Genomic DNA, 72,089 nt, shown 5'->3' on the forward strand with positions numbered 1-72,089 from the left:
TCCTTCGCGTGCTCCTCGATAGCGAGCGCCTCGAGCATTTCGCGTGCATGAGGATTTTTGTTTCTGGCAAGAATTGTGGGGCCACCACCATTCTTTCCAGAAACTTGCCAGAACTCAGGTCAAATCGCTCCAGCGAAAAGTAAGCATCGCACAGAAAAAAGGTTGATGCCGTGTTGGTGTCTGGCCAAGAGCCTATCGAAGAAAAATAATAACGTTTGAAAAAAAAAGTTTTTTGTTTTGCTTTTTAGAAAGTAGCATTTTGTTTGTTCATTTGAAGGCCATAGTTTGAATTATAAACTTACTGGGCATCATCGATAACCCCGATATCAACCCTTTTTTGACAAGAATAAGGCATGCCGAGCATTTTACCATGTTTTGAAAAACCCTTCAATTCTGCAATTCTGACGTGTACTCTGTTTTTGGATTCTTTACCAAGCTCATCTTGGCGCCGCGGAAGAAGGCCAGACAATTCGCTATTCGCGTCTCCAGCTCTTCGTTCGCGCCCCCCCCCCCCCCTCCCCCCAAGCGGTGGAAACGGGAAGCGCTCTTGTGAAGGTCCCCCGATTCTCCTGCTCAGCGGGCACGGCGGAACTGCGCGCGATCATGGCTCGCTAAATGTCGTTTCCGAATGCAAACAACACTCTTCACTGTCCTAACGTGGTGCTGCAGCCGGTATGGGATTGTACCTTAATAGAGAGTTTTAGTATTGCGCATAGAAGCGGACGAAAGCGCTGTGCGTTTGCGTTAGGGTGGCCTGCTCCACGTTGCGCGTGCGCATCGTTGCCATGCTCCGATCCCAAACCGCAATTTTGGGCTCCGCGCGCGCTCAGCGTGGAACATGCAAAGCTAGTGCAAACGCACAGTGCTTGCGTTCGCTCGTATATGCAATATTAAAACGCACTACTGTTTCGCCGTTTTCCAACACCAACGAAACGTGCTGCAGTGAGCAGACGCGCAAGTAGGTAGGAGTTCCTTCGAATTGGAAAGGCTGAGGATGACAGAACGACGGCGAGCAAATGCGAAAAAAATAATTACAAAAAAAATTGTTTGGGGGAGGGGGGGGGCGGGATTTGGTCTGGAGAGATATTGGCGTCGAGTTTGGAAGTTTTGCCGATTGTCAAAAGTCGCTAATTTGATAGCATCCTCAATTAATCTAATTTTACATGAATTTCTCACATTACCTAGGATGTCATTGATTTTAGACTTCATTTATTTTATGGCTTGGTAATTGAAAATGCTGCAATTGGCACCAGTGATGATAATTAGCACAATTTAGATTGTCATGCTTGTTCGCGCGCTTGAAATTAAATCATAAGCAACTAATTATTCTGGAGCTTGAAAATTGCGTATTAAAATATCTTAATATAAATATTTATATTATTATTACTACAAATCGCGGCAATGTATGCCCCCAATTATCGCTACGATTACAAAAAATACGCCATTTAAGGGGCAACACTGCTTCTAGAGCTTTTTTTATATAACTTGTGGTTCAATTCAAATGGAATTTACATGGCTTGTTTGCCATTACAGTCTGACTACAAATATGTACTTCGTTTTGATGCAACCTAATTAATTTTATTAACATTGAAAATTGAATTTCCAAAGAGTATGGAAAGGATTAAGACAACTTGAAATACTGAAATAAGAAAATAAACATATATCAGTGAACTAAAAGGTACATGGAATCCAATAAGGTATAAACAAAAGCTCTAGGGTGATTTATAAACTTCTTAGCACACTTTCGAACTTTCCAGTTTCAAAATAATTTTTTGCAGGATGCTTAAAAGGCACCTACAAAAAGCCTGATAGCCTATTTAATATATTTGTACCCCTTATTGCATATGTCACACATACGGCTAGCAGAGAAAGAAAAAAAAATATGAAGATTAGATATGTGGAAGTGAAGATATGGCTTCCAAAAAATAGTAAAGAATGTAAATAGTTCACTCAGAAATAATATTTACAAAAAATCCAGTCATTTTACTTTGTTTCCAAGACAATACCTCACAATAAGGAAGACTTATTTAATGAAAATCCTTCAGGGACAATATGAGAAGTGCTTGCCAATCTTCAAAAAACGCTATTTCAAAAATGTGTTTTCTTAGTATATCTTTGCCTCAAAGAGCAGTGTCTCCCCTTAACCTTAATCGTATTTTCTGAAAGGTGTCATTTTTTTTTTTTTTAGCAGATGAAGGATTTCTGACATCGTTATCAAGATAGACAAACATTCAAACACTGGATGCAATATAAACTCATATGCGTCACGCGTTGCTTTAAAAACACGCACACTTCAGCTGCCTGACTCGGATTCCGTCTTTGAATATTTAGATCAGCGTTTCTTAATTCATAAGTTTTATGAACATATCGCATAAATTGGATTTATTCTATTATTCTTGTCCAGGGAAAATAGTTAAAGCAATTAATCATCTAAATACCTAAGAAACCGTTGAAAGACCCTCAGTTATTTTTTTTTTTTCATATCACAATTATGTGAGCGAGAAAAGCCAGCAAGAACGCACAAATATTAGCGCTGAATTTTTCAACAGCCACAGAATTCTATGTTATCTCTAAGGTTTGTGAAAGATTCTGTCTTTAAAAGACGAAGGTTTCCGCGAACAACGTCTTGAACTAAATACTTACGGTGTGAGACACATTTTGAGTTATGAAAGAATCTGAAATTAAGACGGATACCGAGAAATTAAATTCAAAATAAAGGTTAGTTTCGGTTTTTCTCCGGAATTAAAATTGGCCTCCTGGCCTCAATATTACGCTAAATTCCGTTTCTGTTTTCAGGATACAGAGGTGACCTGCGCTCATAACACCCTAGCTCCCTAGTATTACCAGAAATAATTTGTGTCGCTCAGTGAAGCCAGCAAGCTAGACAGGCTCAGCAGCGGCACGCATCTCCCACCCTCACTAAACCGGCCATTTTGGAAACCGATTGGAGTCGCGAATATTGTCTCGCCCGCCCGCTTCCATGAGCTACTGCTGATCCTCGACACCCGGAGACGCAACACCTCGATATTACGCGATTGCGAATTCTTCGTGCAACATGAGCGACAGCCCCTCATCGACAAGCTCCTGGCCTGTCCCTTTTCTTGCTCCATGTAAGATATACGTAAAACACGAGCGCGTGTCGATTAAATCGTTTTTAGATTATCGTATAATTTCGTCCATTAAGATGTTCAGCTACCGTGACGTCGATTGAATCTCCAAATTTAGTGAGGAAGGGGACGGACGGACGGACGAAGGGGGGGGGGACCAAATTTGAGGAGTGTGTCTGTCTCTGTCCGGGGGGGGGGGGGGGGGGGGGTGTGCAGTTTGAGGATTTCAGTTTAAGAAAATATTCTAAAACATTCCCGGTTCCTTGCCGCCTCATGAAAAGTAACTGCGGCGAGATTGTCGACGCTGCGCACTGCTGCATACAATTACACTGCTGTATTTGGATTTCACAAATCTACCTCCCACTAAGTTTAGTGAACGGTTTCCGTGTAACACAGGTGTAACGTGGCACCATGACGTCACGAGGTACAATGACGTCAAGGAAAGCTAAATTTCTCGCTAAATCTAGGAGATAATATTTTTCGCTAAATTTAGCGCCAAAACCCGGACGTTGGGTGACACTTTGACGCAATAATGTAAGGGCACTGTGATCTCCCGCTAAAGTTGAAGGAAAAACCTTTTCCACTAAATATGGAGGATAAATTTATTCGCTAAATATAGCGGAAAAGAATTGTGACGTCTTTTGACGTGACATCATGGGACACAGACATCACAATATAACGAAACTCATTATATCAATGAGTACAGACCACAAATTTTAACACCATTTTTTCCAATATTCATTTTTTTCCTTGGACAATACAAGAATAGAATGTTCTAAATCGGGGGTCTCCAAACACTGACCTGCGAGCTAGATGCGGCCAGCGGAGGCGTTCTGGCTTGCACGCGGATGGACGCAATCTTTCCACCGACTTCCGGCCCGAGCGCGGAGTTCTGCTACAAACGCAAAATTAGCGTGCTAAAAAAAAAAAATCTAGAAAATAAGTTTTTGAAACGAGCATTACAAGGTCAAACGTAGATATTAGATATAATGAGAAACAAATGCATTACAACGCGGGATCTCTCGCCATAATATTGTTCATTGTCGTTCCCAGCATTATTCCTTGTTCTCGGCTACGTGTCTGTGTAACTATGATACAATTCCTTAGCGTTCTCGTGAATATCGCGCTCTACCGTCCTCATTAGCCTTCTGCCCTGTGTGAATGTGGCAAAGTTCCTATGCGCTTTGATTTATGCCTCGTGAATTTTCCAATTCACATTTCTTTTGTACGTGTTATAATAGAACCTTTCCGGAACTCGGTCTGGCCACTTCGATAACTGTCATCATCGAAGCGTATATAATCCGTACATGCTAATGACGGCCTTTTGATGGATGGTGATAGGAAGTGTATTAAAGGGGTACGGAAACAAAAATTGAAGTATTCAAATTTCAATCGGAAATGAGTCAAGCATGCCAGGTAATAACCGTAAATGATAATCGCACGTTTGTATTTTGAACGATTGGCTATATTTTTTGTTCCAAACGGTGCACTGGAGCAAGCGCTCGAAGAGAAGCGAACGGAGAGCGCGATGCGTCATGGGATATCTGGCGCAAAACAAAAAAAGAAAGAAAAGATTTCCCGCGTTCGTGGAGTAGCAAGACAGACGTGGTTATAAGCTTTGCCCTTGGTGGCGTTGTCAGCGTTGTGGCGGTGTCAATAGCGTCAACGCGTTACAACCGAGCCGTTCGAAGTAGCCGTGGGGTGACGAGCGTGTGGCTGGCCCAAGGAGCTCGTAGCTTCCACAACACTGTCAGCTTAGGGCTGAACGGGGTGAGGAAAGCAACTTTTGTTCGAGTTTTAAGGGACGGGCTAATCTTCTAAGGGGAGGATGGTTGTTTCCGGTTGCACGAACGAGGGTCCGAGGAAGAGGGGAGTCCTTCCTTACCGTCTTCTTGGACCGTTTTGTAAATACGCGATTTGTGAGTTCAGGAGGAAAGCTAAAGGCCCGTTCACACTCTTGCGACTGCTTGCGACCTCTTAAACCTGGGTTCCTTAAAACTTCTTAAACCAGAGAACACACTGGCGCCATCTATTGGGAAGCAGTGTAAACTCGGCGGTCCGGCATATTTTTTTTTATTTCTCGCGCAATATCCTTTCTTTTTTGGATCGAAAAACTTTTGTCAATGTTATAAACGAGCCTTTCTATAGGTATTACGCACATTTGACCTCGGAAATCCCGCAAAACCTTCGCTTTTGTGAAATGCAGTTCTAAGGTCACCGCATAGATGGTGCCACAATGTCAGTGTGTTCCCTCATTCTAGAAACATTTAAGAAGTTGTAAGAGATCTCGTCTCACTCAGTCGTACTTGGTCGCAAGAGTGTGAACGGGCCTTAAGAAGGAAAACGTTGAAATGCCAAAGAGCGGCGCTGTTGCGAAGGAAGCTGCTACGTCACAACTACGTAGCAGATTCCACAACGTTGCTAGACTACATCCCAAATAGGCTCCGCATGCATCCACCAGGTGCACATTGAAAGTAATTTATTTAGCTTTAAAATTAGTTTTCTTGTGCTTTTCAACGGAAGACTGGTGTTCTTGAGGTTAGGGTGCAAGATGCAACACATTTAAGGGATACTACAACGAAATTTCGGCGACTCCGTGCGACGCGACTGGCGCGCCGCCGCGCGGCCGGTACCGAAGGTAGGCAATGAGAACCCCAGAGAAAACGAAACCGAAACCACGCCGCGTACGTTGGTACGCATTGAAGTCGGAGCGGTGCGGTTGCTCTGGGTTCACAGCATGAAGTGCTTGCTGCCTGTGCTGCGTCATTAAGTGCTTCAATAGTTATGCGTCGTATCTCGTGGAGACAAAGTTTCACAGTTTTTCACCTCGCCGATGTTTTGTGGAAAAGCGACAACGATGGAGCCGTGCCGTACGACGTGAGAAATTAGGTCTCCCGATCATGTCTGCCACTGTGTCGGCACGGCTGACATATTCTAGCTACACTGCCGCTTTGCGCTCTGCGTTTGTTTTCGTACCAGTAACGCCTACATCTGTTAGCGCCGATGGGACGAACTGAAACGCCATCCCACACTCGCGGGTATGCAGTGCCAATTTCGTTGGAGGAATGCCCTCCAAAGAAGTTTCGTCCCCATCGTCCGTGTCGATGATATTTCCGGACAAGAATGGCACGCAATCTGTACTTCATGAAGAAAGATTTGAACGGTAAAAAAAAGTGACAAATATAAATCTAAAGAAAACAACAATGAAACTCGGAATCACTGGAGAATCGACGTTTGAGTATGGAAGTTTATGTGGTGTGCTTTCTTTCTTGATCAGCCTCCTTTTCGATGCGGAAACGCTGACACCCCGAGTTCTGTAGACAACAATTTTTTTTTTCTCGGCTTTAGAGTCACCTATTGCAAAGTGGTTCGAACTGGAATTACCGTCCACTGGTCCCTTCCTACCTGTAAAGTGTGCACCTCCCACGATGAGTGGTATTATCTGACAGCCTTTGACGGTCAAAGCCAGTTCCCATTTAGTTACGCCGCCCAAACTAAAATTTCCACCTGGTTTCGCTATGCCAACTCTTTTTGTTATAATAAGTGATGCGCCAAGTGACAGTCATGTCAAAGTACCGTGCGCCGAAAATCAGCACCTCGCACAACAGGTTATTACACAACAGCAGGCCGCAAAAGCCCTTGGCGGCCAAACCATGTTTTGGCCGACAACTTTGTTTTCTCGGCTTTGGAACCACTTTTCGTAAAGTTGTTTCAATTGGAAGTACAGTCCACCCTAGTCCCTTCCTACCTCTAAAGTTTCCACCTCCCCCGACCAGTGATATTCTCTTGACAGCCTTTTCATGGTCAAAACCGGTTCCCATTGAGTTACGCCGCCCAAACCAAATTTTCACCTGGTTTCCCTATGCCACCTTTTTTTTTTGTATAATAAGTGCTCTGTCATGTTACTGTCAAGACCAAGCACCTGTGTGCCCAAATCTGCGCTTTACACAGCCCGCTATAACATAACATTTTGGATCGAACATTGGATATCCCGTACAGCTTTATTTCTTTATTCTTTATACTTTATTCATCATTGTCCTGCAGCACCATCAGGCATTATCGCAGGGGGCGAATAAACTCTGAAAAAACATTTCTGAATTCACGGCACACACAATCGCACTGGGCAAGGCATTCCACTCCTTAATTGTTTTAACAAAAAAAAAAAATGTTTGCCCAATTCCGTCTTGGTGCGGTATTCTCTAATCTTATGAATGTGGTCTTTTCTTTTTGAGATATAATTTGGTGGTAATAAGTAAAATGAGCTATTAATGCCAATTTTATTGTTATAAATGTTGTATAAAAACTTCAACCGCAAATTTCTTCGTCTTAATGCCAATGTAGACCATCCCAGTTCTTTTATCATGTCGGTTACACTCTCAAAGCGGCCGTACCGCACCAAAACGAAACGAGCGGCACAACTCTGAATTCTTTCTAAAGCAACAATGTGGTTTTGCTGAAAAGGATCCCAAACGGTGCAGGCGTACTCTAGCACTGGGCGCACATAATATAGATAGGCGAGCTCTTTGATAAATTTAGTTGATTTTCTTAAATTTCGTTTTAAAAATCCAAGCGCTCTGCCGGCCCTCATAACAACGTCGTTAATGTGTGCGTTCCAGGTGCAGTCAGCTGACAGAGTGACGCCAAGATATTTAACTGTTTGCTGTTTTGTTACGGTTTCATTATTCAGTTGGTAACATGTTTCAACTTTTGTTTTGGTTTTGCGGGTAAAACTGACATGGGCACATTTTTTAACGTTTAACTCCATCTTCCACTTTTTACACCGTTGCTCTATTCGATTCAGATCACACTGCAGCCGCGTGGAACTCCCCTCGTCTGTTATGCATGTATAAACAACACAATCATCGGCAAACAATCGTACCTGTGAATTAACACCGTCATTAATACCATTAACAAATATGAGAAACAACAATGGACCCAAAACGGACCCCTGCGGTACACCAGATGTTACCATAACAGTATTTGAAGTTTTACCATTTAAAACAACACGCTGAAGACGTGATGACAAATATGCTTTTATCCAATTTAGGATAGTCGTGTCAAAATTCATGCCCTCTAATTTATATAATAATAGTTCGTGTGACACCGTATCGAACGCTTTTTTATAACCTAAGAAAACACAATCAATCTGTCCGCCTCCGTCAACCCCGGTCATTAAATCATGATAAAGCTCAGTTAGTTGTGTGGTACACGAGTACGCCTTTCGGAACCCATGTTGCGAGTCAAAGAACAAATTATGACAGTTTAAATGCTTCACAATGTGACAATATAAAACATGCTCCAGTAATTTACAACATATAGATGTCAGTGAGATCGGTCTGTAATTCGTTATTTCTTTTTTGGGCCCTTTTTTGTGCACAGGCACGACGTGTGCCACTTTCCAGTCGTCTGGCAATGCACCACCATTCAGCGATTTGTTGTATATTACAAAAAGGTATGGAGCGATCGCATCTGCACAACGTTTTAATATTCTCGGAGAGATCCCATCTGGGCCTACTGCCTTAGCTTCATCTATATGTTTTAGAGGTTCCAACACACCTCCTATAGCAAGTTCAACTGGTGGCATTGCACTGAACGTGCCCTGGCATCTATCGTAGTCGATGCTCTCAGGAGGCAAGAAAACTGATTGAAAATATTGATTGAAGGCTTCGGCTTTTTGCCAGTCATCGGTAATTATTTCGTTGTTGACCATCACGTCTCCTATCCCAATCTGATCATTACCACAGCGCCTCATGTACTTCCAGAACTGTTTGTTGTTTGCTTTCATCCCGTCCTCCAGCCGTTGCAGATAATTTTCTTTGGCTTCCTTCGCCTTCATTTTATACAATGACGTAAGTTCTTTTAGCTTATTTAGATTTCGCACCGAGCTCTTTTTTTTTATACCGTGCAAACACACGCTTGCGCCTCTTTATCAGCCGCAGTAGGCTACCGGTAATCCATGGTTTTTCTCTCTTTTTTAACTTCGACGAGTCTATACTTGGAACGTATTTTTCAGTTAAACTGATAATTCTCTGTTTAAAGACTGCCCATATGTCATGAACACTCATCTCCTCAGCAAGACATTCGAAGGAAAGGAAATTGTTCGAAAGTTCAGAACTGATCCCTTCATAGTCACCTTTTTCATATAACAGTACCTTTCTACCCGTACTCAGTTTTTTGCGCGAAACCCGAAAGTCAAGAGTTGAGACGACAACACTGTGGTCGCTGATACCGGGTATGACATCGGTTTGCTTAACAACGGTAGGGTAGTTGCAGAGAAACAAGTCAAGTGTGTTTTGATTCCGTGTAGGTAGAAGAACATGTTGTTTAAGTGCTAAGCTGTCTACCATGCATTTGAGATCGAGATTCAACTGGCCCATGGTTCCACAAGCACAAAGTTCCTCGCCCCATATCATATCTGGTAGATTAAAATCGCCTCCAAGCACTACACAGTCATTCGAAACACTGGATACTAGGTCGTGAAGTACCTCTATGACAGCTGAGTCAGAGTTAGGGGGTCTATAGAACACTCCAGCAGTGAATTTCTTGTTATCAGGCAGCCCAACACTACACCACACTGATTCGACAGTATTGCCTGGCACGTCTAGTTGGCAGCTTTCAAGGAACCATGAACCAGTATAAAGACGCCTCCCCCATGTGATGACCTATCTTTTCTATAAGCGTTAAATACGCTAGGGAACACCTCGTGATCTGATATAGAGCTATCTAACCAGGACTCTGTTCCCAGTACTATATCGGCTTTTACAGAGCTAATCAATCCATACAAGTCTTCCACTTTATTTTTAACGCTTCTGCAATTCACCAGCAACATTATAACATTCCTTCGCGCAATTTTTCTAACAGCACTTGGACGTCATCCACGCTTCACGGCAACGACTTTTTCTATTCCAGCATTCCAAGTAAACATTTGACCGTTTATTATAAGTTTATCATAGGTTAATCTGACCTTATTGCTTGGATCACTCTTTTGAGCCTTCGCGTATGCCCAGAGATGACGACGCTTTTCCCTTACTTCAAAAGTGTAGTCTTCAGATAACGATAAGACAGAACCCTTAAGCTTGTATGCGTTCCTCATGACCTCAGCTTTTTCATTGCATGAAGACAATCTTATCATAACTGGCCGAATTTTCGTTTCATGTTGTTTCCCAAGCCGATGTATTTTTTCTGTAGAAGACACTTTCACCCCAAGTTTGTTTTTAAAAATATCCACTATCACCTTTTCTTTTAGCAGATCGTTAGTTTCTGACGTGTCCTCGTCGAGTCCATACACTATTAAGGTATTTTGTCTATTATAGTTTTCCAGTCCAGTGATCCTGTCACCTAATGTCAAGACTTGGTTACTGAGGTGGTGAACGACCCTCTCGCACGCTTCAAGTTTGGGAACTGAATCCGAGGTAGCTTTAACTTGAGTTTCGATTTTTTCAACTTTTCTTTCAATAGATGAGAGGAGAACAGCTAGATGCCCTTATTAGGTCTACCCCAGTACTCATGCAACGTCACCCTCAACGTATCGGCTCAAAAAGCAAAAGTTTCGTCCGTGCGCGCTTCCGCCGCCACAGCTTGGCATGCGAAAAGGCGCCGCAGGCTGCTGAACGCGCCTCACAGTCGAACGCCAGCTCCTCCGCTAGCGGCGCTGCGCGCGTTTTTCAAAGGGCCCCTATAGTTCCCGCACGGAGTGTTTAGTTACGATTCCGTGTTTTCGAAGTTTATTTTTCGCCAAATTTGGAGGGTGTTTCTCGGGGTTTATTTTTTGCCGAAATTTTTTAGTTTATCAGTTTATTTTTCTTCGATTTCCAATTCTTCGAAATTCGGAGCGTCATTTTGCAGTATTTTAATTAAAAGAAATATTTTCTGGGTGTAAACGTGAGCTACTTTCAAGAGAACGAGCTTGAATCAATTAATATTTCTTTAACTGGATTTAGCCTTGGTGCCATTGCCATTGGCATTACTAATTTGACCCACGACAAAAGTTGCAAGCAAGTGTTTATTTGACAAATGTTGAAACCTTAAAGTCAATAAACTCCTGGAAGTAGTCCCTGGAAGCTCGTGTTCCCGCCATCCTATCCATTAATCTTACCCGCGGCTGCGCTTGGTAGGGTGGTAAAGGTTATACTTATCATTCCTTGTTTTTGTAGTTTATTTCTAGTGAAATTTGAAGGGTGGTGTTTGGAGCTCATTTTTCGCTGAAAATTTGTGTTTCTTTGGAGTTCATTTTTGTCAGAATCTGAATTCTTTAAATTTCAGAGTTTATTTCACTGTGTTCTTATTGTTTAAAACTGCAAAAATCAAAATAAGTAAGGTTTGGGTTCCCTTTGTCCTGAAGAAACCCCGACGTGCTAAAAGTCCATCCCCTTTTGTCAATAGTTATAGCTTTCAAAGGAAACTGAAGTGGCACTTCCTCAGAATTATCGACCCTGTGCGATAACGAAGCTTTTTTTTTTTTTTTTGTTAAACATCGGTTTTTTTTTTGTTTTTTTTTTTGTTTCTTTATTTAATCGTTGTGACCTCGAAAGTCGAAGTTTTCGGATAATTCCGAATTGACGAAACATTTACCGGCAAGTGTTTTTCGAGTTTCTTTCGAATTTATCCAAAAACAGGGAACCTTAGGGGTAATATATGGGCTCCAACTGCCTGCCTCCTCTCCTTCCTTCTACGAAATATCTAATGTTAACAGCTTTAACTGTTAGAAAAACACAACCCCTCCTTCCTTCAGGAAGCGCTATGGCCCGAACTAGAAACCCGAACCCAATACTTTGCTAGAGGGAATACGTTCCACTCCTCGAAAATACAATGCCCTCGGCGCAGACAGGTGTTCTGGGCTTCGCGAGAGCCATCTATCGTCGGCGAGGTCTCGGCTATCGGGCGGTAAATGATGATGATGATGATGATGATGAGCGTGGTGCCTCTTGATTTTGAGCCCGGCTTTCTTCTTCAAAGGCAGTGCACAGTGGGCGCGCCGCTGGCCGTTCGATTGTGTCTTTTTATCTATCTCATTTTATTTATACATATATACGCGTTTAAATAGAGAACACAACAACGACGACATGGAGCAGATGACACACCGGACGATGGTGGTGCCTCAATCTGAGACCTGGGCCTCGGTTCCTCGGAGGCGGCAGCTTCTACTTTGATTGGGCAACCTCCTTGGAACCTGATGCTTCGACCCCAGTGGACCCCAGTGAGCAACAGCGCCATCCTGTTCCTGGGGCTCCTTCATGCACGGATCGAACGGCGTGCCAGATAACCATGGCTCGCTGCTTTTTTGGTTGGTAAAAACTTTATTGTGGTAAAAACTTTATTGGGCTCGCTGCTGACCCGCCCAACCCGCGTCCATCAATCTGGACTTCTGCGAATCGGACTGCCATCCTCCCCAATACCCACAGTCCATGTCGTCATCATGCATGTATATACTCGTCACATTATCATGTTCACTACACGCGGCATCGTGGGCCTCCATGGTACGGGTTGCTGCCTTTCCGCGGTGCCACGGCTCTCCAGAGCGAAATAAATAAAAACTAAAGACAAAATGCTTTGCTGACCAACAGCCGGTAGCTCCTTAAAAGAAAGAACAATAGTGATTCCTCGTTTACAGGATACAAATCCCAAAACTACACAATACTAGTGGCTCACATCACTGAAATAACATATGCAATACAGAAAATAACAGATTGGCTCTTGAACGCAAAACGGCAAAATACACATAATTAGGGAGTTTTTTTTGGTTCTCAAAGTCAAACTCAGAAAACTAAACTGAACTAATGTTTGCTGAAACTCGGGGTATATCGTGTGCATCATTTCGAAAAAGTATACACGAAAACGTAACTCAACACATTTGACGTTGTTTAGCACCTCGAGACACTGGCTTGCACTACGCACCGACTGCCGGCGCAGCCTAGCGCGTAGTTAGAGTGAACTAGAAACGACTGAATGGGGCAAGCACAGGCTCCGTTCAGGCTTTCAGTTGCACCCCAAAATGTGGAAAGCGATCAGGTGGAGCCAAGCCACTTCGATCGCAGCGAGTGACAACGCAGGTTAAGGTCATATGGCTATTGTAACCCCTGAGGGGCTATATTGCATTTTTTTTATGATTTTGACATGAGAGGTAACGTCAAAGCACCACGACACGACGACGTGGCGTTACGACGACGCCACGACGTCACCGTCCGCTACGACGTTACGCGACGCCAAGATGCTGTCGTAAGGCCGTCATGACATCGCGTTGCGTAGAGGACGACGCCGTTAGCCACATCAAGTCGGCGTTGTAACGCGGTCATGACGTCGCGTCACGTCGAGGGTGACGTTGGCGTGGTCGTCGATGCCGAAGTTGACTTCGATGCCCCTCGCAACGTCTAACATCGCAATGCCGTCACGTCAACGTCGTACTGATGTTGTCATCAGCGTCAACGTCACAACGACGTCACGACGTAGCCTTGACGGCGTGCAACGTCTTCGTCTTCACAAACATCTACTTTGACGCGCCGAGATGACGAAGTCTTGACGTCGTGTAACGTCGTCGTCGTTGGCGTCGTGAAGTTGTCGGGGCGTCGTCGTGACGTCGAGTTGCGTCATGTCGACAACGACGTCGACGACCTGACACATAGCTTCTTTATGACGTCGCATTTACAGGGACGCCGTCATCTTGACGTCACGTGACGTCGTCGTCAACGTCAACGTTGACATTGACGACGTTGTCAAAGCAATATGACGTCAAAACGCAGTCTTGATGTCGCTTAACGCGTGTTGTCAACGCAGATGACGACGTTGGCGTGAAAGTGTCGTCGTGATGTCCCATGGCGTTGTGACGGCAAGTCAGGTCGCGGTGATGTTATGTATTGACGTGACGCCTGACGTCTAGGTTGTATAAAAATATAGCGCGGCGTTCTATTGTTTCTATGACCTTGACCAGTGTGCCGGTCTAGCTTGGCGTTGGAACGCAACACGTTTTTCATTTAAAAAAACGGCTAATCTGAACCACTTCGTTTGTAGCACCCGAGAGGGCGTTACGAGCGAAATGGCTTGGCTTAGGGCACGGGGTAAGATAATACCCTTCAGGTGAGGACAGCGCGCTCCTCGCGACGTGCCCGATAAAGTTCGCTCTTCACTCTCTTTCACCATGGTTTCAAGCGGCGCCGGCAGATGACTCGTCGACCCGTGGGCACGGCAAAGACTGCTCGTGCAGCCTCATGCTCCACACGTGCAGAGCTCCAGCGAGGTTCTCACTCGTGCAGAAAGACCACGGTGTACCGGGGTGTCATGGTAACGAGATAATGTTTTTCGCTCTCACACAGTTTCGCCGTTTGGCCGCCGGCGACACTGTCAGCCGCGGGCACGGTGGCCGCGGAATGTTACAGCCTTTCGGAGGCCCGTCGAACGAACACTATCTAATTCCTCGCGCCGCGCGTTCAGCCCCATTATGTCCTCACCTAAAGAGTGTATCTTGCACCATGGCCAGGAGTCATTTTTTGGAAAGTTCTAGAGTCCCTGCTAATCTAGCTCTGCATAAACTTTATATCTACTCCTGCTTGGGCCACACTTTAGGCGTGCAGTACACCGTACACCGGTAAATAAATAATTGAAATAAATATTTGAAGATTCAGTTTCAATGCTGGTCCCCATTACTTGGTATTAATGATTTCTAAAATGTTACCATCCTCTTTTTTTTTTCTAATAGGCATACCTTGATCCTCTCTTTTTGTCTCCCGACCAGTACCTGTTAAGCTAGGGTGCCTCAACGTCCTTCTTTTCAGGTTGATGCCACCCTTTGTAGTACCCGATGCCGACAGCACGCGCTCATGGGTAAAATACAAAGAAATAGACGAAAACAAAATGTCGCCATAGCACAGTCAGCGCCACAAACGTGTGCAGGGACACGCCCTTTCACGCGCTTCTGAACAAAAAAGAAAAAGGAAAGTGTGGGGCAAAATGGCCAGATTAGGGTGCTTACATCTATGTTAGTGCCACTAAATAAGCTACGCTTCAGAGTAACGACACTTCGCCATATTGTGTCTTAAAATCATAGTTGCCAGTTATCTGAAGCTTTATCTGAAATCACAAAAAACGCTTTTCCGCCCTGCACAAATGTTTAAACAGCTCGCGGCAGAGCAAAGCAATATTACATGACCTTTCTAACACCGAATCTAATTCTGAGGAAGTGGCACTTTTGAATCATGACAATCGGCAGTTGCGTCTGCTCTGCATACGAGCCAAAATGGCGGCGCCCACAACAATGTTGGGGAACGGAGTGCCGATACTCTAAGCGCAGCTCATTCAGTGGCTCTAATCTATGTCTGTCTGAGCGTGAAGGCATCCATTGTTGCCCTGAATGTGCCAGCGCGTGATGCTCTCGCGCATTCCGTGCGTGACTTGGGCGGTAAAATGGTGTCTATGCATTAGCCAGAGCTACGCGCTCGAGCTGAGTGATACCTGATTGTGCGCACTTCAAAAGGCATAAAAAAACGATTGGGCGGAAAAATGTCTGAGATGTCACCACTCAAGCAAAAGCGCGCGTGTGTATGAAGGCACTCTAGGCCAGATGTCTCCACCCTAAGCAGAGCGCGCATGAAGGCACCCTGGGTTAAGCATGATACTATAATAGGGCAAGCTGAACGTAGGAAAATAGAAAGAGAGAAAAAAGGGCAGATATACAGCTGGATTGTGGTTGTGGATTGTGGTTTAATACTTCTCTTTTCGAACCTCGACTTTCTCCTTTTTTTCTTTCTTTTAAAGCCACATAAAGGCCACATAATATTTGCGGTGTTTTACGTCCCGGTAAAGTGCGGGTGATTCAATTTTAAGCTAAGTTAGGTTTTACAATATAAGTTGTGTTTATATGTGGCTTCTAAAACAAAAAAGGAAAAAGCACAAAGTCAAGGTACAATGGTATGTCTGGCCCTTTTTCTCTCTCTATTCTAGTTTCCTAAGTTCAGCTGGTCCTATTATACTATTCTGCACAAACAAGCTTAACCAAAGCTTGCTACTAAGCATTAAACCCCTCAGCATTTTTTTGCAAAATATTTGATGAAAACAGCTGGCCCGTATTTGCAGTTTTTTTGTGTGCAGAAAATGACAAAATTTGTATATATATATATATAACCTTGATGTGTAGTTAAGAAGAGTTCGGAGGCACTCACACATTATTACTTCAGCTGCATGAGGTAAAAGGCTCGGTGATATTATCCGGCAAGAGCGACCTCCTTTGATTGTTCACAGTATAGTCTCTCTCTGCTGCGCTAAACGGACACTCAAACCCTATTGAAGTGGCCGGGAGACGTGTAACCTTCAGCACGTTGTGAGGAGTTACAAATCTTCCTCCTACAGTTTAGGCTAAATTTTGACCTAAAGTTTGCCCTTCATAGAGGTGTTCTCGTGCACGTCTGCGTGGTGAAAGCGTTTACTTTTTTACTTTATTTTGGTTCGTTAAAATATTACCGATTAACCAGTTAAAAAAATTAATAGCGATTAAATCCTTAATCGATAAATGGGTAGGTTAATCGATCAAATTCCCAGCCCTAATATATATATATATATATTGAACCCACAAGAAACAAGTCATTCATTTACAGTATATATATATATATATATATATATATATATATATATATATATATATATATATATATATATATATATATATATATATATATATATATATATATATATATATATATATATGTACAACGGGCATGGTGGCGGGGGGCCGAAGGCGTGGGTATAGAAGAAGAAGAGAACCCTTAGTGAAAGCAGCAACGACGGACGATTTAATCTTCGACGTTTCGGTCCGAGTCCGGCCTTCGTCAGGAAGACTGACGAAGGCCGCACTCCGGCCGAAAGGTCGAAGATTAAATCGTCCGTTGTTGCTGCTTTCACTAAGGGTTCTTTTCTTCTTCTCTCTCTCTATATATATGCATATATATATACTGTAAATGACTTGCTTCTTGGGGGTTCAATATTTTGCAATTCAGGTCAAAGCTGAAGTTTCGGAATAATTCGCGGGTTCTAATTTTCGCGACGCAGTGGGATCTGAATATAAATTTCAATGTGTTTACATTTGACAGGAATTGTTCGCGGGACTTTTTTTTTTTCCCGCAAATTGTAGGCGATTCGCGAAATGCAGGTTCTCGCGAAAATTAAGTTGTTTACAGTATAAATAAAAATATAAAGAAAGATTTATAGATATAAATGTTTTTTTGTTTTTTTTTTGGCGCGATCTCCAGGCGTGAGTACGCATATTTGTCTCCGACGAGAAACTGGCGCTGCGCGTGCCGCCCACACCCAGCGACTCCCGTCCTTGCGAGCCATTGTTTCCGAGACCCTGAGCGCGGAGGGTTGACAAGATGGCTTCGCGTAATTGGCGTGTCAACCCTAGCAGACCCCCCGCTTCGCAAACGACGTCACGTGCTCTGAAACCATCTGCCCTCGCCTGGATGACGGATGACTGCCAGGCGTACGATTGGTGCTTCTGGCGTTCGCGCGTCTTATTTTTTTTTTCCTTCCTTTTTTTTTACGTCGCGTCCATTTGTTTTAATATTGCTGATGTACGTGCGTCGACACCTTGACCTCCATGGACGAAATGCAAGCTTGTAGTCGTATCTAAATATATCTTCCCTTTATAAACTCAGACTCTCATGGCTTTACAGATCTGCCCTACTCGCAAACAACATCTTTATAATTGAATTTTTTAATCCAAACAAGCATCTCACAAGTCATAATACACGACATGCAGAACCATGGTTTGTGCCGACATTTCGTACATCATATGGACATCAATCAACAAGACACAATCTACCTCACTTACTAAACGAATTGATTCAATATCACGTCATACCTGAAGTTGTCACCAAGTCCCATATAATGTCCCTGTTTATAACTTTCACTAGCTCTGACTAACAAATTTTAACCCACACGTTTTTGGTTGAGTACTGCTTAATTTTTATTGAATGTGTGTAGTTTTTTTTTTTGTTTGTTTCATTATTTTTGTAAATGAGTGATTATAGAACATGTCATCACTACTCTTTCTGCCGTTTGTATCGGGGCAGGGACGTCGTCAAGTTGCTGTATGCAGCTTTTTGTCCTTGCCCCTCCGCTCCGTGGAGAGGAAATAAAGTATTATTATTAAATTCAGAACAAAATGAGGCATTGCTTTAAACTGGTCCGGTGTTTGTTTGTTTGTTTTTTTTCGCAACAGCGTCAAACAAACAAAATTGCTGTCTGCTGTGAATTCAGTGCACAGTAGTCACAGCGATGCGTTCGAAAAAACAGTTACTACACTGGGTAGTCAAAATGCGAGTGATTGGCTTTTGGGCAAACTTACGACCACAAACCGCTGTAGAATGAGCACTTTTTGGTAGGTGACGACAGGGGGTGGGCACTTTCGAATTAGAAATTTACGCGCAGGCGGAATTCTAGGTGGAGAGTCAAAACAAAATTAAAAAAGAAAGTTATCTCCAACCTGTCCCACACGAGGTATAACAGGTTCAAACCAATTATTAAAAATATAAAAAAAGGATATATGAAATCGTTTTTTTTTTTTTTTTTATTGTGATCAATGCCCATTGGAAGGAAAGGGAGAGGCGCCACCACCCCCGTAACGAGCCTGCAGTTTCCGTGGTACATTTATTGTTTTGCTTTGTAACATATATACATGCACACACATACATATTCTTTGTTTTCCTGTTAACTCTTCCTTCTTGTTTCTTTAACTGTTGTCCTTTTTTACTTCTTTTTGCAGGTTTTTTTGGATCTTGAGTTGATGTAATTAGCTGTAAGATATCAATATGGTCGAATCGACAATGAATAACTATTTATGTATATGTTTGGATATTTATATTTATAACTATTTTTATGTAGAGTGGTTTTTATTCTTTATATTTAACGAGCAAGTCATTTTTTCATCTAATTATTCGCGTGTATGTATTCATCATCTCATTCTTGGTTGAAAGTTCCAGTTAAAAGACCTCACTATATTAAGGCTTAGTGATACAATCTTGGAGGTGTTTAATAGGTTGGAATTGATTTGTAGCTAGCAAATGTAATTACCAGAGTGTGGGATGCAGAAATTTTGTATGAAAGACTATTATGATGCCGTGGCCAGAGAAATTGGAGTCGATCAAGGAAGAATTACAATTACATTGCTTTGAATTACAATTGCACTAGGTGTGCATGTTTTTGTGAAGTATGATTTCTGAATAATATCTATTAAAGTGTTACGAAGCCGAATTTAGGAGCAAAATGGCTACCCGGCTGCCATTTTGATTTTTCAATTGCGCAATCGAAAAGCTAATATTCTAATATCTCTAAATATTTTCATTACTTCTTAATGTAATTTGAGTCTGAGGTTTTTAATGCGGTTCTCTACCTAGTTCTAAGCCGTTGAATGAAAAATAATAATTTTACTACTCGTAACGGAACATACAAGGTGTATTATCACGTAAGATATTTGTACTCCGGCCGTTTTTCGAGCTACCAAACAAATTGCATTTTCTGACTACCCGGACTTTAGCCTCCGTGATATGCTATTTTTTTTTCTAGAAATTCAATACAGCAATTGAGAAAACTGTAAATGAATATGATGCCGAAACAAGCATGCAACTTTTTTCGGGCTCTTCAGTGGTATGACGTAACAAATGGTACAGACTTTCACGTCGTGCACGTAGTCTTACATAGACTATGTCGACTGTTTTTTTGCGTGGTTCTCAGTGAATCAGCTACCAAAAATTATTTTCCCACCATGAAACGTCTTGTAATTAGTTGGGAACATGACTTACTGTCCACTTTGTAGCATTTCTGTCGTCACACTTCAATGTTCCCAGAAGGGGCGCCTGGTTTGAGAAACACGATGGAAACGAAATTAGAAAATTCAATAACTTCGCGAAATGTCTTTCTTTTCACACAATACTTAGGGAACTGGTACAGCCGTGTATATCGGTTTGTCGAGCCAATTTCGAGGCAAATTAGCGACCATTAGAAAATCATCGGAGTATCCCTGCTTATTACAATAAAAATAAACGTTATATTAAAGTATCCGGTATACTTTTTTGTATTATCTACATTTTTTTTTACTTTTTTATTTATTTACATGCGTCCGTTTTACATTATTTACATTGGTAATCTTTTCGGTTTTTACTCTTTGCGGATTTTTTATCAACTGGGAGGAGATTTCGTCTTTCTTCATTTTTTAAATTAATGTATATTTTATTCGCATCGTCTAATTCCATTCTTTCGTTAATATTTTTTTCCTAGTCCAACATTACTGTTTTGTAGATTATCTTAGTTTTAATGCGAAAGCACTAACTGTCTCATGAAGCGAGCTGACTGAAGTGCGAAAACGGCTCCTAGTTTCTGCCGATTCGCCTTCGGTTCCGTGGGCTGGCGCGCGTCGACGGGGCTCCCATTGGCCGCTGCACCATGGTGCGATGATGTGAACGGGACATAGAAGAAAAGGAAGACAACATCGCAGATGTGACGGCTCAGGCAAGCTCGTGCAGTGCGGTTTTGGGGTTGGACACAGAAAGAACGAGCACAGCTGAACGCCGTAGGCTCCAGCAGCCAAGTAATGCCCCGGACGGACATCTGAGGCCCGGGGGGGGGCACCAACCAGGCTTGCCGGGGAACCACCGCCGCCACCGAACATCGAGCCCTCGTCATCCGGAAAACGCCTAGGGCATCCAAGGTTCCGAAAGCACCAGAAGTGCGGCGGCGAGTGAGCAGAATTCCCCAGACTTGACTTTGTTTATATATTTTTCGTGTTTACAATAACGTTATTATTCTGATTCTTTTCAAACAATATGTTTTTCTTCACATCCACCATGTCGGAATCCCGAGTCCACACTTTTTACTATCATACATGGCCTCCGAGATCCCGAAGCGCGCACGCGCTAGTACGCAGCAGACGACAAAGGGAGCGGACGAGCAGGCGACAAAAGGAGCGGACGAGCAGACGACAAAGGGAGCGGACGAGCGGCTTGCATGCTTTCGCATTCATAACTCATAAGAAATGCTTAGGTGTACCACGAGTTTTTTTTTTTTTTTATTGTATGTTTCGTCGTAATATTTTCATTTCTGCAGTCATGTTGGGATATGTTGGTTTTTGAAGTTGGACAATTTTGCTGGCCTTTGTCATGACAATCTTTTTTATTTTTAGTTTTGAGTTCTTTCAGGTGTTTCTGTGCAGCACACTTTATCCTATATAATGAAGCTATTTGTTTTTCGGTTGTTTATGCGAGTCTGCTAGACCGGGCGGTTTCTGGCTTGGGATGGCTCGCCAAATAACCCCCTGCCAACCCCAAGTGGAACGGCACGCCACCAACCGTATCTGCCATCCACTCCTTTTTAGTGATGTTTTGTTATTTGGTCATGTGCGAGCCCGTAAGAAAAAGTCCGCACGACCGGGAATGTCTTGGTTCATGATAATATACCAAGTAGCCCCCTACCGACCCTATTGGGAAGGCACGCCACGCATCATTTTGTTATCTTTGTGTGAGGCTTCCCTGCTGCATGTGTATTCTTCTTTGGCCTCTTTCATAGCCTCCTCTATACGGAGAAAGCCTGGCGCGTCGCGTGAAAAGACGGCCGCCGTAAATGGGAAAGGAGGGGCGGAGAAACGGGAGCGGAGAGAACCTTGTCCGCTAGCGCCACAAAAGAGCGAGCGGCCAAACGCAGAAACAATCTTTTTTTTTTTTTCTCTTTTCTTGTGGCTATCGCGGAGAGGAGAAACTCAACGTCCACCCTTTCCCGTTTCTCCCTGCGCCCTTTCGAATCGCCGCGCCCGTTTCTCCCGGAGTAAAAAAACGACGGTGACGAAAACACAAGAACAAGCGTGGTTCGGGGAGCGGCCGCTCATGACCCAAGCGCTCGCTGTCTAGGTCTGCCCTTTCTGCTCTGCGCTACCATATTGGTCACCGTTCGGCGCGCTCCTCCTCTCCTTTTTCCTGCGGCCGCGCGCTCTATGGCTCCGTCGTCGATGTGCCTGGCCTTCTCCGTATAGAGGAGGCTATGCCTCTTTATTGGATTTACGTCTCCGCTTGTATATATCTCATTATGTCGTCAAGTATTTTTGTTGCTTTACCATTTAACAATATTGAAGATTTGGTTACGGTATTGACGTTAGTATAATCACGTTGGTTTAGTTTAAGGCGAAAAAATAGGGTCCATGGCCAGGTGGTAAAGTAGTGTTCAAGGTCAATTGCGTACATATCAGAAAAACATTAATTAGTTTCTGTGATTTTAAATCTGAAAAGATAAAATGGCAATTTTCTATGACATGTGATTATTTGTGTTAAGAATTTTGGTGGTGGAAATATGTTTGGAACGTTGATTATCCCGGGAATCCAAGAACTCAGTTCTTTTCCTCGTCCCAGTTCTTTTCATTCACGGTCCCATTCTTTTCTGACTTGGTTATAAAATTGTTTTTTTCCCATATTTTTTTTTAGTATAAACATGTAATTAATTCTCCACAGGAATGTGCATTTTTCGCATAATGATCTGCTAATTCATTTTCACCATTCCCGGCATGTGCCGTAACTAGTTGTAAGTTATGTTTAATTTGAATTTGTTTAATAAGTTGTTTCTTATTTTGTATTCTTTTAGTTTTTGTTTCTGTTTGCACGACATCGGAGTAGAGACAGACTATCTGTGTATATGGTTATTTTTGCATAGTTAGTCAAATAGGTTTCGATATGTTTTAATGCTTGTTCAAAAGCTGTTTCTCTGCATCATATATAGTAGCGTGATTAGGCATTTTGTATTGAGCGACACGATTTATTTCATTGAATGGTGTTATAATTATAAAAGCTGCACCAACTTTGCCAGGTGTTAGTGAACCATCTGTATGTATATAAAAATTACTTGGGATGGTTATGTTTAGTTGGTATTCTATATTGTATTGAGTTGATAAGTGAAATAACCAAGGATCAAAATTGTAGTCTGAATTATTTGAGTTAAATTCCTCATTATTACATTCCATTGTTTTATTTTCTTGAAATAGCAGTAATTGTTGTACTTCTTTGCTTAATGTAATATGAAGTGGAATAACATTACATAATATCGGAAGACTGGTGTTACTTGTGGTACGGCATGCTCTTGATATATTTAATAATGGAATGCGTTGTATTGTTGTCACTTTTCTAATTAGGTGGGAATTGTTTGATGTTTACCACTATGTGCTTGCTCCATATACAATATATATTTCAATACATCTAAGACATAATTCCCGCTGCTGTTTTTGAGTAACACCTCTCTCCACGAAATTAGGATAATTGTGTTGTATGTTTTATAACTTTTTCTCGGATATATTCTGCATCGGTTAGAAAGGATAGGTTTGGATCAAATATGACTCCCGGTATACGCATTGAAGGTACATATTTTAGACTGATATTATTAAATCATATAGTTGATGGGCGTGTTTGCGTTAGTCTTTTACCTGCGACAAAAAGCATGCGGTGATATTCAGAGTGATTTTGAGTAAGTCGGTGTTTCTTGGACCATTCAGAAACTATATTTAAACCTGTATTCGCAGTGTCTTCTAGAGCTCTTCTAGTTACACCACAAATAATTAAAATTGTATCGTCTGCGTATGCTTGGATATTTACTGAAGGGAAGTCTATGTTTAGTAGTTTAGAAATTAATATATTCAAAAGAAGTGGACTTAGTGGGGGAGCTTCAGTTCTAGAGATTTTTTTATCTCACGCGCATGAGAGTAGTATGTTATTGATCTATTCTGAAAACATTATTCTAGTAAGTTATATAGGCTTGATGGGCACTTGTTTTCTATTAAATCATTTAAAACAAAAGGATATTAAACTGAGTCAAACGCGCTTTGGAAGACTAAGGAGATTAAAACTCATTGTTCATCACAGGCTTTGTTTTCTTCAAGTAAGTGTTTTAGTTGGTAAAGAGCATTTGAAGCTGATTTATTATGAAAGAATCCATATTGTTTTGAATGGAACAAATTGTTTTTATATAAAAATTATAGAAACGAGATATTAGTTGTCGTTCTAGAAATATTCCAAATATTGAATTTAAGCAAATTGGTCTATATGAACGAGGGTTATCTGTTGGTTTATTAGGTTTCTTTAAAAAAAATTAGCCTTTTTTCACTCTATTGGAAAATAGCTATATTTAAGAGCACTATTGAGTATATTTAATACAAATAGTGGATGTGAAAATAAAATAAATTGCATTATGTTCGTGGTTATATTATCTATCCCTGGACTATTTCTAGGTTTCAGTTTTTCTCAACTTCATTTTAGTCAAATAAAAGTCATCAGGGTTATATATTTCCATATTAATATTTGCTCTGATTTCCTCTTGTGCAGGTGCATCTGTTACGGAATTATTCTTTTGAAATGAACGGTGTAATATATGTGCAAGTGATTCAGATTGTCTGTGGATAAAGTACCATCTTCTTTTAGTATAGGTGGAATTATAATTCATTTTCTGAGTTTTTCAAAGGCTATTTTATATGGTAATCCAAAAATATTTTGTTGTGCGTTATCTGTATAAAACATTTGCCATGAGGTCTCTTTTGCGCTAAAAATTTCTATTTTATAATCTTTAAGAAATTTATGATAAGCCTTTTCGAACGTTTGCTTTAAATCTGCATTTTTAAACCTTTGATAACTGCGTCTAAAGCTCTTACTTTTTTCTAATGTCTAATTCATTCGTCCACAAAGGATGTGTCTTGTGTGTAGGTTTGACATTGCGCATAAATTTGTTTCTATATCTTTGGGATTTCATATAAAATATGTTTAATATTATTTTACTTGGAAGACTTAGGTTATTGGTGTTAAGCTTATTTGTTTCAATCTACGATCGTCATAACTTTTATTTGTTAAGTGAATTTATCCTTTTTTAGTCAATTGTTTTAGTGGTATTCTTTTTTCATGAAATAGAGAAAAATGATGTATCTATGGTCAATAAGAAAATCAGTTTCCAGAACTTTCCAAGAGACTACTTCTGATAGCATATTTGAGCTTATTAACGTTATGTCTATCCGACTTTTACCAGTAATTGTTGCGAAAGTAGGTATGGAGTCACTTTTGTTTGTGGTTGTTAGGTTATTATGTAGCATAAATTCAACGAGTTCTTCTCCTCGTTGATGTGTTCCATCTTTTCCCCAAACACCACTCCTAGCATTAAAATCCCCTCCTATAATTAATTTTTCATATGCTATGTTTTGTAATTGGTCATTTAATGAGAATATATATTCGGTGAAATTACCTGATGGTGGGCAGTATATGCCAACTAGAATCATTTTTTAGTTGTTCTGTATTTGTACAATTATTTTGTCACGTTATATTTTAATTAGAAATGCCGCACAATCTTGATTTCATATAACTATCGCGCATAGCGGTTTCAGTTATCCAGCAAACACTATATCACTCATTGAAAAACCTACTAAATGGTTGTTTGGTGTATAGTAGGGTTCTTGAATGAACAGTATGTGTGGTTGCCGTCGGAGATCTCTCACATCTCGAGAAAGGTTGTTTGCTGCTGCTCTTGAATGTGCTAAGTTTAGTTGCAATAGATTTAAATTTACAGCCATTTTATATTCGTTTTCTTTTAGTTGGGGGTTTTAGTATGAAGAATGAAATTTCCCTCTTTCCATTTGTTGTTTGCATATGTTGCATGTTGTGTCGTAAAAAGAATGTGTTGTTGCATGGGCTGTTTGTTTCCTCTCATTCGATTTGCTGCATGCTGTGCGTTTTATTTCGCCGTGGCATCTACCCTCATATTCTACTCCACAGCGCGGGCACACCGGCGCATCACCTAGGCAGTACCAGCGCCTGTGTCCATACTGGAAGCAATTTGAGCATCGTACCACGTGAAAGTATTCTGTGATTGGACATCTAGTCCAACTAAGATAAATGTATTGTTTTTCTTTTAACTTTTTGCAAATCTGTGGGTCCATCTGCAGAGTCAAAGTGGGAGCTCCACTGAAGTGGTCTGGAAAGATAGACCGCATGGTGACCTGTTCCTCTGGGAGTTCTAGGTCGTTCTGTTCCGTCAACTTCTGAAGGACAGTTTCGTCGGTGACTGACGAATTAACCCCGTGATTTTCATCCGTGGTCTCAATCGGGCTTGGAATTTTGGTGTTAGAATTTCCTTTCCCATCTCGTGTGTCTCGATGGCAATCTTAAGTCTTTCGAGTCCTGCTTTGTTCACTGCCTGTGCGCAGACTCCATTTGATCTTCGGTTTTTAATGGAGACCTGTTGGATGTTAAGGTCTGCAAAATTAAAGTTGGATGTCAGGGCTCACCAGGTGTTGACATCTGGTGTTTTGCCAAACACCACAAGTGTTTCCCTATGTTCTTTTCCTTGTCTGAGAGGCTCCGGTCCAGCCGCAATACCTGCAGGACCCCGCGACGCTATGGTCACTTCCTCCTGAGATGCAAGCACCGAGGCGTAGGCCACAGGGGCCCCCCGGTCCTGCTGGGGGTGCAGCTGGTCCACCTTGCCTTGCTAGTGAGCGACCTCCAAGGCCAGGAGTGTGAGAGTGTCGCCGAATTCATGGATGTTTTTTTTAGGTCTGACCATGATTTGTGAGTCAGACTTTTGGCGTGACTTTTCATTAGTGTGACGACGTCTTCTCTAACTGATAAGTAGTGCCGAATCGCCGAAATCACTACCGGATTTAGTCCTGGAGTGTTCTCCAGAATGGATGTTGAAGGTCCCGTTATTGCGCGATTCATATCAGTCTCTTTTGAGTTAGTTTCAGTTTCGCTCTCTTTTTTTTTGTATTATTTCGTGAGACTTTCTACTCGGAATTGTGCCCGCGTTTTCGTGATAACAGATCGATGAGGAGAAAGATAAAGTGATTTTTTTTTTTAAGGAAACCCTTTTTTGTATTTTGATTTTCTTTTGCACAACTTTTAATGAAGGTAATTAGTAGTCTACACTCTTTGGAGTCTAATTTAAGTGTGATTACAGCTTTAGGTAGTCAAGTCGAGAGAAGAGTGAGTCGTTGAATTAAGGGAATTGAGCGATCTCACTTCGGAAGTGGAACATTCAATTTTTAAAAAAATCTTGCATAATATGATGTAATTAAGGTATCATTGGATTCCTGGGTGATTCCGATTACCGTTAGGATACCTATATAATGTTAATACTTGGACTAAATTACACAATTATGAAAATCACGCGAACATAGTGGTTTCGTATACTTGCGTGGTCAACGTCTTCTTCACGTGCAGGCAGTCGTAAATGATATTAGTAACTTAGATGACTCCAAAAATGCCCCAAAATATGTTATTCTTTAGCGTTTGTGGTCCTTCAAGATCCACCAAGATCACATGTGCTGTTCGATTCCCGTAAATTGGTGGAATAAAAGTTTTGTCAGCACGAGCAGCAACACTGGTTCTCAACGGCCGCTGGAGTAGAGAGAACTAGAAACGACTGAGTGGGGCGAGCTACAGGCTCTTCTCATGCTTTCAGTTGGACCTCAAAATGTGGAAACCGATCAGCCACTTCTATCGCAGTGCCACCTTCGCTGCGATCGAAGCGAGCGACAGCACAGGTCAAGGTCATATGGACAATATAGCCCCTGTTGAATGAACGGCTGACTGGTCGTTATTAGATGAAGCCAACAACAGCATTTATATACAAATGTTCACATTAAAATGTCCGGCATCGTCCGCTCATGGCCAGGCCTCGATCCATCTCGTCCATTCTATTTCTCGAGCTCCCGCTTCTTCTTCCTCTTTGTCGGGATGCCCGCTTCCGTACAATAGGGAGTTTTAGAATAACGTACGCAATTTTAGCGCACGCTCGCGCTAAATTTAGCGCTTGCGTTAGCGCTCGCTAGGCAGGAGAGTTTTAGAATAGCGTTTCCCCGCGGCGACGCAAAACGCAACGTCGCGCGCTTGCAGCGCCGCCAAGATGTAGTTGCAGCTAGTAATGCAATTCTCGCATTTCAAAAGGCACGCGAAATGCTGTAAATTAAAAATAAAATAAACATTTTTTTGTCACAACAAACATCTTTAAACGTGTTTTAACGAATACTTTTGGTCACAGCCAACCTAATTTTTAGTTTAATAGGTCACAACTAACAGAGCCAAGACAATCCACACGTGCACAATTTCGCGCCAAATTACGAACCTAGGTTGCGCACGCTTTGAGCTCTGTGAAGTGGTTTCTTTTTTTCTTCTTCTTTCTAATCATGCCTCCAACACGCCGATCGCGATCCAGTGTGCTGGTTGACCATCTTCTTCATATGAACATGTCGTGGAGCGATTTGGAGGACATGTTCCTCCAATACCGGGAGCCAGAACCGCGTAGATACAAGTCAAGTGGGGGGCTCCTGGATGTCGCCAAACTCGACGACCTGACTTTTCGGCGCATGTTTCGCTTTGAGAAGGACGATTTTGGACTCTTAAATGACGTCCTGCTGATGCCAAAGGTGGTGTACAGCAGCCAAGGGGTTGTTGTTAGCGGGGAGGAGGCCCTCCTTATGTGCCTGCGCCGACTTGCCTACCCAAACCGCTGGTGGGATTTGGAGCCGATCTTCGGCCGTCATTCGTCGGCAATGTCGAGCATCGTCGGTCAGGTGCTCAAGCACATCGACGGCACCTTTGGTCACTTGCTGGACGACCTGACCACCCACAGCTGGCTGAGCTTGGGCGACTTGGAACGCTTCGCAAGAGTAAGTCTGCTCGTTAACTGAGCGGCGTTTTTAAACCATTAAATTTAAGAAAAACGTGCGCAGCATTTTACGACATTCCGAAAAAAATTAACTATTAGATGTGTTTTTAAGTTTCGGTGTCCTATCAAAACGCACCTCCGCACCGGCAGTCCTGTTCCCCGAGGTCAAAGCGTGCGACTATCTCCTCACCTCCCTCGTAGAAGTAAGCGTAGCGCACATGGTCAAATTACGTATGGTAGTTGCTTAATTTGCCCACGAGGAACAGGACCGCCGACGCAAAGATGCGTTCCCATAGAAAACCAGAACCTATATATTCAACCCAATTCCGTTTTTTTTTGTTTTTTTTTTTGGAAAGGGGGGGATGTTGCACGCGCCTAATATTTCTGTAAGGTGCACTGGCTTAATGCTATTTTTTTCATATCTAACGGTTTTAATGTTTCCTGATTAAAAAGAATACAAAAGTAATTAAGAACCTAATTTCAACAAAGTTTATTCATCTTCTTAAAGGGGCGGTGCAACGATATTCATTTGGAATGTTTTTCACTTTGCACGAGCTTACTGGCACTAGTGAGACTCAAAGATACTCGCACGCAACGCCATTGACCAAGAAACTCCTTTGTTGCTCTGTAATTTCCAGGACAAAACCGAGCGTTTTCATTCAATCTCTCCTTCTCAAAACCTGATGACGTAGCTGGGCGGTAGCAGTACCGCCCAGTGACGATATTTCAATGCGGCTCATAGATTGGACCCGAACATTGCGTGGGCACTCGATTTGGGCTCGTGATAATCTATAGCTCGAGAAGCAGTCGGGTTGTGTCCTGTGTCCAATCGCTGCAATGACGACAACTGCCGAACCATAACCATGTCTAGAAATGCAGCGCGTGTCCTGTGCCTTGCCAACCCAAGCGCATGGTTATGATCAACATTGGCGGCATATAATCGGCTCCAGATCACGGGGCCGCTTGTTCTGGCTGCGAGTTGAGGGGGTGAACGGTGCTCGTTTTTCTTCATTTTTTTCCGCGACTTCGAATGCGTGTGGTGAAAAACGAACGGGTATTTCACAGGTCATTAATGTCAGGGATCCGTTCTAAGCGGTATTTGCGAAAAATACAAAAATCGTTGCATCGCCCCTTTAAAGAGACTCTTTGGCAGAGACCAATATGACAACTTTTTCTCTGTGCGATACACACTTTTTGCTGGAGTGATTTGGCCGGCATTTCATAAAACGCTTTGCAATATTCAATGCTTGGAGTGTCACATAATAATACTTGCCATTATTGGTGTTCAGTAGCCTAGTCATAAGCTTTAAGCCCCCCTCCCTCCTCCCCAATATCTAGTCAACCATATAATATACACATGCATTTTGACTCCCCTCCCCTCTTTACACCACAAGTCATAACAATCCTAGCCCCCCTCCTTCCCTCTCTTCCTCCCAGCCTCAGACCTCTTCTCCCTCCCCCTCCCCCCAAAGAAATTTGTGCCTACTGTTGTCATTTCCAATTAAGGAGGTCAAATATGTTACCCAGAACTGCTGAACAGAACTAATTTAGAAAAAACATACAGCTTAAAGAGGGATGTTTGTTTAGTAATTGATTTTATTTCATGACACATTTGTATACTACAAAAAACAACACTTCCTGTGCATGGGAGAAAGTACACTGATGAGGTCTTGGTATATGGTCGTTATTCAATTGATATTAATAAATATGCTACATATGCAAACTTCGGTAACACAACTAGAACAAAACATAACAAATTTAATGACCCTTATCGCTTCAATATGGACTCTTTTAAAATCCTTTCTGTTAAATGTATTGAAGAATAGAACTGCCTATCCACAGAAGCTCTAAATAGTGAAAATGTGCATGGTTTTCTTGATAACATTTTTAATAGTTAAGTGTGCCTACCAACCTGCTTTGGCCTCATAGCTGGCAAGATGTTAAAATAAAGAAAATAAAAAGCTGCATTTAAACTCATCAATACTACATACAAATAAGGAATACTGACACCAACCAGTTGGAGAATAAAATTAAATATAAAAACAAGACACTTGATCAAAGCAAATCATGTTTTAGATACCATGAAGGTCTCGCTAAGAATGTACCATTATTGCAGGCCGTTCATGCCCGAGGTGCACCCCTCCCAAACTGCTGGGGTTTCGTGGATGGGACGGCGAGGCCCATCTGCCGCCCTTCCACCAACCAGCGGATCTACTTTTCTGGACACAAGAGGCTGCACGCATTGAAGTACCAGTCAATAATGTGTGCAAACGGCATCATTTGCCAACTTGATGGTCCCTATCCGGGACACAGGCATGACGCTGGTGGGTGCAGCTGTTCTGGACCTGCATGCTTCCACGTTTGATATTAACACTTCCCATTAATCAGCATTTCAACTCTGTAGCAACACTGAATAAGCAGTTTTGCTATAGAGGTAGCACCGAACCAAATACAAATCACGAAGGAAATCATGTGTTCAATACAATTATTAATGCGATTCTTTCAAATGAGCTAGTCCAGTCGCTGAGCTTAAATAACAAGCCTTGAAATGCTGTTTTGTGCTTCATTTTTGGTTAAGATGCAGTGGCATGTTCCGATTTAACTATATCTCTTCCAATTTATGCAGCCCTTGCTTTCTTCGAGGTTCGCTGCAAAAATATTTACTTAGCTCTGAAAGAGTGTGCTGTTCTACAGAGGACAAAGTATTGTAATGCAGCATTCACACTACATTGCAAAACGGAGCATGCCAAATGAGCACACTGGCGAATCAATACCATGCAACTACTGTTTTTAAAAGTGGTAAAAAGTACAGTGCCTTCTTGCTTCTCTGTTTTATGCAGGCATTTTGCGCGAAAGTGGCCTCTACGGAAAGTTGGAAAAGCTTGTGCAGGGCCGCTCTTACACCATCTACGGCGACCCAGCGTACCCATTACGGCGGCTTCTGATGAGGCCGTACGGAGGTGCCACCCTCACTCAACAGCAAGTGCTCTTCAACAGTGGCATGAGTACTGTGCGACAAGCTGTTGAGTGGGGGTTCGGTAAAATAGTATCCGAGTTCGCATTCCTGGACTTCAAGAAAAACCAGAAGCTGTACTTGCAGGATGTGGGGAGAATGTATCGGGTGGGGGCAATTTTTACTAACTGTCATACATGCCTGTACGGTAGCCAGACTGGTATGTTCTTTGGGCTCCGTGCACCCAACTTGGGGCAATACTTGAAACCCTCTGTACGGGACAGACACAACCTTTAAGATACTCTTGGTACAGTGCTCAGCAAACTTATATGAAACACTCAAACTGTGTCTTATCTCGTAAGATCAGTGCTCCATTACATAGCGCTCAATAGAACAGCTTGAGCAGGGAAGGTACGCTTGCTCAAGGCCGAAATTGAAGCTAGGCCAAGGAAAACAACAGTTTTGCTGGCAATCTACTCTTATCACCACCCTTTCGTATTAAGGTGCTTAGGTGACTGCCTAAACCGTCGGTGATTAGATGACTCAATCAGTGGGCGTTTCATGTTTTTACTGAATGAGCCCTTCAATAACTGACGATTTCAGCAGTCACCTTTGGCCGCCACCTGCATCAAGCAGAATTGCCATGTTGTCCCCGGCCCAGCCACCACTTCGACTTTGAGCGAGCGACCTCCCCTGGTTGGGCCATTCTACTGAGCACTACTTTTGGGGATTCTACGTGCCAAACCGACAAAGTGTATCTGGCGTGGTTCAGTGCAGGACTGAGGATTAATTTCATCCATCTGGAGATGTTCCGACGTACAATAGAAAGTTCAATATCATGGGACCTTCTTTGCAATAAGCCTCCGTCAAACTGCGGCCAGCTCTACAAACATTCAAACCAACTGGGTATCCGTAGGCTGGTGCTTTGCCTCCATGAAACCGTGGCAGCTAGCATTCTTATAAGATAAGACACAGTTTGCATGTCTCGTATAGGCTTGGTGGGCCCTGTAAATGTTCCTAAACGTGGTCTTTCTAGTCTTTTTTAAGTGTTGCACATTAAGCGCTATTTCACGCAGAACTTCTTTAGCTGCTGTCAAGATATTGTACCCATGAGATTATACAGTTCACATGTTCTACATAATTTTGGTGACACTGTTTATTTACCATAAAGTGGCCTTTCTAGTCATTTTCTGATTGCCGAGTTAAAAGACGCTGTTATTTTCTTTTGAACAAGTTTTCTTTGGCTATAGTAATCTTTATTGGAGCTTCCATTTCTACATTTGTACTTGCAAGATGCGTGGAAGAATATAAAAATATTTATGTTATGGTAATTAAACAAATAAAAGTGAAAACTCAAAGCCTGCTGTCTATTTGAACTTATTAGCAATCATTGATTGCACGAGCTCCAGCATGGCTTGCTGCTGTGTGAGAAAAAAGTGTCTTTCCTGTGCACGATCCCTTTCTCTTTCTGCCCTTTCTTGAGCTCTCTCCTCTTTTTCCTCCTCCCACTCACGAACTTGTTGCTGGAGCTGGTCTCTGTCGAGGGCCAGGCGCTTCTCCTCGAGGATGAGGCGCTTCTCTTCAAGTGAAATCCGCCGCTCCTCCAGCTTGTTCTCCCTCTCTCGGGTGCCCTGTTCAAACTGAAATCTTTTTTCAAAGAATATTAGATTCTCATTTTCTCTTTCTTTTTCTGTAAGAAAAACATATGAAATGCATGTTAGACAAATGTTTCTCCAGAAATGTGCACAAACCTTTCCTGGAGGTCTACACTGTGGTCACTTTGCCCAGCTGCATATCTGATCCGAAAGAATAACATAGGGCAAGGATATCATGGAGTTGCAAATTGACATGAATATATTCAGCAACTTAATTTACTCTGCTGCAGCCTCCTTAGCTTCCTACAAGAAAAGAAGCCCCACAACGACATACGCAGGCACAGGAAACATGATAGAGTCATGAAATAGTCTGGAACGCACCAATACAAAGCACATGAACGAGCACAGAGTGATCGTAGGAAGCACAAAGGCAACAGGAATGTCAGGCAACCTAGGCCTTGAAGAACAGAGGTGAGATCAAGGTGCCCAGATTGTGAAATGAATTACCGTAGTAGATTTTCTTTTACTGCACGTGAATTACATTAAGTGTTCACAACTAATATTCAACTTTTCTTCTTAGATGCAGATATTAAGATAGACTTGTCTTCTATGTAACAGGATACCCCTGACGTACTTTGGTAAAAACTGTAAAAAAGGTATTTCAATATACAAACATACAGAGCAAGAATGTTTTTTCCGAACGATGTCAGGCACTGTGGGTTTCAGTTCGTGGCGACTGCAAATGGTAGTGCTTATGTTTCTCTCTTTGTGTTGGTTCATGCACCTCCCCTTACCTCAAGCCCTTCACCTAATCACAAGGGATGTTCTGAGGAGGTTTATAGAACATTTGAGCTGCTTGGGAAGCCTGGAGCTTACCCCCCTGCACCTGACGGCTAGCTTCAGGTTCCACGGTCTGCTCGGGTGAAGCTGCAGGTGCATGGCCTCCAACATCGATCGAAGGGGTGCCCGTGGCAGCTGCAGGTAACTCTCTGCTCACGTCAAGACCAACAATTTCATATGTGTTGCCTGCATCTGCCGCCGAGAGGAGCTCTGCCGTATCCACAACACAAGTGGTCCCTGAAAAAAAATATAAAAAAACAGCACCTCTGAAGAAATTAACTCTTAAATATTATGTTTCCCATTGGTACTTCCATTGGTGGTTCAAGTATGCAGGACTGGCCACAGCATCTATGATAATGAAAAGCGTAGGAATATGTTTTGTCTCGCCCTATGATAAACTAAAGCCGAAAACCTATGGGCCTTCAATCGGCAAAATACAAAAAAAAATGGATAGCATAAAATGCAGCCGTACCATGCATTAAAGCTAACAGCTCGAGCTTAAAAGCTCTTCCACTTTAGCGGTGCTGTGATCGCTAGCGGCAGTGATTTTGGCCGCAGAATTGGTGACTCCAGCGAAATCAACGCTGCATAGCGGCCACGCTGAGAAGCGCAAGAGAGGAGGTCACTTCGACTCTGTCGTTTGCTATCGCTGCTTGGTTCTCGCAGGCAGCATAGAAACATTCATCGTTTCCAGTAGTCATATTTATGCTTCCACCGTGTCATTTTTACGCAATGACCAGACGGAAGTTTCTACTGTCGATAATCGCTTTGCTTTCAGATGTAACACCGATTTTATGCTGCAGTGCAAGAAATTTATGATGGTCCACGTGCTGAAGAACGAAAACTACCTCCTTTCGCCCGACCACCGCGCCCCCTATAGTTCGCTGGAGCCGCTAATTGCACCATGTGAAACATGCTTAAAGGGCAACTTCAATCAATATTTTTTTTTTATTTGGAATTACAACTGTTTTTACCTAAAGCAGTGTCTCCGAATTACAAGGTATAATTTTTTTTTTCTCGATATTGTGTGTAGTTTTATAAATATCACGGCTCAAAGTTTGGTTTCGGGCGTCTACGGAGAAACCAAAACTATCCGCCAGAGGGATGGCAACGCTGATCATCAGCCTACGGTCGCGACGTGACGTCAACGGCGCTGCGGTGAGAGGTACAACCAATCAACCGCAGCTCCACCGCGATCCAATGTCACAAGGGTGCTGTGCCAGTGTTCCTTGGCTAAAAGCTAACCCGCTCGCCCCCTGCTAAAGAGCAACTGGTCACATCACTAAAATCGGTCCTAGTGGAATATGCATTTTCACTTTGACGTAAAATTTCGGCTGTAATATATTTGAAGTTACTAAAGCGATACCCGTCATTTATTTTGGTTTAATTTTCGACCGGAGTTGCCCTTTAAGACAAACACATATGCATTAAGACGCCCTGATCCCACTTACATATGTTGCCAGCACTTTCCGGTACCTCGACGACCGAAGAGGTTGCCACGTACGCTGCAGCAGCAGCATCAGTAGAAGTGGAGGCACGGCATGCGTCCGCAGTTGCGCTGCCATTCTGCGAAAGTCCACCAGATGTTGTAAATGATGCTAAATTCTTTTTTCTTTTAAACCTTTTGTTTAAGTTTTTGCAGCAAGTGCAACATGTGTGATACTTGGTTTACATTCTTCTCTGTAACCATCTTGAAAGAAATTAACAGTAGGCTTGTTTGATTCACCTACATCTCCTGCACCAGCTTCACTCGGTGAACACATAGATGCTAGTTAACCCTTTCCCCACCATGGACGACCTGGGTCCGTCCACACTGTTTGTACCGCTCCTCACGAAGACGAGCTGGGCTCGTCCACATTGATTCGGGCTCCAATACGCTACCATGCACGAACTGGGCTAGTCCACGTGTTTCTAGTGATCTTTGCTGTGGACAGATGGCGCTTCACGGAAAACAAAAACCTGGTAAATTCCTGAATTTGGCACAAAATTGTTCCAACGCAGACAACAGGGGATTTAAAAAATGGCGGCGTCAACTTCTGGTCGCTGCGTTCGTAGTGACAATCTTGCCTCAAAACTGGGGCGAAAACGAAGATATTGTAACGTCTCTTCAAATTCAGAAGACGAGGAAATGAATCTTTCATTGAACAGCGAGAGTGATGCAGCTGAGTTATTGGATTTTAGCTCAGACGACTCCGATTTCAATGAGGACACCATGTCGGCGTATCGGCATTGGACTAGAATCAATGTAGAAAATCCTCCTCCAGTTCCTCCACGTTTTGCGTTCACTTCGCGTGCAAGGTGATGTGAACTGTCTGCAGTACTGCTACGCCCGGCCTGGACGTCCATGTGCAAGGTGACGTGAACTGTCTGCGGTAATGCAGTGAAGCCGAACTTTAATCCCTTTTTCTTTTGCAGTCTGTTCAAAGTTTTCTCATAGAATAAATATTTTGGCATTTGTTTTTGGCCTGTGTATTGCATACTAAATTTATAAGGCACATAAAGAAATTCGGTATTTTCAAATCGTTTTTCTTTTTCAAACATTTTGCGGTAGGCAAAGGGTTAAGAGTGCAGCCTGTCTTAGAATACAAGCTGGGAACACTGCCTTGCACTTTTCTGCATCGAACCTTTTCTGCACCGGTGTGGGCTGGTGCAGGTAAATCGAACGAGCCCAGCATTAATAAATAAAAAGAAAAAAAGAAAGAAAAAGCTGACGTACCGTGGAATATGCTAAGTTGGTTGCGGCGGCGGTGTCCCGTAAAGGGCCGCCCACACTAGCGAGAAAACGCGCCCGGCGTGCCGATAAATCGGTTAAGCGGGAAGATAAAGGGCGTGTCTCTGCACGCGCTCGTGGCGCTGACTGTGCTTCGGCGACATTTTGTTACTTGCCGCGATCGGCGTGCCACGCGCGTTTTCTCGCTACACTCTAAAAAAAAAGGGTATCACCATACACCCTTTTGTCCCATATAATACACCCCAAAACTTCATTTCGACGTACAGCGCCCTATAGTCGAACAGACGGCACGAAATTTTACCAGGGGCTTGATAACGGTGCGATATAACTTATTCAATTGCTAAGGTACGTATCAAAGACCAAAGAAAGAAAACACAAAGCTTTTGCAGTACGGCCAAGAAAACTCCGATAATCTTTTTTGTAGTCAATAATACGTACATCAGCTATCTTAATAAGTTGTACCACACGGCTATTAAGCCCCTCGTAAACTTTGGGGACGCCTGTTCGATTATGGGGAGCTGTACGTCGAATTGAAGTTTTGGGGTGTATTATATGGGACATGGGGTGTAATAATACACCTTTTTTTTCTGAGAGTGTAGTGTGGGCGGCCCTTTACGCAGACGCGTCGCTTCGTTCGGCGGCTGTGAGCTTCTGGCGTGACGGGGCCGCTCTCCGGACGGCCGCTGCCTTGTACTTGTAGTGAAATTCTCTTGTCAGATCGGCGATCGCCTGGAGGAGGTGTTCCTTTTCGCTATATTGCTCCTCGGTGCCTGACCTGCGACAGAGTAGCAACTGAGCTCGACCTGCTGCTCAGATCAAAGCACACACTTTAACGCCGCATTGCTTTAAATAATCTTTAGCAGTAACTGAAGCAGCACACTCACCTTCTTAAGTTGGCGCGATCCTCTGCAGCAAACTGTGCGAGCAGCTGGTCGAGGCGGTCACGTACCGCTCGCGTGCTAAAACCTTTGCCGGTGGCTGAAAGAAGGTTGCTTGCGATTTGGGCCCATCGCGATGGGTCCTCAAACGGGTTGAGGGCGTGAACTTCTTGTAACAGCGAAATGTCATCTTGCGCAGAAAAGCGCAATCGCGAGGAGGCTCCTGCCGCTGCTGCTGCCTTCTGAGCCGCCATTTGCCTATTCCCGCCGGATTAGAACACGGATCGTCTTGGCCTGTGGTCTTGGCTTTAGCCCTCTCGCAACTTATCGCGCAGCACGAGAACGACGCAAAGACCCTTTGCGTCGTCGGAAATAGCGCGCGCTATTTCCGAGAAATAGCGAGCGCTAAAATTGCGCACGCAAAGCGCAAAACCTGGTTTGCGTTCGGAGCATGCGCAGTGGCGACGACGCTATTCTTTGCGTGCGCAAAGCTTTAGCGTGCGCTATTCTAAAACTCCCTAATAAGTTTCAACACACTCCCCCCCGCAAGAAGAAGAAATAGCTGATGTGCCGTTGCATTAAAGTTGAAAGTTGGAAGAAAGATAATTCTGACCTTCTCTGGACGTCCATGCTTCCCGGAAGGTCGCGTTGGTAGCCTGGCAAATATTTTATCATTGCCGTTTAGGTCGTTCTGTGTCACGTCATGTCTGACATTTGCATAGAATCCAGGGACGATGCCTTGCTTTGTGTGAGCGAGCGATTTAGTCTTCCATCCTTCATTCCATTGAATCTGGAAGTCGATCGTGCAGCCACGTGTATTCAAACCACGGGGACGGGACAAGGCGCGAAGTGTACGATACGCTCTTTTCCTAATCTCCTTTATAGCTCTCGTTAGGCGCTGATGTATGCCGACTCTTCGTTTTGTGCTTCGTTGCTCGTATAGTCTCCCTTGTTTCTTAAATTGCTTGTTTCATTGAGGAGGTCGTTTGACATTCCTGTTCAAGAAGGTTCCATTTATTTGTTTAGTTGCTTTGGAACGGTTCCGTTTCTTCCTATCTTTTTGTGCTTTTCTGACTCTATTCTTCTTTGTTTTCAACTCGCCTTCGTTTTGAATGTGAGGACTTCTGTGAGTGCCGGCTTCATACTCTTTCTTGAAACCAGACATGACTTCTTCGCAAGTTAGCATGTAGACTATGTTCTTCGATGAAGTCGCCTGTACGGGGTTGTCGTCCAGTAGCGTATAGGTCACCTTTGTCGTTCCAGTTGATGCGCATCTGTCCTTCGTCTTCTGCTCTGATTTATGTTCTGTGACTAGACGATCGTCAGCGTAGTCTGTTGCCACACCGGTGACAGTTCCGAGTTCATAATTGTTGCTGTAAGGCTGAGTTTGTCTCACGAGATGTGGTCTGATGGAACTCATATCTGATATATTACGTTGTTTAGATAATTGTGGCTTTTCTCTCTCTACTTTTTCCAGTTCCGTCACCTGCTGATTGACTAGTTGTGCTTTAATCTTCAGCATTGATAGATGTCCTACGATGCGGACGTTTAGTTCTATGACGTGAGTGTATTCTTCAAGTTCTTCATTGGGTATGAATGGTTCGATAGCATCATCCAGGTACTTGAGTTGACATTCATAGTATGTTAGCATCTCGATGATTTCGTTAAACTGTCCGGCTGTCGTTGTTTCTGGCATTGCTTTCTCCAGAAAATCAAAGAGTGTCGTTACCTTGGTGCGTAATGCAGATCTTTGTTGCAGAAGGTGTTTGATGCCGACATCGTTGAGGGTGATATTGTCTTGGGCGTCCGTTCCATAGGGGAAAATCTTGTTCATCTTGCCGGTCGATCGTTGCTATAGGTTGGCTGTTGTGACCTTCCGTTGATGGGTCCAGTCAGGTTCTCACCGTTTTGCTAAGCCCTCTCCCGGGTTTCGGCTCCATGTTGAAAGAACAGCTGACTGGTCGTTATTAGATGAAACCAACAACAGCATTTATATACAAATGTTTACATTAAAATGTCCGGCATCGTCCGCTCATGGCCAGGCCTCGATCTATCTCGTCCATTCTATTTCTCGAGCTCCCGCTTCTTCTTCCTCTTCGTCGGGATGCCCGCTTCCGTACAATAAGTTTCAACAGCCCCTTAGGAGTAATATAATGTGTGTATAGTTTTAAATACGCCCTCTGCAATACTTACATGGGTCCTTGAAGGGAATAGATGAATAAATACCATTTTCACATTACTGCAGTTTGTTTTTTGGTGCATCACATGTTCAGGAGAGGTTAAAAAAGTGCAGCCCCATGCAACAAGTCTGCCAGTTTGGTTTGTCCCATTTATTAATATAGGGTAGGGAGGGGGGGGTCAGAGATGCGACTGTCCGCGAAAGCTCCACTGAACACAATTCTTGGTGTGTAGACTTTGAAGGCTTAAAGGCTGGAGTGTGAATATTTTACATACTTGGCTAGTATATCAACTATATTTACTTCCACTTGATTACATGATTATTGATCCTTTTCGAACGGTTCCTTAACGAGTTCTTTCTGCGACAGTCTCGTGTCAAGCGTTCAGCGGTAGTACTTGTGCTCCTTGTTGTCAGAGGACGCTCCTGGCACGTCGGTGTTCTGTTTGGTCGAGTGGCGACTTTGACTGACTAATGCCATCTTGTGATCATACATCATCTGCCGCCACCGACATCTGATGCACTGAATTTGCAGGGCCGGCTTCTAATCCACAACTTTTTCTGGCAGTTTGCTGCGTCAGTGTAGCGAGTTCGGGCATGTATTGCTTAAGTGGCTGTGCTTTTGGCTGTACCGTTGACTTGATGGCTCGCAACAATGTTTGTTTGCTATCCAAGCCACTTCACTTCTAGCCCGCAATGGCGATTTCTTCTGCATGACGCGACCACTGCAACTTGTGTAAGTCTCGTGTGGCAAAGTGAAGTCGGCTGATGCTTGGTGTTGAGTTTATGGGAGCGACCAACCATTCAATTTGTTCAATTAAGCCACTCAGCTGCATTCTTCCTCAAAGTTAGCAGTTGTGTACTTTGTGCAGCGGTCGACGCGAAGTTAACTGTCATTGCATTGCCGCTCACCTGCTTTGTCGTGCTTAGAGTAGCAACATGTGTCATGCTTACCTCCCGTCGAGGTGACAGGGATCGGGAGCTTCGGGGTAGTGTCGGCACCAGGGACAGAGGCTACCAAAAATATTCCTCAATGTCCCACGGTCTTTCCTCAATATGGGGTCATGGGTCATTCGGCACGAACTCTCGCAGGCCCATTCATTGGTACGGGCACCGTCAGTAGACATTTTGGTAGCAGAGTGATCGTCGGTCGGCCGTTCGCAACACCTCCGTCTTCCTCAATGTACTTAGTGCGGACCTACACTGGTTCTTTCCAACGTCGGGAATACTGCAGCGTTGGGGTGTCCCGTTGAATTGGCATAATAATGGGCCGCCGTTTGGGTCGTTGTGCCATTCGGGCGTAAGTCACTTTCGGTTCGTCAGATGTCGCTTCGCTCGCAGAAGTCTCCGGTTGAAATGCCTGTTGAACTTCTTCCCGAACAATCTCGGCAATCCCAATAAAAGCCTTGGGTTGCCAAAGGCATGGTAGCGCTTTTTTGGACGAGGACAAAATAAAGAAAGACAAGACAGACACGAGCGCTGACTGCAACTATTTAGTTGTCTGTCTTGTCTTTCTTTCTTTTGTCCTCGTCCAAAAAAAGCGCTACCATGCCTTTGGCAACCCAAGACCAATACCAACTAGCCCAACATACAGCTTTGACAATAAAAGCCGGGCGACTGGTGACAGGAAGTAGCTTCCTCATCTCCTCCCGGACAGCATTTCGTATGATGTCGCGAATGGCTGGGAGGCTGGCGTCGAGGTTGCAGCTGGACGACAGTAATGGCGGGACGCTGGGGAGTTGTTGATAGTGACGGGCTCAAGCGTGCAGTGCACGTTCAATGTTGGAAGCCTTGGTGATAAACCCTTCGACTGTTGTCGGAGGCTTGCGGACAAGGCTGCCGAAGATGTTGTCCCTCACATAAGGGACATGAGGATTCTTTGCTTCTTGTCTTCTGTAGCATGAGGGTCGGCGCGGGCGCTTCATCAACATCCTCCACGAAGGCGGTGATGCTCTCGTTAGGGCCGTGCCGTGGACCGGATTGGGTATTCGGTCCTCTTTTGTCGATGCTGGCTGACGAACGTGCACTTCTGCTCGATCTTGCAAACTTCTCACGACGCTGAGAAGGATTCATGGTTCTCAAACCAGTGCCTGGCCGTTTCTTCCACAAGTCTAGGTTCAGCAGGTGCTGGTCGTCTGTCCGCCCACCGTGGCGGGCGACATGGTCATATTGTTCAATCCAGTCCTGGACGTCTTCATACACTTTGCCGCGAAAGGGCGTCGGAGTGCGAGGTGCGACGGGCATGAAAACAATGGTGGGAACGGACGCGGTTTGCGGCTACGGGTTTGTCATCGTTGGCGTAGTCCACCGGTTTTTCTGGAAGGAAACCGAATTCCGGTGGTTCTTTCTGGTAGCAGCAACTGACTCGGGTTTCAAGTGTTTCGTGGTGTGTTTGCGGGGTTCGCTCTTGTGGGACTCGCTCGTCTTGCGGTTTTTCTGCCGGGCTCGAGGTTGGACTTGGCTCACGCCCCGCCGGCGATGTAAGACGCGGGACAGCCCGCCACTTTTGTCCTGTTGTCGGGCAACTTGCGGAAGAGCCGCCAGGGTGCACACAAAGTGAAGGGCTAAGGGTAAAATACCCAGCACGTCCACCAGAACGTACGATGATGGCCGAGCATGGCCTGGAACTTTCCAGAATTGTAAAGAGTGATACAAGGACTGGACCAAGTATCCGTGACACTATAACAAACTGGCAAAAGAGAGTCAATCCTGACCAGTAAAGCTGCATTGCTTTAGCGGCGTTCCCTCCAAATAAGCATCCTCCTTCGGGGTTTTGACGACTGCCGTGGACGAACATAACTGAAATGGATGTGGGACCACTTTTCTGGTAATGAGCCGCAGCAGGCTGTCGCCGCGAAGCGGCGTGAACGGATGGGCTGGGTAGGTAACACTAAAGCCCCTCGATGTGTTTGCGTTTGTCTTGCAAGTAGCGTCAAATGCGCGAGTGCACGAGGCCCATGTCTCGAGCGGCCCTTGGAAGCAAATGGCGGCGCAGCACTGAAATGAGCGGGCCTTGGAAGCTAATGGCGGCGGAGCACCCGCTCATGGCACGTGTCTCGCGCGCTTCCACAACAATGGTTGGCGGTACTTGTAAAAAACGCTTTTGTCAAGGGGCTTTAGGTAACACGCGCCCCAGTGCAACAAGTGCTATGGAATATCCATGCAGCTTGCGATTCGCGTAATGAATGTTGATGAAACATATGTGTCGACGAAACATGCGGCAGACCAGCGGATTTAATACCAACTGCAACATCTGTGCTCTGTGAAAGTGCAGGTCAACACCGGGACAATTTAGGAAGCAGCCAAGCATCACCTAGCACGGCACAAGAATGACCAGCTTGAAAACAGCTCTTCGGTGCGCCGCACACCTGCGCTCCGTGAAAGTGCACGCCTCCGCCAGAACAATTTAGTAAACAGCACAGCATCATCTATCACGGCACGGGAACTACCAGTCCTCCGGTACGCCGCACAACCAAAGTGAGCCTTCGGCCATTTGAACGAAGCGGCACCACGATTACGCACTGCCAAACACGACTCACGCAATTTTTGTAGCTAAACTGTGTATTCAAATACATTACACACGCTTTACTGCAGACTTCAAAGTTTCCGATGGTCAACGAGAGCACAAAAACCTCGCGTAAAAATATATCCTTGCGATATCCGAATCAGTCCGTGGTGCGATTGTCTCTTTCGCAGCAATATCACCAGCAAAATGCATACCGTTCCTTCGTATTTCTACGTTATACCTTCGTGAGAGACCACGTTGAACTCTGAAGTTGCTTTCGACCAGCTTCATGTGACGGCTCCCGCATCTGAAATCAACTCGCTGAGACCAACGACAACGATCAACACATCCGACAAGCTCAGGCCGATGCTCCGGCCTAGCTGGGGCCACCAACTGCCTTGGCGCTGCCATCTTTCCTGTGACGTCACGTATTTGGTTTGGTCACGTTACGAGTAGTCACTTTTGCGTACAATTGCAGAGGCCTGTAGTGGGTTAACTCATAGAGTTATTATAATGTACGCTAGAGGTTCAACTGGCGCTAGTGTCTATGCGACTTCCGTGACGCAAATTGAAGCAGACAGCAACCAGTCTACTTTTGCGGTGCTCCTGTGCATTCCTATGGGAAAACGCGCGTGCATTTTGCCTCTTCGGCGAAAAATAACACGGAACACTTTGGTTATTTGGGTCGTACCGAAAAGTATACCTTGATTAACACTGTAAAAGTGTAATTGCTTTAGTTAGCGCATTTGTCTTCATCAGTGAAAGATGCTTAACTTCGCTACATTTCAGTCCAAAACGTGTTTTCCGCAGCGGGTGTGTAAAAACAAGCGACGGTTCAAAGCAAAATTGCAATCGAATGGAATATAGAGTGTGTTCAAGGTTCACCACCATTCCGGTGGCACTTATATATTGATAATATGCCAGTCCTGTCACTATATGAAAATGACCCCGTCGTGCATTAGCGAATAAAAACATTCAAGCCGTAGAGAATAAAGTCAGTGGGCTATAGAAGGTGTCTCTTCGTATTGTTTTCTCTGCCGGGCAGCTTTTATCGGGCACTTGGGCTCAAAGATTTCGAGCATGCGGGTGATATTTTGAACGTAGAACAAACATCTTCGCTCAGAGCAGAAAGAATAAAGGGTACTTATTTAAAATCGGAATAGATTACGTGGCGTTCAATTTATTTTGATCGTACATGCACGTGTCGATACTGATCCAGTGTTACTGCGTAGTTCTTGCCGTCTCCCTTACTTTCCAGATGTTCTTCGTTCGTTTGGCACGTGTATCCCTTATGCTGAAAAGCGCCGACGTCGTGTTCGCGCTAACAGTGTCCGAGAGTGCACATAAATACATGTACGAAGCCGTTTTAGCACCTTTTTTATTGCGATGAATTTGAAAGAAAAACGCCGTAACTGACCAATTTTTTCGTCAGCCTGACTGAGAAATGTTCTAAGCTACCTAGTACGTACGAATTATTCGGGATATTTGCTCTTATGATCGAGCGCAGGGAGAAAATGCACTCACTTTTTCGCATAGGAATGCATTACCGGAAGTCAGTTTTGGATTGGTTGCTGTCGGCTTCAATTTGCGTCAGCACACTAGCGCCACTTGAACCTCTAGCGTACATTATAATAACTCTATGGGTTACCTTCGAGTACAAACCGAAACCACGGTTTATCTGCCTCGTTGGTCTTGATCTTGTTTCTTGGTTGAGACCACGACGAGGTTTCTTCACTGGCTTCTTTTGATTTTTTTCCAATCTGTAATATAAAAGAAGACAAATATATGATTCCTTGTTCTTTCTTTATTCAGAGATTACCCTGCGGTGCCCAAGGGCGTTACAGCAGGGGGCTTACAATGCTGAAAAAAACACATCTTCATTCTCACTGCACACTTGCAGCTTCGACAGTCCATTTCACTCCCATATCGTTTTAACAAAAAAAAAAAGAGCTGGCGTTTATGCTCGTCCTGCCGAGTTACTCTCTAATTTTGAAAGCATAATGCTCCGTTCAGAAATATAATATGGTTCTTTTAAACAAATTTTACTGTTAATTCCAGTTTGTTTTTTGAAGTATCAAAAGCAAAAACTTTAAGCACAATTGTTTTACGACGGGCTGAGACAGGTTCGCGATTCAGTTCAGTCTTCATTTGAGTACAGCTGTCTCTCCGCCCGTACCGTCCCAGAACGAACCTAGCAGCTCTATATTGTATTTTTTCAAGTTTGTCTATTAATGTTTTTGTTCCGGGTCCCAGACGGCACAGGCTAGGGAGTGAACATTTTGAGCTTCGTTGAATAAAGTTCAGTGCCCTGCCAGCCTTTACAATCACGTCATCTACATGTGAATTCCATGAACAGTCAGTTGATATCGTGACACATGAGTATTTATACTTAGAGTCATTGTTTAGTCTATTGTTATTTATATAATACTGGGCTTCAAATTTCTTATTTTTAGTAAAGCACAAATGCACACGCTTTTTGAGATTTCAAGTCATTTTCCATGTAGAGCACCACGTAGTAATGCATTCTAAATCTTTTTGTAACTGGGTGGCATCATCTTTGTTATTAATATTTCTGTGCACCACACCATCATCGGCAAACAACCGAACACAAGATCAAATACCCAAGGAAATATCATTGATATATATTAAGAACAAAAGCGGCCCTAAGGCAGAGCCCTGTGGGACTCCCGTTGTAACATCAACCTATGCCGAACTTTTACCATTCACTAATACACACTGGCAACGCTCTAGCGAATAATTTTCGTGTGGTCTTCCTACGCAATACTGAAAAGGACTTCATTTTTTTTTTCAAAAATAAAAGTGAAGCGGAGTTACTTTTTAAAAGGGAACTGCGCCGATTTTTTTGTATTCTTCGATTTGGCTGGAAATCGGCAGAACACATGAATAGCCCTGTAAGTACTGATATCCGCAATATTTTATAAAAATAAATCATTTCCGTGTAGTTATGGAATTTCCAAGTTAGGCCAACCGCGAGGGTTCCATGAGACGACTCTTTACTGGCAACAATGAAAAATCGCTCCTTTTCCCTACCCGTGCATGTCACCGGCGGGAAGGCGGACGAGCGACTCGGGCAGCCGCGAAGCGGCTTTCCGGGCGCCAGCGATTGAGATTATTTTTTCCTAGCTTCAGGGTTGAAAGTTCCTTTGCAATGGGCAGCAATCTGTGCTCCGCGGTAGATTGCAGGAACAGTGCCGGGGAAAGCTTCTTCTTTACCCTTGGTTTCGTGGGAGAAACAAATGCGCTCGATGGCAGCAGTGGAGGCCGGCCACGTCAAGCTGCTTTCGCGCGAGCTGTGTGCCGGGAGAACTACAGTCACATAGAACGTTCTCGCTTATGCTCAGACTTAGCCTCCTCTATGCTCACAAAGCCTGCCAGTTCAATTACGGAGTCATAGAGTGCCCGGTCGCAGATTTGGAGCGTGAGGATCTGGTAGCACGGAGCATTTCTTGGGGAGTCTGGTATTAAGCGCACAGCGTTTGCAGCGGCGAGGACCCGAGACATGGTTTTCAAACCAGACGAGAAAAGAAGCGGTAGCCCAGGGAACGCGAGAAGCACGATCGGACATTCCATCGCTCGGGACAAGTCTGTTTCGGCGTCTCGCCGCAGCGGGGCGTCCGTTACATGACTCTTGTCTGTTGCTATACCTATTTAATTTTGGGCGGCCGCGTCACGTGACGATCTACCAGGCTTTGTCAGTATAGAGAAGGCTATGGCCCAGAACACTTTATAGCCACGTGCTGCAAGTTGGGTATCCTTCTGCAGCTGAAACGGCTTCAAGAGCGGTAAGCGCAGACTCAAGCCGGCTGTGGCCACTATAACATCCGTTCAAACAGGAGCGCTAACAATATCGTGAAGAAAAGCGAACATATTACACTCTTAGAAAAAAGGGTCAGTATAGTCCTCCCTAAAGGGAGGAACGCTCTTGACACATATGTTCCTTCAGAAAGGGAGAAACTTTCGTCCCTTAAGCAGGGGACGAAAAGTTCCTCCGTCGACTGCATCTCATTATGGCGGCCACGAATCGAGCAAATCGAGCTTGGTAAGGCTTAACGAGAACACTAAGTCTATTGCACGAAGCGAGAGGAGCAGGAAATAAAAACGTAACACGAGCTTTCCGCGAACTGTATTTATTTCCGAAGTTTCTTTACCCCTGCAGGTAAAGAAACTTCCGTTTCGAAAGCATGCAGTCACTCAGTCTTCTCATCGTCAGCACTGCGATGTTCAACGGAGACGACCGGCACTCAGTTCGCGCACTTTATGTCCTACCTTTGCTATTCCTCGAGCCACAATTCCTTCGTCAACCGTTGCGTCAACCGCACATCACGGAGGAGTGAAAATCATTCGCCCGCAAAACCAAAAGCCGCTCTCAAAAAAAAGCAAATCCGAAGCAACCTCTTGGCTTACCTCAGCACGGTAACACGAAATTATGGCGTAGCCGCGTAGCGTAAAAGGATGTTAAATCGCTTGCCACCAGATGGCAGGGTCAAGCAGAGTAATCGCACGTAGCTAGGCTAGGTGGCGCTAGGTACCGCCCAATTCATGTTTTACAAAAAAAAATATTTTTATTTCCTTACGCCACAATTGCGTTTCCTTTTCTTCGGAATCTCTAACACATGTACACACGTTGCGCACACTACAAACATCAGGTCAACATATATTGAACGCATACACAGGCATCGCACATACAAACATCAATACAACAGCACACTACCCCGATCACTACTACCGAGCCCTGCGTTTCCGTCTTTTATAGTGGTCGTTTTGAACGTACGGAATTTTTCGGTGACTCCCTAAGCAAAAAACAATATTCCGACCATGTTCATTTTTTTCCAGCAATGTCATACATCTGAGGCTATTTTTAATGGCTCAGGGGATGAATCTCTTATTAAAAAGAAGACGCTCGATCATGCCATAATTATTTGAAAGCCAATAAATCGAGCCGCTCCAATGTGGTTCCAAGCCATGAGTTTGTTTTCCCGCATGGCCCTTCGTAGCCAGTATTTATATTGTAGTGTTCGTTTTTCTATTTGTGCTGTTCGCGCAAAGCTGCAATTGCCGTCTTGAATTAATCTCTGTAGAGCGGATATCCACTCAGCTGGAAATGATGCTTCACGGGAACAGAAATCGCTTTTCGATCAACTTGAATGCAGTCAAAGCCGCGACTTGCGACAACTGTTAAGTGTACGGAGCTGCGCCGTTGCGAGCTCGAAAACTTCTAGCGCTCTCCCAGCGCGCCACTTAAAGGGCAGTTTCTACAGGAACCGTAATATATTTAAACAGTAAAATAAAGGATAGCGTTTTTTGTTTTTTTTTTTTCGATTTTGCCTGTCTTTTTTTTTATGCTAAACTTCCATTATAAATATACGTACTTTCCGTCATACTTTCGTAGTGTTGTCTTTTCCCCAGAGCGCAATCGCTGTCGGGGACCGACAGTCACATTGGCCACTGTACGATAGGAGCTTACCGTTCAGACCAGCGTTCCAACATGACTATCCACACGTCGATCGACTGCACCTAATCCCTCAAGTGGTTTTAAACTCTTTAATGTAAAGCGGAATATCATCCTGCGACACCCCGGCCCCTCCGATAACGGCCCGACCAGCGGCATCAATTCCCGACAGTTTACGTCATCTCATCTTGTTGTTACACCACTGATACGCGAACACACGGTCACATCGGCGATAATTCCAGTCTTCTGTTCACAACCCACAACACTGCCATCACGGGGTCCATATCACAAGAGCGAATGACATTTTAGCGAACGGCGACATTTGAGCGAATGGTCGTTTTAGCGAATAACGGGGGCGCGCGTTAACCCATCCGTCGCGCTGCGCTTTACGCCGCTTCGCGGCGACAGTCTACGGCAACTCATTACAAAAATATGAACTCACTTGGCCCACCCGAAAACGCCGCTTCGCGGCGTCCGACTATTCGCTAAAGTGTCGTTCGATGAAACGTGGGCGTTCGCTAAAACGTCATTCGATCAAGTGAGTGCCTCCCAGTCCCGCCATCACGATGTCGCTGACACGAAGAAATACAGAACCACGTTGACGATGTTGCTGACACGCAGAAGAATCACGTTGAACGCCGGTTGGCACTCGGCACGGGACAACGGAACCGAACTCAGCACGGAAGGCACCCAGGCAGCCGGCAGGAAAACCTGCCTTCCTTGGACGCAGTTCCCGCGATTTCCATAACGTCGAAAACGTCGAAACAGTTCTTCGTGGTTTCGCTGCTGTAGTTCCGCGTGTGTCCCGCAAATTGGAGACGGCCGTCCACTGATCTCAATGACAATTGCTGGATCGCGCTTGCCGCTCCCGCAAGTGAAGCCACCGGGCCTCACTCGCTTGGGATACGATTTGCCGTTTTTGCTAGCCTTTGCTGCGGTTTTCCAGCGTGCTGACGACACGTTTTCTACTCGTTCGTCGTCATTCGCCGAAGAAGTTTTTTGAAGACTCTGTGTATTGTTGAGACTTGCCGTTGTGAACACGTGGAAAAGTTTACGAAAGTGCAGTGTCGCAGGAAAAAGGCACAACGCGTCGAAAGGAAGGGCTGGCGGCGTGTTCAAAGCTTCCTTGGCACGCCGAAGTGCCGTGTCTCTGTGCCTTCGCGCGCTTGGATACCGACCAAGAACCGACGCCGTGTGAATGTGTTTAGCGAGTGCAATGTGCGTGAAGCCGTATCAAAAGGTACAACTCGTCGAAAACGTGTCGCCGGTGTCGCGGCGTGATCAAAGCTTCCTTGGCACGCCGAGTGATGCATCTTTGTGCCTTCGCACGCTTGGATACCGGTCAAGAATTGACGCCGCGCCAAAGTTCTGAACGTGTGTCGCGCGTAGATGCCTTTAGATCATTTATATATATCGGCCACGGAGTTCTGGATCGTCCAGCTGTTCCGGTGAGTTGCTATCAATAAAAGGGGGAGATCTGTACGTGTTCTTATGTACTATATTAACCATGGCTATGTCCCAAATCTACTCTAATAGATTCCGTGGGAGCACGAATAGGGCAACGTTGTGGAGCCAGGGGGGTTTTCGAAAGCAAAAGTACAAGACGGCGAGAATGAAAATCTTTGAAGCCCGGCCGATATGGTCGTGTGCAATCTGTTGACCAATTAGAATTAGGCGAGCCGCGCTCAAACGTCAAGTGCAATTAAGTAGGTTAATTATAAGCCAGCACTGATCAGTGATGAGGAGCTGTTGTGCACGGTATTGTGTAAATCGTCTAAGGACGAAAAAAAGACGTACCTTCTCCCCATCTTCCGTCGCTAGTGGACGCTGGATTAAGCTCGTTCCTAAACCGCGAGAGGAAAAGACGCTGATCCAGAGGCACAAACAGCTTCACGCACATTGCACTCGCTGAACGCATACACACGGCGTCAGTTCTTGGTCGGTATCCAAGCGTGCGAAGGCACAGGGACACGGCACTTCGGCGTGCCAAGGAAGCTTTGAACACGCCGCCAGCCCTTCCTTTCGCCGCGTTGTGCCTTTTTCCTGCGACACTGCACTTTCGTAAAATTTTCCACGTGTTCACAACGGCAAGTCTCAACAATACACTGAGTCTTCAAAAAACGTCTTCGGCGAATGACGACGAACGAGTAGAAAACGTGTCCACAGCACGCTGGAAAACCGCAGCAAAGGCTAGCAAAAACGGCAAATCGTATCCCAAGCGAGTGAAGCCCGGTGGCTTCACTTGCGCTGCAGCGAACAAGCGGGAAAGCGCGATCCAGCAATTGTCATAGAGATCAGTGCGGCCGTCTTACCCAGTGTATGTAGCGCTGCTGGCATTGCTCCGGAACTTCGCTGTTTCTAGCGGCTTCGTTAGCTCGTTTGATAAAATTAGTGGTAAAAACGTCAATGCAACCGAAATGTTCTGCACGTTTGGACTAGAAGACGGAATTACAGGCGGCCTTCGCTGCCGCTGAAGCTCAATCAACTCAGCATATATTTATTAAACAACGTGCGCGATGTGCTCGAAAAACGAAACCGAAAGAAGATGGGTCGGGAGGGCGAAAGCTTTCTCCGGTCTGCCTGGAGGAGGAAAACGTCTCGGAGAATAATAAGGACTTTAATTTTCCTTTCATCGGTCTGGGTTTGTTTATGTGTGTCTTGGTAAACAAAAATAATAAAAAAAAAACTTTACAAAAAAAAAAAAAAAAAAAACTTTTCTGGGGATCGAACCGTTGACCACTTGGTCAGTAGCGAGATGTTCTACCCCTGCGCCAACTGAACAAGGAGGAACTCGCCCTCCCCCTTTCATCTGAACTGTCGTTACTCCCTTCTCTGGGCAACTTGTCCGCAACAAGGAGGAACAGTCGCTTTTGCTACCTTTCTCCTCCCTTTTTTCTTAGAGTGTAGTACATATAGTCGACATTTGGCGCAGTCAAATTTGTTGTTCAAAATTGCTTCAGAGATTTTTTTTATTAATATTATTATCGAATCCAGTTTTGGCTACTCACGGAGTTCCACTCACGCGGCCGATCTGTTGAAGACGAGAAGTGAACCGTCAGTTCAAGTCTGAGTTTAGCCACGACTTTCGACACACTGTTCTTCGTGTCTGGTTTAATGAGAAGTTGTTGAGGCTCTGTTGAGCTCCATTAATAAACGATAGAGCCATTGCTTGGCTTGTCAAAAGGTATGTGTGCAATTTGCTCTCGCAGAAGAGGAGGTGAAAGTGTCCTTATTAATATTCTTTTGCGGAGAAATAATGCATAGGACTGAAAAGTTTTTAAAACTATAAAAATATTAATGTCCTCGAGGAGAAAGGCACGCAAATTTACAGCTGATAGAGGCTGTTCATAACCAAAACTTAATTAAACAAAGTAATATATAGAATTACCCCTTTTCGGTGTGCACGCGTAGTTGAATGATTGATCGCGTTAAATTCTACTCCGACAGTAAAAAAAAAAAAAAAAAAAGACTTGGTTCAACTTCGCGGGGGGGGGGGGGGGGGGGGCGGGGGAGAGGGTTTGTTAACTTATTTTTAATTAATCATTGTATGATGCATTTTTCTACTTTACGCAGTATTTCAAGCAAATATTTTTTTATTTGAAGATGAATAGAATATTTGAATTTTATATGCCTTTCATTGCACCTTCTGTATGGCAAGGTGTTTGCGGAGTTTTTTTTGTTTTTTTTCATTTTAGCACAATCTTTATAGAGAGTAACCTGCCATTCGGCTTACACGAATGCAGTTCATTCCCTTCTATGAATTTCAATGCTTACAAGTATGAAAGCCTGCAGGTCACAGCCCAGCACGCTCATGTTCGTCGTTTTGGAAGGCGAGCAAAGAACGCGAAACGCAAGGACGCTAAAAATGGCACCGACCAGAAGCACTTTTCTGGAATGGTCTATAGATATTTTGCTAAATAACTTAAGCACCAAGGAGGATATGCATACTACAAGTGTAGTTACACGTGCTATCGTCTGGAATAGTAACTTTCTTAAATGATTAAAACGAATGGCAAGTTCCTTCAGTTAAGACGAGCGCGTGGGGCAGCTGTACCCACATTCCGAGAATTCTCTATGGTAATGAATGAAAGGAAAACTCTAACCAAATATTGATACAGAGCTCGACGTTTCAAGGCCAGTTCGGCCCCTTGATCACGGGTGACTGTTTTTGTCCTTGTCGTCAGACAGTTTTTGTCCTCGTCAGACAGTCACCCGTGACTGTCTGACAAAAACAGTCAACCGTGATCAAGGGGCCGAACTGGCCTTGAAACTTCGGGCTCCGTATCAATTTTTGGTTAGAGTTTTCCTTTCATTCATTGTCATTCCTAACCAGGTGGATGTCCACCGAAAGGTTTACGTTTAATTCTCTATGGTGCTTAGGTAATTTGTTAAAAAATATATTGCGTGACTCTTCGGCACTTTCTCGTCAGAATTACTGTCAGCTTCTGATTGAAGGAGAACAGATTTGCTAGCGATTTCACGAAACTAGTGAGCCGCGACTTGAGCGTACCTTTTTGCAGAAACGTTTTTCTCAAAATCACAATTGCTTCCGTCTTTTTTTAATTTGTTTTACTTTCTCATGGTGTAGCACGTAGGCCAAGGCCATACTTTCTGCAAATAGGGATTATTGTCAACTGCAGATTGTGTTAACGCCCCTGTTTTCTCGCTGTTAGACGCAAGAAAGGTGGGCGCGAATAGACCGATCTCACCAAGAGTTGCGCGACGCCACCGCTGCCGCGGTGCATTTTGGTACCTGTAGTTCTCCCCAGTTTTCCGGCCGCGTCAATGCGCATTGTACGCCGGGCGTTTGGAAATTTTTGAGTTAGTACGAGGCTTTTGGCTGGGTGTTCACTCATGGTTTTCAATGGTGGCTTCACCTGTTGTATGCCACAATAACAGCACGAGTCAAAAAGGCCTCGGGTATTATGTCTTCCCGAAAGGAAGAAGCATGGCAAAGAAAGGTAAACAGAGCCGGAGAGAGCGGCAGAAAAAATAGTGTTTTACGATTTCTTTCGCGATTTGCTTCATAATTTATACTCACCCTATTGCACGTCAGCTAAAATCTGTAAGATTACAGGGCACGACACATAGAGCGTGCCGAAGTGTTCCGTACGCTAGAATCTTTCTGAGCATTCGCTCCGTAGCGGTCTATTCGTTGGTCTATCTCAAATAGGACCTCCGCACTGCTTTGCGGAGGCCGTTTTTAATACACTTCTCGCTCGATATATTTTGGTGGTTATAAATGTTATTGCGACGACATGTTTCAAGCACAACTCGGCTTCAAAGGATCAGGACAAACACACGCAAAAAAGAGCAGCGATTCCCGATATGCATCACTTGAAATAAAATTCTATACAAACGTGAAAACACCACATAATGCAATTTAGAAGTGCAACAACCGCCAAAAATGTAACAAACGAACCTCATCCATTTTGTGGTGGTCTATCAGGCTGACGTTACTGATTTATTCTGCATTAACACCAATCGAGACCGCAGAAAAAAGCTTCTCCCGTCGGCGACTGTTATGGAGCTTGCGTAAACGAAATAAAACTGAATAGAAACTGTACACGACAAATCATCTCTGCCCCAAGCTTTCAGGTATCTGGCATTGTTGCTTTTTGACAGATGCCAGTTGTTACGGCGTGCCAGGCATGGCCTTTCTGTAGATAATTTCTTCTTAGTGTGCAGGCTTCTCCCGCAGTTCATCTGTACCCTGCCGTACAGGCTGTCAACCAGAATGAAACAACTTTTAGAAGACTATTGCTCACCGAGAAAGTCTATTTAGCTCCTCTCACTTCATTGTTGATTAAACGTTATGCACGAAACTGAGCACTCCGAAGCTCAGTTTTTCACCAACACATTTGATGCCGTTCCGCGGTGCTACACCGAGCCGATGGTCCCTCGAATTTTCTTGTTATTTGCCACTGCACTAGAAGTTCGCTTATTTTCAACTTAATTGCGACGTCCGAGCAGCCGGAATTCTCCCGTAGTGGCGTCGTTGTTTTTTCCCGCGGCCGCAGTGGGACCACCGCGTGAACGGCAGTCGTCGTCTGTTTCTTCGTCACGAAGACGAAGAAACAGACGACGACGAAGCAGACGACAAAGCGATTCTAAAGCGATAAGACGATTGGAACTGCTTTTCTGCTCTTGCTGACAAACTAAGGCATCACAAACAACACAATCTTATGAAGTACAGACATGCAGGGGAATCCAAGCCGATACCGGGGCGTCCCAAACGATAATCTACGATGATGTACGCGCAGCGCTATTTAGCCGGGAAGCCGGCTCTATGGAAGCCGGAAAGGGATGAGTACAAGTAGCATGGCGGCGGCACCACTGCCGGAATGCGCGCGCCTGCGCAGTACGCTTGGTGACATCGGTCTATTGACGGCCGCGGGCCTCGCTGCCTGCCGGTGACGTCAGGTTTGGATGGCGGGGAAAACTGAGGAATAACTAGGGGGAACGATGTTTCGGTTTCGGCAGCGAACAAAATATTGCTCTTTTAATTAACTACAGTGACTCTGGTGGAACGAGATAGCATTTCGCTATCAGGAAGCCTTGCGCATTCATACGATGCCTTTCGATTAGGTGGCTAAAAAAATCGGCGGAGTTTCCCTTGCACGCATCCCGCTAGGATTCACTACAAAGTTTCCCGTAACCGATGGAAGCTTTCACTAAAATTGGGGAAAGATTTACTTACAGGAGTAAATCACGAAAAATGAGAAAATATTTTCCTGATACTCTGCATGCACACTTAAATAATACTTTATGTCACTGTGGCGCATATTTAGGCCGAATGAAGTGACGAATAGGTAAGCCAATTGTATTTTGTTTCCATTTCGAAGATATTTCAGTCGTAAGAAACGTAGGAATAGCCCAGAACGATTTTTAAATATTTTTGTGAAATGAGACTTGGAGATAATTTTTCCATAGAGAAAACCAGTTTTTATTTTTGTTCTTTTGACTCCAGGGTTTTCATATGTTCGTACTCTCAATTAATGAGCGCACCACCTTCTGGCACCTCTGTAGTGAATCTCAGCGCGCAACATTGAGAAACCGATGTTTGCTGGCCGTCCGAAGTGGGATCGAAGCGCTAGTGTACACGCTGTACAATCCTTTCGAACACTTTTGCAAAACCACATAACAGTGAAACATTACGGTAATTATGGACTAAGCTAGAAGCACCGGCTTTAAAAATAGCAACCATGAAAGAGACTTTTCAAAACTCAGGAAATTGTCCTTGCGCATGACAAATGCTAAAAATGTGCCTAATAATGGAGACAAAAAATTACATTTATTTTTATACCTAAGAAGGTATGCCATCAATTCCCGTCAATGATTTTGGTCTTAGTTCACTAATCCCTTCTAAAATATCCTCATCGTCTACAGTAAAAATTGAAAAAAAGCTTCTAAAAAATCAAGTCCAACGGGTTCACAAGTGGCATTCTGATTCACAAGGAAATAACAAGAATTAAAGAAGTCGGCAAAACCACTTTCTGTTTCGGCCGGCAAAATGTGCTAACCAGAATCCTGTCGGAGATTTTTGTTTTTTTTTTTCCAGGCAAGTGTTATTAAAGCGCCAGAATTGTTTAGGCTTTTTTTGTAAAACTGTAGTCGACGCTGCTTAGGTAGATAGAGTTACCTTAATCATACAGGTTTTCGACCAGACCACGATATACAGTATACTTAACTTCTGATGCCATAGGTCCAGACCTGTTTTCTTATACAGTTGGTGATATATATTTTTTTATTTTCATAAGGCTCTGTTCAAATCTCTTGAAAACAAATTGGAATTACGAGCAGGGAAAGTTCGCCGTTTTGAAACAAATGCTTCTATGGCATTCCTGATAATAGATGTAAATATTTCGGTCACAGACTTGACAACATGATCTCTTAAAACACTTGATCCGTCATAATGTTCCAGGAATTCATGCACGCTAGAATAATTTTCTAGAGAACAAGAATATAAAACCGACCTACATATAACACGTGTTCTGCATGATAAAGTGAATTTCGTAATAAACAGCGGGTGACAAATGTATGTTGTGACTAGATTGTTCACAGGCGGGATTGTTTCCTGAAGATGGGCGTTTGATAAGCACAGGCCAAGAACGTTTCCGCAAGAATTCACAGTACTCAAGGAGATGGTGAAAAAGTATATAAGGAAAGCAGGCAGTCGCCCTTTCTAGACGTCATGCGTGTTGTATAAGAACAATGTCAGTGGCCCAGTTAATTCCAGGCAAATTAAAATCGCCATAGATTTGGACACCAAACTTAGTGAAGTCAACCTCTTGCTGAGAGCCTTCGAAACGTTCAATGAATGCTACATCATCAAAAGGAGGAGGAGATTAATAATTACAAATTAAATAAATAAAATCATCGCTAAGAGGTAGTTTAACCGCAAAGCACGCCGCATATAATTTCGAATCCTCCCTTCGGTCACAATGAGCTGAAGACATAACCGAAACCATCCCTTCACCTCCTAGATTCGTACTTGTTATAGTGTAGTCCCTGTCCCGTCGAAGCACACGATAATTCGAAGGAAAATAGCTGTCAGAGAAGATCCCAGTACAAAAAAAAAAGTCTTAGTTAAACTATAGCAAGTCTGTTCAATAAAATATTCGGCATAAACTCAGCAGTCTCAACGTATATAAACTCTGATTCGGCAACATACGTTCGAGAGCTGTCTAGTTTGACGAAAAACGGATGAAAAATAGGACCCTCTGGCCACAGTTTTGGTTTGCTCAAGATGTCAAAACTGCTTCATCACCGGCAAGGGGAAAAATAATTACTAATTAAAATTTGTCTGTAACTTCCTAACAACCACATATATGCTGTCTAGGAAAGGTGCTGTAAGGCTCTTATTGCAAGACAGGGAAGTATTGTGATCCAACCTGGACACAAAGAGCGCCTTGGTGAGCGGTCAACAAGGCACAGCAAATACTTTTCATTACTGTTTTTTTTTTTTTTTTGGGGGGGGGGGGGGGTCTGGGGGAATACTATTTGAACAAATATTCACACCCTCCATGTATTGCAGAAAAAAGTACGCATTTTGGGCAATCCAATGTATGACAACCACACGGCACCAATATTCGAAAAATGAGGTGTTGTTTCAATAACAATGTTTTATGATTGCATTGACCGGCATTGACAAATACATAATGACAGGCATTTGCAAAAGCAACTACATAGAATTACCTAATTATATTTCAAATCATGTGGATGATCCAAGAAAGATAAAGGAAATGGTTTGTTAGACAGATATTTTTCCAGGCACAAACTGAATGAAATATGTTAATTACCCCAAGTGTTTTATTCATGACGCCGTCGGATCACTTAACTCATAAAGTATTCTTTATTTTTAATGTTGGTATTTATGCTCAACGTTTATGAACTTTCTTTATTGATAGCACCTGCTGTATATTCAAGTGTCATTTTGTTTGGTTTTTTACACATGGGCTGTACCTGCTATAATGGCGGTGCTTCGGAGATGCAGGTTTTTTTCTGTAAAAAAATCAGATGAATGAATAAATAAAAAATCTCCCTAACACACAAAACAGCTTTGGGTAACCTTAACAGTAATTTCCTCGCTCTTTCTTCTCTTAACTTAAAACGTCATTTGCATTCCCTACGCCATGCTTTTACCTGGACGGTCCTCCGCACCATAACGAACTATGGAAGTCAGATGATTATTTTCGGGGGCTACTTTTTCCGGCATTTCCCGAAAAGTGAAGACCCGCGAGCACAGTTGTTATCGGCACTCAATCTGCGCGAGCGCACGGGTAACCATAGCTTTGGTTTCATTGTTAAGAAAAATTTACCCCAAATAAAAATATCAGCTCTCCAATGTACAAAATTTTATTTTGACCATAAGAATTGGTATTGAAAGAGCTTCTCGCAAATATATAGCTCGCTGCTCGTCTCGTTAAGCTAGTTATACTTTTTTTTTACTGTGTACACAAAACATCTTCCCTCGTTTCTTGTGGTGTTTCTTTGTGTGAGTAAAGTACTGCTACTGCTGTTGCAGTAGGGGTGAGGAGGGCGCTCTGTCATGCAGCTCTTGCACTCCTTTTTTTCCCTCTTTCCTCCCTTCTTGTACGAGGAAGAACAAATAAAACTACATTGAATTAAATATTTATATTGTTTTAGTTCAGAAACAATGTTCAAAAAGTCTTGCCTAATCAAATGTTGCCAAACTTTTGAAGGTTCGCCGAAGTACTCAAACCTGCTGGTTCCACGACAAAAGTTTGTGATACCCCTGCTTTATTCACCCCGGTTGGCCACATTCTTCCCATCTTTCTCTACACTTTTTCTTCTTAAAGGTGTATGGTAACGAAATGACGTAACCTCGAGCTTTCTATCTCTGGCTTCAAAGTCCGCCAGCGAGTAGCGCAATGCGTGTCGCTCTCGTGATGTCAAGAGTTCCTGCACGGTCAAGGCTAGTGTAGTTGCGAGCGTTGCCACTTGGTGGCGTCAACCTGTGTCAATCTCGCCTAGTAGTAATATCCGAGGACTGTACGTCTTATAGCCTATACATAGCTTGCCCGTCGCGTCATTCGCGGCCATCACGGTATTTTGTGTGCCACGAGGGTTCGCTTCGCCGTGTTAATTTCACACAGCAAGAGAATCAGCCAGTAGAAATAAACGTCACTACGCGGCAATGGCGACACCTGCAAGTTATATACTTACTGGGTGCCATATTTGAGCGCGTTATTCACAGCGCATCCTGGAGCGGGTGTGGGAAAGGGGGGCGGGGGGGAAGGGGAGATCCCCGCATCCTGCGGTCAAGCTCCTACCTATCGTTTGCGGAGAACGGCGATCGTGATGGTGTGGAATGAACGTTGCGGAAGCGTTGTGGAACCTCTAATATATACAAAGTAGTTAAAGTGAACTAGAAGAGAAGTAGGGAGCTCAGCGTTAACTCACAGCTGCCGCACTTCGTGTCGACGGCACGAGAGGGCGCCCCTAAAGCATGGGTTGTAGTGGAGCATGCTTCGCACTGCATTTGTTGCGTTGTCGTCGTAGTCGATGCGGCACTGCACTTCATTTTACATAAGCGACAGATAACACGGGGGAAAGATCTGAACGGGAGCCAGTTTGTGCAGTCAAACCGCCAAGCCAAACGTGCTCACCGAAGGCCCTTAGAACGCTCGTATCCTCCAGCTCATGCTATAGTAGCGCCGCAGCGTACATCCTGGACCTTTCCACGCTCGCCGCTTCACAGTAATGCACGGCGCGCGTCTGCGCCTGATCTCACTACCCCTCATCTAGTTCACTCTAGCGTAGTCAACTCGTTAGTCTTCTCCATCAAGTTACATTCAGTGCTAAGTAACTCCATGAGCGAGTCACATTGCCGAGAAGTGGCGCTGCTTCTGAGAATACCACGACGTGGCGCCATTTCAACGGAGCCTTACGGACTGCCAGCAGGGCACAATCTTGAAAGATGCTAATTCGTTTAAAAATAAGTTTTCTTCACTTCTCTGCCGGCAGCCCAAAAACAGTAGTCAAGACTACTGTTTCTGATCCGCCGGCACGACATTGTGGGGATTGTGATCCCTCAACATTCTGTCGCGTCAGCGTTTTGGCGCGCCGTGGCGGCCGCGCCGACGTAGCGAGAGGTGGCGCTGCTTACCACTGTGAGTGGCATCCTCCTCTCCCCCTTTGGGGCGACTTCCGTAACGAACCTCCGCACAAAGGAGATCGACGTGTCGCTCCTTGATTGGCCACTTCGCCCCCGCCGTTATCTTAAAACCAGCGGACAGCAGGATCTCGCGGCTGTTCTTCCTGGGATTCGGCGGCGGCGGCAACGGGGAACCGTCCGGCGCACCGGTGAGCGTTTACCCCGTCCTTTGTACCTTTGTGAACGACCGTTCGGCCGTGGGCGATCTCCACACCGACGGCGTTCACCAGCTTTAGCCGCTGTGTTCTCGTTATTTGTTTCATTGTAAATAAACAGAGTTTATCACCGTTATTAACGTGACTGGTGTGTGTTTGCGCTCAACGAGCAGCATGCCACGCGAGTACGAACCCGCTTCGCGGTAGAGCGTCTCGCCGCGAACGTGGCACTCCCAAAGGCAGGGGCCCCAAGGAGAACCACAATTTGGCTCCCAACGTGAGGCGAGGAGGAAGCCACTCACAGTGGTAAGCAGCGCCACCTCTCGCTACATCGGCGCGGCCGACACGGCGCGCCAAAACGCTGACGCGACAGAATGTTGAGGGATCACAATCCCCACAACACAGACCACAACTAAGTAAGAAAAGAAATCGAAACATTTCGCTTCCTTCCACCTTTGAACCGAAATTTGGATACCGCAAACTAAACTCGCAGAAGCGTTGAACGGGACGATACAAACTTAAAAACATCACTCAGATATCGATATTTCAAACTTACGTCTAACGCCTGTATTTTCGAAAAAGAAGGGCGCGATCAAGCGAGGACTATGACGTCACGATCCTCTTAGAACAGTTGAGAATAAAAGGAAGCTGTCTCGTTTCTCTCCTCCTCGCTTCGGTTCACCAGCTCGAGAGAACGAAGCGAGGAGAAAGAATAAGAATCGTGATGTCACATGTCTAGTCGGCCTCGTCGGCCGTGTTCCATCGCACATTTCTTTTTTTTTTTTTTTTTAATACGGCTTTCCGTTAGAGATATCGCTGCTTGGGTGGTGCTTTGGGGTTTTGCAGCGTCCCGCCTATCGCTGCAGCCTTGTTTTGTGAGCTCGAAATTTCGGTTTAGTATCCCCTTAAATCTCACCGCCACCGACGCTACGATCGAATGGAGCCAATCAGAAAGCGCTAAAAGTGCGTCGGCGCGGTGCACGTCGTCTGAGTTCGGTTCCTACAACGAGGTAGAGGCGCTTGAAGCGATAAACTGGTATCCCGTTCACCAGGCAAAAGCGCTCCCCCACCCCCCTGGCTGCCGCCATGTTGACCACTAGAAACGTGACCGTACCGATTCCGGAGGCTTTCACGCAAAATTGAGCCGAGATTTGTATTGCAATCTCTGCAAAAAACAAACACGATAAACTATTTTTTTCAATACTTCAAGCCCCAGATATCAGTGTCTAGCTTCGATCAAATCTGAAAATACAGAACCGTGGCTGATGGCCTTTAGAGAAGTCTATTCGAAGCTGCCCGAGTTTTTGTCATAAAAGCACATTTTTGGACTTAAAACGAACGTATCATAACTTATCTCGTCGGTACTGCCATTAAATATCAATAAGCAATTATCTGTGCGCGGTACTTCGTTAAATTTTAGACGTAAAACTATAAGGTCAAGTGTGTAGTCGTTCAAAGTGCTCAACATGGAGGCGGGGGGTAACTTTTATCTGCAAGTTTGTAGCTCTAAGCCCGTCTGACTCGTTGGTTTCCTACTACCGACTAAACCAATGACGCGCAGTGAATGCGCCGCGATAGCGCGCTATTTTCTGTGCGTGCTTGGTTTGGACTCCAGTAACGCCAAAAGGGCATCGTCGCGGCGCACTTTATTTCTGTCTCTTTCCTGCGGTAGTAATAGTAGTATTACTAGCACCCGTTGCAGGTGAAAATGGGGGGGGGGGGGGAGAATTTTTTCACCCCACAACGCGTACTAATATTGCTACTACCGCCGGAATGAGACAGAAATACGCAGCGCCGCGACGATGCCCTTTGGGTGCTCACTGAAGTGGCTCCATCGGATCGAAACGTGGACTGCGGTCGGACTTCGTGTGAAATGGATTAGGCCAAAGTTCAGCGCATTGGCGATTAACGGAGAGAAAAAGCTCTATCCTGTATCAAAAGCTATCTAATCGCGGGAAGGCGCGCTTCGTCGGGCGACAGCTGAGCCTCTCTCTATTTGCGCACTCCTCGATGGCCGAATAAAAGGTTCCGTGTCTGGGGCAAGTCGAACTTCCAATCTCGTCGGCCACTACAAGATACTACCTCGTCGTCGATGATGAATGCTTCGGGTCTGGCTACTGCGCTGCTGACGCTCCTAGTTCCCGGTGGGTTCCACTGCGTGTCGATAGCGTGACCGTGTCGTCGTGATTATCTTTGTTGCCACGGGAGCGTGCCATAGTGATTTACAAACATTTTCTTTTGCTACAAATACTAGTTACTTAAAATGTCTGCACTTATGTCCACATTCTCAACAGACTCCCCCTGTAACTGAGTACTCTTGTACCACCTGTATGGCAGCCTATCCATGCCCTCCTGAAATCTTTTTGCGCGAGTGCCTCACGCGCACGCATGAACAAATGCTTCCAGCTTAATAATGCCCACGAAATGGCGTCCTAGCGGGGGGTTTCTGATTGCACCCGACAGGTGATAACCACTGGGCGCGCGGTCAGGCCATACCTATGCGCGACCAAACGTCCGAATGGTCGTACGACGCGCCAAACAGAAGGTCGAACACGATTAGACGCCGGCCAATCACTGCCTCGCTTAAATGCAGGCGACTCAGTCAGTGACCGGTACCCGACAGGGTTCGGCCCTCTTTTTGGCACGTCGTTCGACAAGTCAGACGTTTGGTAGTGCAAGGATATGGCCTGATTTGGCGCCCGGTTGTTATCACCCGTTGTGTGCAATGAAAAAAAAAACTTCGAGGACGCTATTTTGTGATCATTTAAAAGACGGAAGCAGCTGTCCAGGCGTGGAAGTGAGGCACTCTCGAAAAGTATTTCCAGCAGGCCATGGAGAGGCTGCCACACAGGGGCGCGCAAGGGCATTGGGCTACAGAGTCAGGGTGTATGGAAGGTGGCGATATTGCAAATTGTAAATCAGTTGTTTATTGTAAATCAATATGGTACGCCTTCTTTCAGCGCTCTACACATTAGAACCGTCATTATTCTACTTACGAGTACACGTGTACGTTGGTGTATCGGCGACAAGATGTTTCAGTGGCTCCCTCTTCGGTTTTTTTCTGTGACGTCATGGTCAAAACTATCTGCAAGCTATAAAGCACAGTTTTGACGGTGTACGTGCAAAACATGCTGCAAGCTTGGAGTCATTGCTTTCGTAAACCAACACCGTCAGTGTTAGAAGTCGAACATTCCTATTTCCGCCTATAAAAGCCGAATTAGTCCTACTCTAAACATCATAGCACTTTTGGTCGCGCATGTCGTCGGATGGATGGATAGATGTTAATGGTTATACCTTTTATAACGAGCGGTAGCTTGCGCCACCTAGCCTAAGCCTAAAAAGACAAAAACATGATTCCTCCCGCCCTTTTCAGACCAATTTTCTCCCCCTAACTATCACCAGGCTGTGTGGGATATCACCACAATGACCTTCGGGGAATAGGGAAAAAAAAAAAATCACCCCCCTGCCTCCTCCTCCCGTTGAGGGAATCGCCACTTTTCCTCTGGTCAAACCTTGTCGGCGTTACCCCAGCACCGGACCCATTGGAAGACAGGTTGAGTCTTTGGGCCGGAGCCACGCGGGAGAGAGTCCCAATTTTCCTCTGTCCCACCTGTCGTCAGCTGTGCTAGCTAGTCGTCCATCATTTAATTTTCCCTAGATAATTTCCACCAATCTTCTAATCGCCTCTTTGTCACTGTAATCGTTTTCTCTTCCGTCCTTCCATCGTCGCCAATAAAACCCAGGGCCCCGGCCAAACCCGTTGCCCCTTCAGGGAGGGCAAGGCGAAGTCCTGTGCACTTCAAAACCAAGTGCTTTAGTGTCTCGCTATCATTATGGCAGGCGGAACATAATGTGTCTGTCTCCTGAACTTTAGCGCTATACGTCCTCGTCCTCAAAACTCTCGTTCTCGCCTCGAACAGCAAAGCACTTCTCAGTGAATTGTCAAACACTTTTTCTTTCTCATGTCCTGCTTTCGTGACCTGTACACTGCTAAAGCTGATTTCTCCTGCATTCTTCCCTCGCACATTTTTCTCTCTGCCTCTCCCCCCGCCCCCCCCCCCCCCCCCTTTTTTTTTCACAGAAGTAGTCTGTTCAGCCCCATCGCCCGTGTGTAGGTATTTAAATGTAAGCTTTCGGGTTCGGGTTGTCCATTTTGTGTTTAAACGTTTCATGTGCAGATACTTGAATACCCTCTGTGCCCACCGCGTATCATCATTTTGGGTCAACCATTGTTCAAATTTCAACTTACTAATTGCCTCCCTGCTCTCAAAAGACGATCATTCCATGTCCCCTTGTACTCCCTCATTTGGTGCTTTTCCATGTGCTCCTAGTGCCAAGCTGCCTACGCTCCTTTGTCGAATTTCTAATCCTGATTGAACCTCTGATTTTATGCACAGTACTGCATTGCCAAAACACACTCCTGGTACCATCACTCTTTTTCATATACCTCTGACCACTTCATATCTATTATAGTTCCACAGTGCCTTAAGCTTCATAATAGATGAATTTCTTTTCCCTTTTCTAATAATAATCCTCTCGTGTCCCTCTAGATATTTCCTTCCCTCATTGAGCCAGACTTCCAGATATTTATATTTTCCTACATGGTCTATTACAATGTCTTGTATCCTCAGGGGTTCCCTGTTGTCATCGTTAAACCCCATTACCCCAGACTTATCAATACTAAAACTTATGCCCCCCAGGTGTCCCCTTCCTCTCCACATACTCCAGCTAGTTCCTGTAATGTATCCTGGTTATCTGCCATGAGAACCATGTCATCAATGTACTACGCCAAAAGAAAGTAGTCACTTGTTGCCAGCCTAGTTTGCTGCTGCTGAGCGCGTACTGACATACCACCACCTAGAAGCCGAGTCCTGCGCATAACGTCGTCGTTCTTAGTGGATCTCAGACGCGTCCCAAGCGGGAAACATGCTGAGGCTCGGTAGGAAAGACTCCGCAACGCGGTAGACGCGTGCGTCTTAGCGTCGCAGCGTGATAGCGTCGCGCTCGTTGTGAGACGCTGCTAGACGCGCTGGCGGCGACGCTGACCCAGCTTCATGGGGCTGCGTGGATTTACCAGTAGTGACGTAAAGGTGCAAAGACAAGAGTTTTCTCTTCTGTGTGGTATTGGCTGACAACAAATTTCTCAGTTTTTTTTTTTTCTTTTGCAACCTTTATCCCACACCATGAAGGTTACCGGTCTTAGCAGACTATAAATGTCAGCTCGTTCCAAGCATGCGCAGTGAACGCTGTACTCAAGTATGGCGTCACGTAAAAACCCTCTATACAAAGGTTTGCTCGTATAGACACTTTTTTGTGGCAGTGCAAGTAGAGGACGGTAGGGAGTGCGTGAGCACCGACATAATGTGGAAGGCGCGTATTCCTCTCTGGAATTTACAGAAAAATGCCCCCGAGTGTATAGTAAGATACGCAAGTCTCACCAGACATTGGCATCAAGCGCGTGGTCTCCATCCGCCTTCATGCGCGACTTTTTTGACTAGTGGGGACGGCGAACGAGCTCCGATGAACACGCCTAATATTCCGCTCCTGTTTTCTGTGCGGGCTTGTGTACATTAAACTCCTTACTCTGTTAGAAGTAACAACATTCGTCTCGTTATATCGCCGTGCCTACGGACATGTTTGAAACGTTTTCTTGACTTGTTTTTGCGTCTTAATGGGGTGGGGAACAGAATATTGGTTTCATGTCCAGAATGGAGGCCGAGTAGCTATAGCGAACATTGAGGCTAGTGTTTCTCAATTACAGACTTCTGTTAAAAGTAGTACATGACAAGCCAAAACCTGTAAATGACTTGTAAATGGCTGCCCTGACAAAGCGTGTTGGGATTAATGAAAGTGACCTTGTAATTTGTAGATCTAAAATGAACTCGACGGAAGATCTGAAAGGAAAACTTAAGTATCTTCTTTCAGAAATAACATAATTGAAGCGGCGTTCTGATGACGCATAGAGTCGTTCGCGACGATCAAATCTATTTTTTTTTTGGTTTAAGAAACACGGCTAAGTAGCCCTGGGTCAAATCTGAAAAACTGGTATAGACCAGAACGTACAGGTGCAAGTGAGCTGGCGTACGCTGAACATTTTGAAACAACCAGAGACTTAGGAAATACGGAAGTTGACACCAAGTGAAGACGTTCCCCTTCTCTTATCTCAGTTTCAACGTTTGTATTTCCACAGTCTCCGACAGTTTCAAATGTTGGTATAGACGCCTTTCGAAAGACTGCCCTCTGTTGGCAGCTGTAAAATCCCTGCACAATGGCGGAATAATACAGCAACTTCAGGGCCCTCATTGTGCGCTTGGTTGGATTAGAAGGCAAACACACATCCATGGAAAAGGGTGATGAGCTCAGTGACGTTGCACTTTCCACGCTGTTTGATTGGCTGGGCGGCTCCTTGCGTTAGCCGGGCTCCGACGTTAGCTATCTTACGGAATGACTTGCACGTTTCATGATGCCAGTTGTTCCGCCATTGTGCAATGGTACCGACCTTCTAATGATCGGCACATGACTTTCGAAGGGGGTCTATTGGATTTGTGCTCCGATAGCGGGTTCTAAAAAGTGACCCCTCTACTTTCAACCGATTTCACCGCATCGTGGAATTTAATCCAGGTAAGAAGAGACCTGTCGTTGCAAAATTTTCGTAATTAAAGCGAAATTATGGAGTGCTGTGGTCGGCCTTCAAACTTAGAGATATCGGTGTTTCAGTAAGTGAGGATTACCAAAAAAAAATTTCAGTTCGTAAGGAAGCTGCTTTTGGAGTTCGCCCGAACACTAGAAAGTAGTTCCAATATTTGCGTCCATAAAGTGTATATCGGCAAAAAGCCGTTTTTTTTTAAATAAATTATGAAACTAGTCAAAGTTATGGGCCTTGACCTAACTAAACCGACAAGTACACCTAAAACTGCATCATGAAAAAATTAAAGAAAAACAAAGAAAAAAACAAGTGTGTTGTCTTTCTATCTTTCAGTAATTTTCACAAGTGAGTTCAACAGTATTGTTATTCAGAAGGTAAGAAGTTGGAGTCTGGGAGGAGCATTTGGTAAACGACATATGTTTTGTTTTATTGTGGTTGAGGGTCATTACCACGAAGAACACCACGTGGTTAACTGGTCCAGGTCTGATCGGAGAGCTTGGCGATCAGTGTTAGAAGAGAAGTTACGGTAGATGACACAGTCGTCAGCAAAAAGGCGAAATCGAATGCCTTTTTAAAGTCAAGAAATCAAATAATTTTATTCATTTCAAAATTATTTAACATCTATTCTTCAATATTTACTAGCGCCATTTCCGTAGATTCGCTCCTCTGAAATTCGTATTGTTCTTCTACAAATACACGTTGTTCATCAAGAAATTTACTCATTCGAGTTTTTATCACATGTTCAAGTACTTTTAAAAACATTGGAAGGACAGATATGGGTATGTAACTGTTAATGTTATCAAGAATGCGTCCGTCCTGTACAATAGCTACTCTGGCGATCTTCGTGCCATCTGGGAAAGTTCCTGTAGCCAAAGCATTAATGCAGACTTCTCGTAAAGGGGAACACAATAAATCTGCGACAGCCTTGATTGGTTCAGCTTTGATATCATCGTCTCCTGCCGCAGTATTATTACGTAATTATTTTAGAAAGACAAATATTTCACTTTCGTTGCATGGGTTAAAAAAATAGAACTTGAGACTCTAGGAAAAACATCTCTGCCCGTCATGCGTCGCCTCCGCTGATCCTAATGCAGCGCCGGAGCCGAAAAAATGAGAGCTGACTTTTTGCGCTAATGAAGCATTGCTATACCGATGACCTTCAAAATTGAGAGTATTGGAGATCTCGTTGTTCGATTTACCAATAAGCCTTCCCATTTTCTTCCAAAGTTTCTTAGGGTCGTCCGATATGGCAACGAACTAGTTCTTGTAGTATCCTAACCGTGCTTTCTTGAGATCTGCGTTTAATTAATTTTTTTCTTTCTATTCAGGTGATATTGTCGGGCCTTTTGATCAGATAAACTTGTCAAATAACTTATTTTGTTCTGTAATTCGTTTATAAAGCTCACGACTGATTCATGATTTTCTAGACCTTTTATTCCTTCTTACAAGACGTAGAGGGAATGCACTGTCATAGCTATTCTTTATTCTGCGTAGAAATATGTCATAGGATAAATTCGGGTTTTCTTCACTATAAACATCATCCCAACTTATTCCTTCCACTAGAGAACGGAAAGCCCAGCTAGGGTATCCATACAAAATCTCCGCTGGAATATGGGCGTATCCGAAGCGCGTTTCTTTTCCTTTTTAGCTCGCAGAAAAAAAAAACTAAATATTGGAAGATGATCACTTAGATCAAAAGTCAATTTACCGGACAAAATATCAGTCGAGTCATAGCTGGTAATACATACGTCGATTAGAGTTTCACTTTTTAGAGTTATTCTGGTCGGTGAATGAATCACATTTGCGCAGCCAAAAGATACAATGATATCGCGGAAGTGTCGGCATGTAGGGCTTGATGATAGAATATTAATGTTTAAATCACCGACTGTAACGACTAGCAAATTCACAGATGACGCGTAATTAAGGACCTCTTTTAAATATCGAATTTGTTTTTTAGTTCACCCGACGGAGGGCGATAAATTGAAGCGATTATTGTATCAAGACACTTCACGACGATGGATTCATCATGGTCACTAACCTATGAAAATTCGGAGAGGATCATATCCTGAAGTTTATTCGTAAGATAAAAGGAAACTCCCCTCCCCTGCGGTCTGTTCTATAGACCTTTTCTGTGTACTCTCGTCCCCAGCCACCGAATAGGCGTATCCGGTGTGGGCGACGAAAGATACTTAAACGTTTCAACTAGTTTCAACCTGTAACTAGTAAAAAAAATAAGGGGGAGGCAAAACGATAACGTGTGACGGTTACGCTTATATCCTAAGTGTCTTATACTGGCGTGGCGACGGCAAAAACAATGTTTTCGACCATACTGGAAGTGACAATTCAAGATGGCATCGCCCTTGAATAAAGGGTCTATACACACCTTCAGATTTATATCCTGTAAAATGGACTAGATCACGATCACTCAGGAGTTACGTTTCCGTAAATTCGATTATATCTTATTTGTAATCTATTGAACCCAAACACGTCAGTTTCAAGCATTTTTTTCTCATATTTCAAGCGTTTACATGAAGAACTGACATGCTGCCATTTTGAACAAAAGTAGAGTTATGCACAAGTGAGTTAAAGGAAAATGTATCATAATAACCAGTTTCATGCAGATCCGGCATGGTGGATAGATGTAGGTAATCAAGAGCGTACAATCAGTACTTTTCAGTTGTTTTTTCGAAGCCATCTTCGCATTGGATCCCGATTGCTCGTTCTCCATGCGCTTCGCGTACAAACAACTTGCCGTTCTTCTGTCAAGCGTACTGATAGTTTTCTCCTGAGCTTTCGTCCTCATTATCCAAATAAGTTTCTTACTTTCCGGTATCAAGTTGTCAAGCAGGTGCACTTGATGCACCTGCTTGACAAGTACAATGGCTTGCACCAGAAGCTGTGCAAGTATAGTGCCTTTCGTTGCACTTTTAGCAGAGAATACTCCACTAGGCTGCGTGAAACTTTCTCTAAACGGAGAGAACATAAAAACCAAACAATGATCTACAAGTTCATCAACGTGTTCGGAATCCTTTAACACAAGCTGCTGGACCTCTGGTAGATTTGCCTCTCTGGAGAGATGATCAAGGGTTTCATTGTTTACTACTTGCAGTTTGGATTTACAGCTATCCAACTCTATTTCCAGCTTCTTATTGCCTTCATTAATTTCACTTCGGATCTAAGGCAGGCAATTCTACCTTCGCGTATTATGTTAACACTGGCTTTCTTCCATGGGCTAGTCAAAAGCCGATTGCGTTTTGTTTTACGTTTTTTTTTTTTCTTGGCATCATGAATTCGAAGCACGTCCTTCAATTTCTCGCAGGTTTTGCAATGTTTAACGTTTGTTAACAATGCGCCTTTTTTTGCCGCCATACACCACACGGGTCAACATATGCACACTCGGAGAGGACGCCATGGTACATTTCGTCGCATGGACCACCGGCACACACCTGCAGTTCATGAAAGTCGTGAATGTCACTTTTCACTGCACTTAGAGAATTCAAAGAGACACGTTTTGTCGTGTCCCCGAGAGTTCCAGCATAACCGTAAATAAAAGTCCTCATTGAAAAGGAGACATCTCTTGAAGGCGCAATCTCAAGCGCCTTTCGGGTAAAAAAGGGTTTGTCGTAATTCTTTGGTACAGCTGATTTGGTGAAGACGACAGCCCATCAATTACCTGTACAGCCCAAACTTTACTTGGAGGGGGAAGGCCGGATGCAGAGCTTAACAGAAGTGAAATGTGAGGTATTCATCTCTGAGCTGTCCGAAACCAGCCGGCGCACGAGGCTGCTTCTCAGACGGACAAGCGTGGCATGGCGTTCCCGAACAATCTTCTTGTTCCAGGGAACCACAAGTCGAGTAGGCAACCTGCCTGGTAAAAGATCAGAGCGCTTCAAGTTAAGAGACTGTTTCACTATCATAAGAGAGAGAGAATGAAAATGTGCACTGTTTTTCTCTTACCTGTCCGCAAGCAGTCGGCGCAGGAGGCTGCTTGTCAGTCGGACGGGCGTGGCATGGCGTTCCCGAACATTCTTCTTGTTCCAGGGAACCACGAGTCGTGTAGACAACCTGCTTGAAAAAAAACAGAGCGCTTCAAGTTAAGAGACTGTTCCACTATTTTAAGAGAGAGAGAGAGAGAGAGTGGAAATGTGCGCTGTTTTTCTCTTACCTGTCCGCAACCAGTCGGACAGGACGCTGCTTGTCAGTCGGACGAGCGTGACATGGCGTTCCCGAACAATCTTCTTGTTCCAGAGAACCACGAGTAGAGTGGATAACCTGCTTGAAAAAGAACAAAGCGCTTCAAGCTAAGAGACTGTTCCACTATTATAAGAGAGAGGATGGAAATTTGCGCTGATTTTCCCTTACCTGTCCGCAACCAGTCGGAGAAGGAGGCTGCCTGCCAGTCGGACGAGCGTGGCATGGCGTTTCCAGTCGGACGAACATGGCCTAAGGCTCAGTCGTGTGGTGACTCATCACTCCAGTGTGTCACAACTCATGTCTTCGCCATCCGAGCCGTCTGTGCTTGAGTCTCCATCGGTCTCGACTATGAACCTGCCGATGGCGATGTCCACAAGTCCTTCATCTGTCCACATTCGCTCCTACTCTGACGGCGTGATGTACGTAGCTTGACCAGTTCTTTGCAGTCACTTGCTGGAGAGCGACTGTGGTCAGCGCTTCCGCATCCGCAAGCTTTAAGGTGACGT

At 44.3% G+C, this 72,089-nt stretch overlaps 2 protein-coding genes across 2 annotated transcripts; one reads left to right on the forward strand and one right to left on the reverse strand.

Moving 5' to 3' along the window:
* The first annotated feature begins 30,854 nt into the window (after positions 1-30,854).
* On the forward strand, positions 30,855-32,124 carry LOC121835027. The gene is made up of 2 exons (XM_042288920.1): positions 30,855-31,084; positions 31,601-32,124. The coding sequence occupies exons 1-2, from the start codon at positions 31,021-31,023 to the stop codon at positions 32,008-32,010; spliced, it is 474 nt and encodes a 157-aa protein (XP_042144854.1). The 5' UTR covers positions 30,855-31,020; the 3' UTR covers positions 32,011-32,124.
* A 1,886-nt stretch (positions 32,125-34,010) lies between these two features.
* LOC121835070 lies at positions 34,011-38,943 on the reverse strand. The gene is made up of 6 exons (XM_042289005.1): positions 38,859-38,943; positions 37,764-37,857; positions 37,496-37,654; positions 36,865-36,919; positions 35,600-35,714; positions 34,011-34,385 (listed from the first exon to the last, which is right to left on the reverse strand). Exons 1-6 carry the CDS (start codon positions 38,941-38,943, stop codon positions 34,117-34,119), a joined length of 777 nt encoding a protein of 258 aa, XP_042144939.1. The 3' UTR covers positions 34,011-34,116.
* Between the last annotated feature and the right edge of the window lie 33,146 nt (positions 38,944-72,089).

The sequence above is a fragment of the Ixodes scapularis genome, unplaced genomic scaffold (genome assembly GCF_016920785.2).
Source record: "Ixodes scapularis isolate PalLabHiFi unplaced genomic scaffold, ASM1692078v2 PGA_scaffold11__112_contigs__length_91849675, whole genome shotgun sequence".
In the NCBI taxonomy this organism is placed as follows: domain Eukaryota; kingdom Metazoa; phylum Arthropoda; class Arachnida; order Ixodida; family Ixodidae; genus Ixodes; species Ixodes scapularis.

Bases quoted from the DNA above. Each gene is read 5' to 3' on its own strand.
- LOC121835027 (XM_042288920.1), top strand. From the start codon at position 31,021: ATGTGTGCAAACGGCATCATTTGCCAACTTGATGGTCCCTATCCGGGA. The intron at 31,085-31,600 runs GTGGGTGCAGCT...TGTTTTATGCAG, and splicing joins GGGACACAGGCATGACGCTG to GCATTTTGCGCGAAAGTGGC.
- LOC121835070 (XM_042289005.1), bottom strand. From the start codon at position 38,943: ATGCTAACTTGCGAAGAAGTCATGTCTGGTTTCAAGAAAGAGTATGAA. The intron at 37,655-37,763 runs GTGAGTGTGCTG...ACTCTGTCGCAG, and splicing joins GATCGCGCCAACTTAAGAAG to GTCAGGCACCGAGGAGCAAT. The intron at 36,920-37,495 runs GTAAAGGGCCGC...TTTTCTCGCTAG, and splicing joins GAACGAAGCGACGCGTCTGC to TGTGGGCGGCCCTTTACGGG.